Below are 72,089 nucleotides of genomic sequence, written 5' to 3'. Positions count from 1 at the left end.
AACATTGTTGACATATCTGTAAGGTGTAAAGCATAGTGATTTGGAAAAGTTTCCCAAACTGTGTGCTACTGACTGGAGAGATAGAGGAGGGCAGTACCCAACCCATGAGGCTAGGTGCATGCTCATAGTCACCACTGCAAATCATGGCCTTTATTAGTGACTGGCCTAGGACCACTGTGGGTTTTTTTTTATTCGTTTATGGGATCTGGGCGTCATTGGCAATGCCAGCATTTATTGCCCATCCCTAGTTGCCCTTGAGAAGGTGGTGGTGAACCGCCTTCTTGAACTGCTGCAGTCCGTGTGGTGATGGTACTCACACAGTGCTGTTAGGTAGTGAGTTCCAGGATTTTGACCCAGCGACGATGAAGGATCGGCGATATACTTCTAAGTCAGGATGGTGTGTGACTTGGAGGGGAACTTGGAGGTGGTGGTGTTCCCATGCACCTGCTGCCCTTGTCCTTCTAGGTGGAAGAGGTCGTGGGTTTGGGAGGTGCTGCCGAAGAAGCCTTGGCAAGTTGCTGCAGTGCATCTTGTAGATGGTACACACTGCAGCCACGGTATGCCGGTGGTGGAGGGAGTGAATGTTTAAGGTGGTGGATGGGGTGCCAATCCAGCGGGCTGCTTTGTCCTGGATGGTGTCAAGCTTCTTGAGTGTTGTTGGAGCTGCACTCATCCAGGCAAGTGGAGAGTATTCCATCACACTCCTTACTTGTGCCTTGTAGATGGTGGAAAGGCTTTGGGGAGTCAGGAGGTGAGACACTCGCTGCAGAATGCCTAGCCTCTGACCTGCTCTTTTATTGCTGGTCCAGTTAAGTTTCTGGTTAATGGTGACTCCCCAGGATGTTGATAGTGGGGGACTTCAATGGCCGAGCTGCCCGAGTCCTGAAGGACATAACTGCCAGTCTGGGCCTGCGACAAGTGATGAGAGAACCAACACGAGCGAAAAACCTACTTGATCTCACCAACCTACCTGTCGCAGATGCATCTGTCCATGACAGTATTGGTAGCAGTGAAGTCCCATCTTCACACCGAGGACACCCTCCATCGTGTTGTGTGGCACTACCACCGTGCAAAATGGGATAGATTCAGAACAGATCTAGCAGTTCAAAACTGGGCATCCTTGAGGTGCTGTGGGCCATCAGCAGCAGCAGAATTGTATTCCACCACAATCTGTAACCTCATGGCCTGGTATATCCCTCACTCTACCATTACCACCAAGCCAGGGGACCAACCTTGGTTCAATAAGGAGTGTAGAAGAGCATGCCAGGAGCAGCACCAGGTGTACCTAAAAATGAGATGCCAACCTGGGGAAGCTGCAACACAGGACTACATGCATGCTAAAAAGCGGAAGCAGCATGCAATAGACAGGGCTAAGTGATCCCACAATCAATGGATTAGATCAAAGCTCTGCAGTCCTGCCACATCCTGTCGTGAATGGTGGTGGACCATTAAACAACTAACGGGAGGAGGAGGCTCCATGAATATCCCCATCCTCAATGATGGTGGAGCCCAGCACATGAGTGCAAAAGACAAGGCTGAAGTGTTTGCAAACATCTTCAGCCAGAAGTGCCGAGTGGATGATCCATATCGGCCTACTCCCGAGGTCCCCACCATCACAGAAGCCAGTCTTCAGCCAATTTGATTCACTCCACGTGATATCAAGAAACGGCTGAGCGCACCGGACACAGCAAAGGCTATGGGCCCCAACAACATCCCGGCTATCGTGCTGAAGACTTGTGCTCCAGAACAGCCAAGCTGTTCCAGTACAGCTACAACACTGGCATCTATCCGAAAATGTGGAAAACTGCCCAGTATGTCCTGTCCACAAAAAGCAGGACAAATCCAACCCAGCCAATTACCGCCCCATCAGTCTACTCTCAATCATCAGCAAAGTGATGGAATGTGTCATCGACAGTGCTATCAAGCAGCACTTACTCGCCAATAACCTGATCACTGATGCCCAGTTTGGGTTCTGCCAAGACCACTCAGCTCCCGACCTCATTACAGCCTTGGTCCAAACATGGACAAAGGAGCTGAATTCCAGAGGTGAGGTGAGAGAGACTGCCCTTGACATCAAGGCAGCATTTGACCGAGTGTGGCATCAGGGAGCCCTAGTAAAACTGAAGTCAATGGGAATCAGGGGGAAAACGCTACACTGGCTGGAGTCATACCTAGCACAACGGAAGATGGTTGTGGTGGTTGAAGGTCAATCATCACAGCCCCAGTGTTGAGTCTGTGGTTTCAATTGCAGTTATACTGAATAACAGGACACAGACTACAGAAGTAAGTAAACAGGTCTTTAGTGATTGAGGGTCAGGGCTGAACTGGGATACACTTTGCTCCGCAGGGTTTATATACCAGTGTGGTCACCACCGGTACTACAATGTACAGGAGCCATCAAAAAGTAGTCCATCACCTTAAGGTATCCTCTTAAGGTGGTACAGGTTACATACACTACAATTCCTCCCCTTTTAGCTTAACAGTGTACACCCCAAATTAAACATTACATGGATAACATATATACAATTTACACACAAAACTGTTCAAAGATTCAGTCTCTGAGGAGGCCTCCTGATCCGGGCTGAATAACGCCTTTCAGGGGTCTCTGGTTCTCGTTGCTGGGGTGACTCATCCACTTGATCTATGGATTGAACATCATCAGGTACGTTCGAGTCTGAGGTAGATGCTACAGGCTTAATAAGTTCTTCAACTGGTGTCTCTGCCGTAGACATGGGGTCGACCCTTGTTCTCGATTCCACAAGTTGGTCAGCATGACGTCGTATTACGTTCTCTCCAACATCTACCGTGTACATCAAGGGTCCTTGTCGTGCATGAATTGTTCCAGGTTGCCATTTATCATCCCTATAGTCCCTGGCCAACACTAGTTGTCCTATTTCGAAACTTATGTGAGAGCACTGCCCCGATACCATATGGAGAAGCATCACAAGCTAAGCGAATAGGCAGCGTTGGGTTAAAGTGAGCCAACACTTCCTTAGAGGTGATCAGTGCCTTGCTCTTTTGAAAAGCCCGCTTACAATCATCGCTCCACTTCCATGGTATTCCCATTTGCAAAAGAGTGTTTAGCGGGTGTAACACCGTGGATAAATTTGGAAGAAACTTGTGGTAATAGTTAACCAACCCAAGGAACGACCTCAACTGGGATACATTTTCCGGTGCAGGAGCTTTTACAACAGCTTCGATCTTGTCAGGTGACTTATGGAGCCCCTCCCGGTCAATGACGTGGCCGCAGTACGAGATTCGCTTTTGAAAGAACTCGCATTTCTGGCGATTAACTCTGAGCCCATATTCTTTCAATCTAATGAGCACCTGCTCCAAATTCGCGAGGTGATCCTTCTCGTTATCTCCTGTAATCAGGATGTCATCCAGGTAGCATTGTGTGCCTGGAATTCCCTGCAATACCTGCTCCATGGCCCTTTGCCAAATCGCTAGAGCCGATGCCACTCCAAAAACCAGTCTATTATACCGATATAAGCCCTTATGCGTGTTGATCGTAAGATACTGAGGTGACGCTTCATCAACTTCCATCTGTAGGTACGCCTGCGCCAGGTCTATCTTAGTGAAGTGTTTCCCGCCAGACAGCGAAGCGAAGATATTTTCAATCCGTGGAAGCGGATATTGCACCGTGTGAAGAACCGGATTAACAGTGATCTTGAAATCGCCACAGATGCGAACCTTCCCAGGTTCCCCCGGCTTGTTGCTCAACGAACGCTTCATGACAGGAACAATGGGTGTAGCCCATTCGCTCCAGTCCACCTTGGACAGTACCCCTGAACGTTCTAGCCCTTCCAGCTCTGCTTCCACAGCAGGTCGTATCGCATAAGGCACCGGTCTGGCTTTGAAAAATTTTGGGTTTGCATGTTCTTCAACCTTGATGGTTGCCGTAATTCCTTTGTGTTCCAAGTCCCTGTTGGAACACCTCCTTAGCATCGTCTAAGATTTTGGACAGTCATTTAGGTTTGACGTCGTCCTCCTTACAGGCATCTACAGTCAGTGCTTGTATGGAATGCCAGTCCACATTTATTCTCCGGATCCATTCCCGTCCCAGTAGTGGCGGACCTCCATCAGGTAACACATACAAGTCCATTTTCTGACTTTCTTTACCATTGTAGACCACGTTTACTTTTATCTTTCCTTTGGGGTATACTATTTGCCCCGTGCATGTTTTCAATACAATCTCCATATCCCTCAGGGGAATGTGCGAGAATAACCTTTTGTAATCATGCTTATTCATGGCCGTTAATGCCGACCCAGTGTCCAATTCCATCTTCACTTGGACTCCCGCAATCCGAAGCATGACCCAGATAGTTTGGTGGTCTGCTGTGTTACCCACATTATGTATTTTCAGACAACCCAGTTGCTTACTGCTGGAGTCTGAATCCATCTTCTGTTCATCCGAACTGTTCTCTGTCACCTTGTGTACTTTTTTGTACTTCTCCTGCGGTGACTTCTTGCTGCTGGTCTTCTTTCCGGACCGGCATACTCTCGCTATGTGACCAAGTTTGCCACATTGCCTGCATTCTTTATCTTTGAACCAGCACTGGTTCTGGTCATGCGTTGTCCTTCCACAACGATAGCACTTTACTGTGCCCAATGCCAGTTCATTGGTGCTGAATTCCAATGGCCTTTGCTGTATCTCTGCAGCGCCCCGTGCTGCTGCCTCGTGGGATGCTGCAATGCTGAAAGCTTTGTCCAGCGTAAGGTCTTTTTCCTCTAGCAGTCGCTTCTGGGTTCCTTCCCTGAGGAGCCCACACACAAACTTATCTCTCAGTGCGTCTGCTAGTCCTGTTCCGAACTGGCAGTACTTTGATAACTTGCACAGTTCTGTTAGGAATTCAGCGTTGCTTTCTGCTTTCAGTTGAATTCTTTTGTAGAATTTAAATCGTTCCGCTATCAGCAGCGGCATGGGGTTTAAATGCTCCTGCAGGATAGTAACAATATCCGCGAAACTCTTTCCTACCGGTTTGTCTGGTGTTACAAGGTTCCTTAATAACCCGTACGTCTTCGCACCCATTGAGTTTAATAGGGTTAGTGCTTTCTTATCATCCGGTACCTCATTAGTTGTACAGTAAACTTCGATGCGTTCCACATAAGTGGCCCAATCGTCCACATCGTTATCAAAAGCAGTGATGTTACCCGTTTTTGGCATCCTTGCTGAGTTTCTCCTTCCCCTTTGGATATTATTATTATTTATTCATTTATTTATTTTTTTCCAAGATGGCGGCTTTTCCCGCGCTTGGCGGCTTTTCCCGCGCTTGTCTTCTTCCCCCGCCGACTCAAAATGGCGATTTCCGCGCTGTTGCCATCCACGCCTCCCAGCGGTCCTTTATTTTCCCCTGCGTTGCTGCTCTTGTTCCCCCGCCGCTCCCGCGGTCCTTGTGGCCATAAACGCTTTTCTGGCTGCTGCGCGTCTCTGCCCAATTGCAGTCCGGCCCCTGACACCGGCTGCAGTCATGTTCTCCGCCCTTTTCGTCGTTTCCCTCCCCTTCTCCCACTGACAACTCGGCCGACTTCCCCCCCGTGCCGCTCGATCCGGCTTACCCGCCACTGTTGTAGAAGGGATGCTCACTGATGCTTGACTTCGTGGTCAGCAAACCAACCCGGGTTTCCGATGGCCTCCCGTGCGATGCAGGATGTTGAGGGCGGATGCCCTTTTTTGACACCCGTTTCTGAGGACGAAGCTTCCTTTGATGTAAAACTGCCGCAAGGTAAGATCAGACTCGTCGCCACTGTTGAGCCTGTGGTTTCAATTGCAGTTATACTGAATAACAGGACACAGACTACAGAAGTAAGTAAACAGGTCTTTAGTGATTGAGGGTCAGGGCTGAACTGGGGTACACTTTGCTCCGCAGGGTTTATATACCGGTGTGGTCACCACCGGTACTACAATGTACAGGAGCCATCAAAAAGTAGTCCATCACCTTAAGGTATCCTCTTAAGGTGGTACAGGTTACATACACTACACCCAGGACATCGCTACAGGAGTTCCTCAGGGCAGTGTCCTAGGCCCAACCATCTTCAGCTGCTTCATCAATGATCTTCCCTCCAACATAAGGTCAGAAATGGGGATGTTTGCTGATGAGTGCACAGTGTTCTGCGCCATACACAACTCCTCAGATAATGAAGCAGTCCATGCCCGTATGCAACAAGACCTTAACGACGTTCAGGCTTGGGATGATAAGTGGCAGGTAACATTCGTGCTACAGAAGTGCCAGCCAATGACTATCTCCAACAAGCGAGAGTCTAACCACCTCCCCATGACATTCAACGGCATTACCATCGCCGAATCCCCCACCATCAACATCCTGGGGGTCACCATTGACCAGAAAATTAACTGGACCAGCCACATAAATACTGTGGCAACAAGAGCAGGTCAGAGGCTAGGTATTCTGCAGCGAGTGTCTCACCTCCTGACTCCCCAAAGCCTTTCCACCATCTACAAGGCACAAGTCAGGAGTGTGATGGAATACTCTCCACTTACCTGGATGAGTGCAGCTCCAACAACACTCAAGAAGCTCAACACCATCCAGGACAAAGCAGCCCGCTTGATTGGCACCCCATCCACCACCTTAAACATTCACTCCCTCCACCACCGGCGTACCGTGGCTGCAGTGTGTACCATCTACAAGATGCACTGCAGCAACTCACCAAGGCTTCTTCGGCAGCACTTCCCAAACCTGTGAACTCTACCAACAGGCGCATGGGAACACCACAACCTCCAAGTTCCCCTCCAAGTCACACACCATCCTGACTTAGAAGTATATCGCCGATCCTTCATCGTTGCTGGGTCAAAATCCTGAAACTCCCTACCTAACAGCACCGTGGGAGTACCTTCACCACACGGACTATAGCAGTTCAAGAAGGCAGCTCACCACCACCTTCTCAAGGGCAACTAGGGATGGGCAATAAATGCTGGCCTTGCCAGCGACGCCCACATTCCATAAACGAACAAAAAAAAACTACCCATGAGCTACTCCACAAGAGGATTATTTGTATATGAGTCATGTGTGGGGAAGGGAGATCCAGGGATAGGCTACAGGCTGGTGCCAAGGCTGAAGCCGGGCCCAAGGTCAGTCAAGGACTCAGCAGGTCCACTGTAAACCAAGAGTGAGGTTGACACTCAAATGTAGGCCTGTCATGGCAACTGTGTCATGGTGGTCAGGCTGGGCAAAGAATTGATCCATGAGCAGCCATCACTACACAATCAGACAAGGCACTCAATTTTTTTTTACTAGATTCTGTTACTAAAATAAAACACCTCAAGAGAAAACACACAATAGGCCAATCCATTGTAAGAAAATGAAAACATCCTGCATCCAGTTCCTTGTACGTCAGGCTATTTATGTAAATAGGCTTTGTTGTAGCTGAATGTCACCTGCATTAATTGTCTCGTACTTCAGAGTTACATGGCTGTACTGGATTTAAAGGTTAATATTGCCATCTACTGTTAGTAAATGGTAATAGATTGCTGAGAAATAGTCAGCTCTTAGTGTTTTATAAATCAAAGCAGTAGTAAATATTATTGGCAAGCATATTATAGAATCCTTTATGAATATTGCTTTGATGTTATTTGTGTAAATTTTCAATATCATTTAACAGAACTATTAACAGACTCAAAGGATTAAAAAGTACAGTAATAATTTCTGGCCATAAGGGAAAGTTTATAATGGGCCGGAATTTGCTGTGGGTAATAATAGCGAACGAATAGCATTCGCATGCACTTCCTAACGTGGAAATCCTGAAGATGCGGTCAGTCATTCACTGCTCCGACGCTGGCTGTTCTGTGGAAACCTCCGTCCCGTCCCACCGCCACAGCCGGCAATCAGTGTAATCAGGGAAACTGACGCATGGACGCAGCGGCTTTGTCTCTCCCGAGACTGTGCGTTTTTACCTTCTTCCTGTATCTCTTCTTGACTCTGCTCACGCGGGAATTGAGGGTGGACCTGCTGTACAGCCGGCAGACGCTCCTCGATATCGGGGTCGATTGCGTGCGGCTCACACTCGGTGCCGTCGATCTGCCTCCCGACATCGCTCGATCCCCGGGACCAGCGTGGCGTCCTCCCCCAGCCGGAAGTCGGCGCAGACCGCGCAGAGAGCGCAAACAGAAGCGGGGCAAGAGGGCCGGAATTCACAACAGGTTAAAGAGGGCCCCACACAAACCCTCCCTCCCAAGTATTTTCCTGGCCAACGTTAGGTCATTGGAAAATAAAATGGATGAGATCAAACTTGATCTCTCCTCACAGAAAAGGACAAAGGAATGCTGCGCCATGATCTTCACAGAGACCTGGTTGAACAACGGCATCCCTGACACCATCATCCAGCTAGAAGGACGCACGGTCTTCCGCGCCGACAGAACTGCAGACTCCGGTAAGAGCAAGGGAGGCAGTTTGTGCATTTACACTAACAATGCCTGGTGCACTAACACGGACATAATCGATAGATCCTGTTCTGCTGATTTGGAATTCCTCATGGTAAGGTGCAGACCCTTCTACCTGCCTCGGGAATTCACGGCTGTTATCATCACTGCGGTCTACATCCCACCACACGCTAATGCCAAACTAGCACTGAAGGACCTCTACAGGGCCATCAGCGAACAACAAACTGCGCACCCAGACGGAGCCTTTATCGTCGCGGGGGATTTCAATCACATAAACCTAAAATCTGTACTCCCGAAATTCCACCAGAATGTTTCCTGCCCCACAAGAGGGGAGAACACACTGGATCAAGTCTACACGAGCATTGTAGATGCTTATAAGGCCATTCCCTGCCCCCACCTTGGGAAGTCTGACCATCTCTCCTTGTTTCTAGCCCCGGCATACAAACCGCTCATTAAAAGAGTGAAAACATCAGTAAGATCAGTGAAAGTATGGCCAGAGGGGGCAGTCTCAGAGCTTCAGGATTGCTTCGAACACACTTATTGGAGCATGTTTGCCAATACTGACATCGAGGGATACGCATCCACAGTGCTATTCTACATTAACAGTTGCGTCGAGGTCGTCATGACCCATAAAAATATCAGGGCATATCCCAACCAGAAACCCTGGATGAACGGAGAGGTCCGCTCGCTGTTGAAAGCACGCGACGCAGCATTTAAATCTGGCGACGCGGCGGCTTACAGTGCAGCTAGGACCACCCTAAAAAAGGGTATCAGGACTGCCAAAAGAAAACAGACACTGCGGATTGAGGATCATTTCCACAACAACTCGGACCCCCGGCGCATGTGGCAAGGCATCCAGTCTATCACCGACTACAAGAGTAAAAACACCAGCCCCCGGTTAGCGATGCCTCCCTTCCGGAGGAGCTTAACAACTTCTACGCTCACTTTGACAGGGACAACAGGGAGCCGGCTACCAAAGCCTTGCCACCCCCAGAAGACCAGGTGCTCACTCTGTCCACCTCCGACGTAAGGGGTGCTCTACGCGGAGTGAACACACGAAAGGCTGCTGGACCTGACAGCATCCCTGGACGGGTACTCAAGGAATGTGCTGATCAGCTGGCTGATGTCTTCACCGCCATCTTCAATCTGTCACTGGCCCAGGCAGTAGTCCCTACATGCTTCAAGACCGCCACCATTATTCCTGTGCCAAAGCAAACGGCTGTGACGTGTCTGAACGACTATCGACCTGTCGCACTCACACCCATCATAATGAAGTGTTGAGCGAGACTGGTCCTGGCTCACATCAAAGCCAGTGTTCCTGCCTCTCTTGACCAACACCAGTTTGCCTATCGCGCAAACAGATCAACGGAGGATGTAATCACAACTGCTCTTCATTCTGCACTGAAACACTTAGACGGTAAAGAGACCTACATCAGAATGCTGTTCATAGACTACAGCTCAGCATTCAACACCATCGTCCCCAACAAGCTGGCCACCAAACTCCACACTCTTGGCCTGAACACTTCCCTTTGCAACTGGACTCTGGACTTCCTAACTAACAGGCCCCAGTCTGTCAAATTAGGTAACCACACCTCCACCCCCCCCCACCGACCCTGAACATGGGAGCCCCACAAAGTTGTGTGCTGAGCCCCCTCCTCTACTCCCTCTTCACCCACGACTGTGTGGCTGTTCATGGTTCCAACACCATCATCAAGTTTGCGGATGATACCACGGTGGTAGGCCAGATCACCAACAACGATGAGTCAGCCTACAGGGAGGAGGTCCAGTACCTCATGAAGTTGTGCGCCGACAATAACCTGGCCCTTAACATCAAGAAAACCAAGGAAATCATTGTGGACTTCAGGAAGTCTAAAGGCGGAAGACACATCCACATCCAAGGGGCTGTGGTGGAAAGGGTGGGCAGCTTTAAGTTCCTCGGAGTCCACATCACGGAAGATCTCTCCTGGTCCCTCAATACTTCCTCTTTGGTGAAGAAGGCCCAGCAGCGCCTATATTTCCTAAGGAGGCTGAAGGGATGCAACCTGTCACCGCAGATCCTCTCTAACTTTTACCGTTGCACAATAGAGAGCATCCTGACGAACTGTATCACAGTGTGGTATAGCAGCTGTACCTCCTATGACCTGAAAGCCCTGCAGCGGGTAGTCAAAACTGCCCAACGCATTACCGGCACCCGGCTACCGACCATTGAGAACATCTACCAGAAACGCTGTCTACGGAGGTGACTGACCATCATCAAAGACCCTACCCACCCCAGCCTGTTCGCCCCCCTGCCATCTGGGAGACGCTACAGATGCGTTCGCACCTGCACGACCAGATTTAGGAACAGCTTCTTTCCCAGGGCTGTCATCCTACTGAACTCTGCTAATAAACTCTAAAGACTGCACATCTGTCAATGCACTTTATTATGTTTATGTTTATGTTACAAGCCAAATGTATGTTAAATGTCTTAATCAAAATGTACACTCTCGGGAGCCACAAGCTTACATTTCATTGTACTGCACTTGTGCACTAACAATGACAATAAAGTTGATTATTATTATTATATTAAAACCTTGGCTTTTCCATAGTAATATCAGTGTTAAATACCCCATTAAAAGTTAGACCTTTTTGGATTAGGTGTAACTGGGGTTATAACAGCGTACTGACTGCTACACATAGAAACATAGAAGATAGGAGCAGGAGTAGGCCATTCGGCCCCTCGAGCCAGCTCCGCCATTCAATGCGATCATGGCTGATCATCCAAATTCAGTACCCGGTCCCTGCTTTCTCCCTATACCCCTTGATCCCTTTAGCCTTGAGAAATATATCTAACTCCTTCTTGAATATATTTAATGAATTGGCCTCTACTGCCTTCTGTGGTAGAGAATTCCACAGGTTCACCACTCTCTGGGTGAAGAAATTCCTCCTCATTTCTGTCCTAAATGGCCTACCCCTTATCCTTAGACTGTGACCCTGGTTCTGGACTCCCCGGCCATCAGGAACATTCTTCCTGCATCTAGTCTGTCCAGTCCTGTCAGAATTTTATGTTTCAATGAGATCCCCTCTCATTCTTCTAAACTCCAGTGAGTATAAGCCCAATCGATCCTTATACGTCATTACTGCCATCCCAGGTATCAGCCTGGTGAATCTTCGTTGAACTCCTTCCATGGCAAGAACATCCTTCCTCAGATAAGGCGACCAAAACTGCACACAATACTCAAGATGTGGTCTCACCAAGGCCCTGTACAACTGCAGCAAGACATCCTTGTTCCTGTACTCAAACCCTCTCGCTACGAAGGCCAACATACCATTTGCCTTCTTAACCGCCTGCTGCACCTGCATGCTTACCTTCAGCGACTGGTGCACAAGAACACCCAGGTCTCGTTGCACTTCCCCTTCTCCCAATCTATTGCCATTCAGATAATAATCTGCCTTCCTTTTTTTGCTACCAAAGTAGATAACCTCACATTTATCCACGTTATATTGCATCTGCCATGCTTCTGCCCAATCATCCAACGTGTCCAAATCATCCTGGAGTTTCTCGGCATCCTCCTCACAGCACACATGCCCACCCAGCTTTGTGTCATCTGCAAATTTGGAGATATTACATCTAGTTCCCTTGTCTAGATCATTAATACATATTGTGAATAGCTGGGGTCCAAGGACCGATCCCTGCGGTACCCCACTAGTCACTGCCTGCCACTCGGAAAAAGACCCGTTTATTCCAACTCTTTGCTTTCTGTTTACCAACCAGTTCTCTATCCAAGTCAGTACCTTGCCCCCAATCCCATATGCCTTAACTTTACACGCTAATCTCTTATGCGGGACCTTATCGAAAGCCTTCTGAAAGTCCAAATACACCACATCCACTGGTTCTCCCTTATCTATTTTACCAGTTACATCCTCAAAAAATTCCAGTAGATTAGTCAAGCTCAATTTACCCTTTGTAAATCCATGTTGACTTTGTCCGATCCTGTCACTGTTTTCCAAGTGCTCTGCTATTACATCTTTTATAATGGACTCTAGCATTTTCCCCACTACCGATGTCAGGCTTACCAGTCTGTAATTCCCCATTTTCTCTCTACCACCTTTTTTGAATAGTGGGGTAACATTAGCTACCCTCCAATCCATGGGTACTGTTCCAGATTCCATCGAATGTTGGAAGATGATCAGCAATGCATTTACCATTTCTAGGGCCACTTCCTTAAGTACCCTTGGATGTAGATTATCAGGCCCTGGGGATTTATCGGCCTTCAATCCCATCAATTTCCTCAACACCATTTCCCTACAAATACTGATTTCTTTCAGTTCCTCACTTTCATCAGACCCTATGTTCCCCGACATCTCTGGGAGGTTATTTGTGTCCTCCTTTGTGAAGACAGAACCAAAATATATATTTAATTGGTCTGCCATTTCTTTGTTCCCCATTATAAATTCCCCGGATTCTGACTGCAAGGGACCTATGCTTGACTTGACCCATGATGACTGCTGTGCCCTTATTGCATGCTTCTCTAATTTCCCTTTTAATGCCATCCCCAACCTCCACATTACTGTTTGGAGGTCTATATACCACTCCCACTAACGTTTTCTGCCCCTTGGTATTTCTCAGTTCTACCCATACAGATTCCACATCATCAGAGCTAATATCCTTCCTTACAATTGTGTTAATCCCTTCTTTAACCAGCAATGCTACCCCACCTCCCTTATCTTTTTGCCTAACTTTCCTGAATATTGAATACCCCTGGATGTTGAGTTCCCAGCCTTGGCCACCCTGGAGCCATGTTTCCGTAATCCCAACCAAATCATAATCGTTTACCTCTATTTGTGCAGCTAATTCATCCACCTTATTACGAATGCTCCTCGCATTAAGACACAAAGCCTTCAGGCTTGTTTTTTTAACGCTCTTAGACCTTTTAGAATTATTATTCACTGTGGCCATGTTTGATTTAAACTGTTGATTTCTCCGACTGCCACTTTTGTTTTTCTCCTTCCTATCTTTTGCTTTTATCCTTGTTTCCCTTTCCTCTGTCCCCCTGCTCAGGTTCCCAACCCCCTGCCATTTTAGTTTAAACCCTCCCCCAGAGCACTAGCAAACACTCCCCCTAGGACATCGGTCCCAGCCCTGCCCAGGTGCAAACCGTCCGGTTTGAACTAGTCCCACCTCCCCCAGAACCGGTTCCAATGTCCCAGGAATTTGAATCCCTCCCCCTCACACCATTCCTCTAGCTACGTATTCATCTGAAATATCCTTCTATTTCTACTCTGACTAGCACGTGGCACTGGTAGCAATCCTGAGATTACTACCTTTGAGGTCCTATTTTTTAATTTACCTCCTAACTCCCTATATTCAGCTTTTAGGACCTCATCCCGTTTTTTACCTATATCAAAGATTATGGCCATGAAAAACTAATTTTAATTTTGTGCAGTGTCAACTTTATTCATTTTAATAAAAATTACAATTTTTAAGAAACTTTTTTTAAAAAAATTTAATTTCATCTTATTCATTTTATTTCATCTTTATTTCAGTTTTACCTTTTCCCCATGTGAGAGCCCCAATCTTTGTTAGAATCAAAGGAGCTTCTTCACTTCCTGGTTCCCTGTCTGTGAGAATTCTGCATTGTGATTGGCTGCTTAGACAGCTTGTTGCCATCACAGCAGCTCGTGTTAGGGATTCCCCATTAACTTACACTGATCTCAACTGAATGTCAGAAAAACCAAACTTCTCGCCACAGACATCACGAGAACTTTGTGGGAAGCCTACTTCGGGGTCAGCGGCAAACACCTTTGGCTTTGCCGCTGACCGCAAATCATGGGCCATTGTTTTAACCACTACTAGCATAATATCACCTGCATATGCACAGATCAGCTACTTTATTTCTACTCATTAGAGTGGTTAATTTGAATAATTTAAATTAATATGGGCACTTAATATTCAAGGTACAAAGTGTTCAGAAAAGGAAAGGAAAAAAGGGAGGGGGTGAGAATGCTGATTGAGAAAGACATTGTAGTGTTGGAAAGGGAGGGTGTTCTTGAGGGGACAAGGACAGAATCCATTTGGTTAGAGTTGAGGAGCAAAAAAGGGTATGATCACACTATTGGGGGTATTCTATAGGTCTCCAAATAGTGAGAGGGAGGTAGAGGAGCAAATCTACGGGGAAATCGCAGAGATATGCAAGAGCTATAGAGTGATGATATTGGGGGACTTTAATTACCCAAATATTGATTGGGATAATGCTAGGGTAAAAGGGAAAGGAGGGGAAGGAATTTCTGAAATGTGTTCAGGAGAATTTCCTTGACCAATATGTTCTTGGCCCAACTAGGAAGGAGGCATTGCTGGATCTGGTGCTGGGGAATGAGGTGGGCCAGGTCGACCAAGTGTCTTTTTATTCGTTTATGCAATGTGGACGTCGCTGGCAAGGCCAGCATTTATTGCCCATCCCGAATCGCCCTCGAGAAGGTGGTGGTGAGCCGCCATGTTGAACCGCTGCAGTCCGTGTGGGGAAGGTACTCCCACAGTGCTGTTAGGTAGGGAGTTCCAGGATTTTGACCCAGTGACGATGAAGGATCGGTGATATACTTCTAAGTCAGGATGGTGTGTGACTTGGAGGGGAACTTGGAGGTGGGGGTGTTCCCATGCGCCTGCTGCGCTTGTCCTTCTAGGTGGAAGAGGTCGCGGGTTTGGGAGGTGCTGCTGAAGAAGCCTTGGCGAGTTGCTGCAGTACATCTTGTAGATGGTACACACTGCAGACACGGTACGCCGGTGGTGGTGGGAGTGAATGTTTAAGGTGGTGGATGGGGTGCCAATCAAACGGGCTGCTCTGTCCTGGATGGTGGTCGAGCTTCTTGAGTGTTGTTGCAGCTGCACTCATCCAGGCAAGTGGAGAGTATTCCATCACACTCCTGACTTGTGCCTTGTAGATGGTGGAAAGGCTTTGGGGAGTCAGGAAGTGAGACACTCGCCGCAGAATGCCTAGCCTCTGACCTGCTCTTGTTGCCACAGTATTTATGTGGCAGGTCCAGTTAAGTTTCTGGTCAATGGTGACCCCCAGGATGTTGATGGTGGGGGATTTGGCAATGGTAATGCTGTTGAATGTCATGGGGAGGTGGTTAGACTCTCGCTTGTTGGAGATAGTCATTGCCTGGCACTTCTGTAGCACGAATGTTACCTGCCACTTATCAGCCCAAGCCTGAACGTCATCCAGGTCTTGTTGCATGCGGGCATGGACTGCTTCATTATCTGAGGAGTTGTGAATGGCGCTGAACACTGTGCAGTCATCAGCGAACATCCCCATTTCTGAACTTATGTTGGAGGGAAGGTCATTCATGAAGCAACTGAAGATGGTTGGGCCTAGGACACTGCTCTGAGGAACTCCTGCAGCGGTGTCCTGGGGCTGTGATGATTGACCTTCAATCACCACAACCATCTTCCTTTGTGCTAGGTATGACTCCAGCCAGTGGAGCGTTTTCCCCGATTCCCATTGACTTCAATTTTACTAGGACTCCTTGATGCCACACTCAGTCAAATGCTGCCTTGATGTCAAGGGCAGTCACTCTCACCTCACCTCTGGAATTCAGCTCCTTTGTCCAAAGCTGTAATGAGTTCGGGAACTGAGTTGTTTTGGCGGAACCCAAACTGGGCATCAGTGAGCAGGTTATTGGTGAGTAAGTGCTGCTTGATAACACTGTCGGTGACACCTTCCATCACTTTGCTGATGATTGAGAGTAGACTGATGGGGCGGTAATTGGCCGGATTGGATTTGTCCTACATTTTGTGGACAGGACATACCTGGGCAGTTTTCCACATTTTCGGATAGATGCTAGTAACATTGGAACAGCTTGGCTAGAGGCGCGGCTAGTTCTAGAGCACAAGTCATCAGCACGATAGCCGGGATGTTGTCGGGGCCCATAGCCTTTGCTGTATCCAGTGCACTCAGCCATTTCTTGATATCACATGGAATGAATCGAATTGGCTGAAGACTGGCTTCTGTGATGTTGGGGACCTCGGGAGTAGGCCGATATGCATCATTCATTCGGCACTTCTGGCTGAAGATGGTTGCAAACGCTTCAGCCTTGTCTTTTGCACTCACGTGCTACGCTCCACCATCATTGAGGATGGGGATATTCATGGAGCCTCCTCCTCCCGTTTGTTGTTTAATGGTCCACCACCATTCATGACTGGATGTGGCAGGACTGCAGAGCTTTGATCTGATCCGTTGATTGTGGGATCGCTTAGTCCTGTTTATAGCATGCTGCTTCCGCTTTTTAGCATGCATGTAGTCCTGTGTTGCAGCTTCCCCAGGTTGGCACCTCAATTTTAGGTATGCCTGGTGCTGCTCCCGGCATGCTCTTCTACACTCCTTATTGAACCAGGTTTGGTCCCCTGGTTTGGTGGTAATGGTAGAATGAGGGATATGCCAGGCCATGAGGTTAAAGATTGTGGTGGAATACAATTCTGCTGCTGCTGATGGCCCACAGTGCCTCATGGATGCCCAGTTTTGAGCTGCTAGATCTGTTCTGAATCTATCCCATTTAGCACGTTAGTAGTGCCACACAACACGATGGAGGGTGTCCTCAGTGTGAAGACGGGACTTCGTCACCACAATGACTGTTGGAATGTACCTGGCCTGTACTTGGAACATCTCCTCCTTAAAGATCACCCATTGTTCCGTTACTGTGGGAGATCACTTGGGTACGAGTGATCATCGTATCATAAGATTTAGATTAGCAATGGAGAGGAACAAGGAACAATCTATAGGGTGGAACTTCTAAACTGGAATAGGGCTAACTTCAATGGGATGCGAAAGGATCTAGCCAGGGTAAAATGGAACCAAAGACTGACAGGAAAAACTGTAACGGAACAATGGGTGATTTTTAAGGAGATGTTCCAAGTACAGGCCAGGTACATTCCAACAAGAGGGAAGGGTAAGGGAACCAAAGCAAGGGCTCCTTGGATGACGAGGGAGATAAAGAAGATGATGAAACAAAAAAAGAGGGTGTATGATACATATCAGGTGACTTCTTCAAGGGAGAAGCAGACCAAATACAATAAGTTGAGAGGGGATGTGAAGTTGAAAATAAGATTGGCAAAGAGAGAACATGAGAGTAGAATGGCGGTTAACATAAAAGGGAACCCAAAAATCTTCTACTGGCATGTAAACAGTAAGCAGGTAGTAAGAGGCGGGGTGGAGCCTATTAGAGACAAATAAGGTGATATATGCTTAGAGGCACAGGGCAAGGCTAGAAGACTCGATGATTACTTTGTATCGGTGTTTACTGAGGAGGTGGATGTTGACAAAATATTGGTCGAAGTGGAAAAGGTAGAAGCAATGGAAGGGGTGAAAATTGATAGACAGGATGTACTAGAAAGGCTGGGTATGCTTAGAGTGGACAAGTTGCCTGGTCCACATGGTTTGCATCCCAGGTTGCTAAGGGAATTGGGGGAGGAGATAGCGGAAGGGCTTGCCATAATTTTCCAATATTCCCTAGATGCTAGGGAGGTGCCCGAGGATTGGAAAGTAGCAAAAGTGACACCATTGTTCAAGAAAGGGTGCAAGGACAATCCTAGTAACTACAGGCCTGTCAGTTTAACATCAGTGGTGGGTAAAGTTTTACAAACAATAAATCAAGGAAAAAATTAACGGGCACTTGGAGAGGTTTAAACTAATTAAGGAGAGCCAACACGGATTTGTAAAAGGCAGATTGTGTTTGACTAATCTAATTGAATTTTTTGATGAAGTCACAGAGAGGATTGTTGAAGGGAATGCAATGGATGTTGTTTACATGGATTTTCAGAAGGCATTTGACAAAGTTCCACATAGAAGGCTGGTTAACAAAATTGAGGCACATGGAATAGGTGGGTCAGTGGCAGCTTGGATAAGCAATTGGCTGAAGGACAGAAAACAGCGAGCTGTGGTCAATGGCTGTTTTTCAGACTGGAGGAGGATGGCAGACAGTGGTGTTCCCCAAGGGACAGTGCTGGGGCCACTGATTTTTTTGATATATATCAAAAATGACCTGAATATTGGAATGCAGAGTAGAATTTCTAAATTTGCCGATGACACCAAACTTGGGGGTGTGGCAAACAGTGAGGATGATACCAATCGACTGCAACTGGACACAGAAAGGCTAGCAGAATGGGCAGACAAGTGGCAGATGGAATTTAATACAGAGAAGTGTGAGGTGATGCATTTTGGCAGAAGGAATGGGGAGAGGCAATATACACTTAATGGCACAGTTTTAAAGAGTGTGCAGGGACAGAGGAACCTGGGAGTTAATGTGCATAGGTCCCTGAAGGTGGCGGGACAAAGAGTGGTTAACAAAGCATTGGGATCTTGGACTTCATAAATAGAGGTATTGAGTACAAAAGTAGAGAAGTTATGCTGAACCTTTATAAAGTGCTGGTTAGGCCACAACTGGAGTATTGCATCCAGTTCTGGTCACCACACTTTTGGAAACATAGAAACATAGAAGATAGGAGCAGGAGTAGGCCATTCGGCCCCTCGCGCCTGCTCCACCATTCAATGCGATCATGGCTGATCATCCAAATTCAGTACCCTGTCCCTGCTTTCTCCCCATACCCCTTGATCCCTTTAGCCTTAAGAAATATATCCAACTCCTTCTTGAATATATTTAATGAATTGGCCTCTACTGCCTTCTGCGGTAGACAATTCCACAGGTTCACCACTCTCTGGGTGAAGAAATTCCTCCTCATTTCTGTCCTAAATGGCTTACCCCTTATCCTTAGACTGTGACCCCTGGCTCTGGACTCCCCGACCATCGGGAACATCCTTCCTGCATCTAGTCTGTCCAGTCCTGTCAGAATTTTATACGTTTCAATGAGATCCCCTCTCATTCTTCTAAACTCCAGTGAGTATAAGCCCAATCGACACAATCTCTCCTCATACGTCATTCCTGCCATCCCAGGTATCAGCCTGGTGAATCTTCACTGAACTCCTTCCTCAGATAAGGCAACCAAAACTGCACACAATATTCAAGATGTGGTCTCACCAAGGCCCTGTACAACTGCAGCAAGACATCCTTGTTCCTGTACTCAAACCCTCTCGCTACGAAGGCCAACATATCATTTGCCTTCTTAACTGCCTGCTGCACCTGCAGCGACTGGTGCACAAGGACACCCAGGTTTCGTTGCACTTCCCCTTCTCCCAATCTATTGCCATTCAGATAATAATCTGCCTTCCTGTTTTTGTCACCAAAGTGGATAACCTCACATTTATCCACGTTATATTGCATCTGCCATGATTCTGCCCAATCACCCAACCTGTCCAAATCATCCTGGAGTTTCTCGGCATCCTCCTCACAGCACACACGCCCACTAGGATGTGAAGACCCTTGAGAGGGTGCAGAGGAGATTTACCAGAATGGTTCTGGGGATGGGGGATCTTAGCTACAAGGACAGGTTGGAGAAGCTGGATTTGTTTTCATTAGAGCAAAGGAGGTTGAGGGGTGATTTGATAGAGGTGACAAGATTATGACAGGTTTGGATAGGCTAGACAGGGAAAGGCTATTCCCACTAGTTGATGGTACAAGGACTAGGGGACACAGATTTAAGTTTTTGGGCAAGAGATACAGGGGGGACGTGAGGAAAAACTTTTTTACGCAGCGAGTGGGGAGGTCCTGGAACTCACTGCCGATGGAAGTGGAGACACTCGATGTTTTCAAGGGGGGACTGGATAGGCACTTGAGGGAAATAAACTTGCAGGGCTATGGGGATAGAGCGGGGGAATGGGACTGACTGCATTGCTGTAGAGAGCCGGCACGAATGGGCCGAATGGTCTCCTTCTGTGCCGTTATGACTCTATGACTCTAATATCTGGTAGGTTTCTTAATTTACCATTGACAATAAGAACAAGTAATATTCAAAAAGCAAAATACTGCGGATGCTGGAAATCTGAAATAAAAACAGAAAATGCTAGAAATACACAGCAGGTTAGAACTGACGAAAGGTCATCGACCTGAAACATTAACTCTGTTTCTCTCGCCACAGATGCTGCCTGACCTGCTGTGTATTTCCAGCATTTTTTGTAACATATTTCAAGTTTGCCCTTTTAAAAATTGTCCCTCTAAGAATATAAGAATTAGGAGCAGGAGTAAGTCATATGACCCATCAAGCCTGCTCCACCATTCAATAAGATCACAGCTGTTCTTTGACCTCAACTCCACCTAATTCTGCCAGCCTGGTATCCAACTGCATTTTGAATGCTCCTAATGACAATGGGCGCAAAATTTGGATCCAGTGGGCGCTATGAGTGCCCTCAGAGGTCCAGTCTCCACTAGCTTACATCAAATCAAATTTTAGCATAGTTCTAATATCTGTGCCAAATTTACTTCTTATTTAGCTTAATTTATGTTCTCTGGTCCCACTATTTTGAAGAAATATCCAAGTTTATCTTGTCTATACCATGTAATATTTTATATTCTTCAGCGAGGTTCATCCTTCAATTTCTTCTAGACTAGATCCTGAGCTTTCCTGATCTTGTCTCACAGCTTATAATGGATCCAAAACGAGAGCAGTGCAGCTCACAGTAAATATATCCCGTTACCAATGCAGATCTGCTTAAAGTGCCTTTACCTTCCGACAGTCTGGACAGAGTCCTTTTTTTAAGCTGAGAAGTTATGTTAAACTTATATAGAACCTTGCTTAGACCACACTTGGAGTATTGTGCACAATTCTGGTCTCCATATTATAAAAAGTATATAGAGGCACTGGAGATGGTGCAAAAAAGATTTATAAGGATGACAACTGAACTGAGAGGTTATACCCATCAGGAAAGATTGAACAGGCTGGGGCTTTTTTCTCTAGAAAACAGAAGGCATCGAGGCTGACCTGATAGAGATCTTTAAGATTATGAAAGGGTTTCATACGGTAGAAGTAGAGAATATGGGGGAGAAATTCAGTTGGTTGCGCCTCCCGTTAGTGCCTTAAGAGGGCGGTAACGGGACGCAACGCAACTAGTACCCGGGCACGGCACTGCCCACACCTCCCACAAAATTCAGTGGGAGGTTAGTGGTGGCACTAACCAGTAGCGCCCTGCGCCGCTGGTGATTATGTCATTGGCGTGCGCAGCGCCCCGCTCATGCCCCGGCCACGATCTTCGGGAGCGCCCCCTGACTTACCGCCAGATGCTATGTCCGACGGGGTCTGGAGGGCGTACCTGCAGCCGGGGAGGCGCAATTTAAAGGCGAGGTGCGGGGCGGCCATTTTTGTTGCTGGCCGCCTGCCAGCACCTGCCTACGCTCCTGAAACACCCCCGCCCCGTGGAGTGCTGGCTGCGCTTCAAGAGCCCGGCACTTCTCTTGAGTGCCGGGCTCTTTTGCCTGCACTCCCGATCCCCGGGGGCCCGGTTGGGCCGCAGGTCGCGCTGCACAAGGCCCCTCCCCTTTAAGAAGGGGAGGGAGGCCTGCAATACCGTGGCGTGACATGCCGCAGCGCACATAACGCCGCAATATTGACTCACAGTGCCCCAAGAGGGATGCGGGGCGCTTCCAGTAGCACCTTGCTTCCCTCTTGGGGCACACCCACTCAATTTCTGGCGTGGGGACGCTAATTTTTCCGGGGAGCTACTTTTAGTGCCCTGGGGCGCTACTCAATTTTTAGCCCTATGTTTCCACTTGTAAAGAAGTTCAATACTCGGGACCATAAACAGAAGAGTCACCAATAAATCCAATGAGGAATTCAGGAGAAACTTCTTTACTCAGAGAGTGGTTAGAATGTGGAACTCGTTATCACAAGGAGTAGTTGAGGCGAACAGCATAGATGCATTTAAGGGAAAGCTAGATAAGCACATGTGGGAGAAAGGAATAGGTTATGCTGAGAGCTAGATGAAGAAGGGTGGGAAGAGGCTCGTGTGGAGCATAAACACCGGCATGGACCAGTTGGGTCGAATGGCATGTTTCTGTGCTGTAAATTCTATGTAATTCTATGAAGGTGCAAATATCGAGGGAACATTGTGTTACTTATATGTCTGTAAATGTGATTCTCACTACAGTTTGCTCTGCTGCATCCAAATATTTGTGTTTCTGCATAGAGATAATGAATCTGAATGGCCAAAGACACTTGAGGTTAACATTTTACTAAAGAGACAAACAGGAACAATGCCAGGCATTCTACCCTCCAATTTCAAATAAATGGAAAAAATAAATGAAAATCAAGTAAAATCTTGTATGAATTAAAAATATTGGGCTTCTCTTGCTGTTTTAGTTTACTTCCACATTTATTTCAGAGTTATTCACAAGACCAGGGCCTTCTGCTTTTCTCAAGTTGTGCATCTCTGGTATGCACAAGGAATGTTGCGATAGAACTTAGATATTGCCAAACGCTGAGAGCTCTGTTGTGTGGACCGTACTATAATCTCTTATCTTCTACTGGAGGGTCTTACCACAGGTGATTCTCAAAGGACCTACCTGCATTTCAGCAGCATAAAGCATTAACTCAGCATGCTGTACAGCACAGAGAGAACCAAAAGTCAACATCAAATCAGACAGCAGAACCTCCAACGGAACATTTCAACTTACATGAATCATTTAAAAACCTCTACAAAAAGAAAAGTGCATTATGAAACACAACAAGAAAGTAGCGTTTTCCTCTTTTTTTCTCCTAGTTGTACCCCCTTCATCTTGATGGCCAGTCTTCACGTGAATTAAGCCACTGTGTCGGCAGGCTATTCGGCTAGGAGCCGAAGGGTATTTCACAACGAAGGCCGTTCATTTCTCGCCAAACTTCCCCTCCATCACACACACTTTCAGGCAGGGATCATTCCCCGTCCTTAGACAGCGGACCCTCAGGTCAATTACAATGGCTCAACTGCCCTTCTGGTTGAGATCATCTAACTCAGGCCAGGGGCTGGGGTCGTTCTCATCTGCTATGCTCAGAATCACATCACTGACTCATCAGGCTAACGGTTTAATCTTGACTCGACCACCTTCATAGCCTCAGTCAAAGCTTTGTCGCAGTAAAAAGGTAGCAGTGTAAACGGGACTTTTATTTCATGTTAATAGCCAGGTTTTCAGCATTTAAGTTTTCCTTCAATTAAATTTGGAGAAAGCATTGTTGAACACAAAGGAACCAAAAGTTCTTTGCGTCAACAGCATTACTGGGGCACAAGTTGGGTGGAGGAACCCTGATGAAGGTGGGAATTCTGGCAAGACCCAGGAACGCTGCGTCACCTCTCAGAATCCTGTCAGATACCAATTTGCGCAGGGGCCTGGGTCACGTTCGATAGGGAATGCAATATGCATCCCAGATAATAGAGGGTCGATATAATAATACCCATAATCCACTGATGGATTACAATTATTAAGGGGGTATTCGAGATAGACCATGAATGGTTAGTATAGCTAAACCATGGGCATGACCACAGAATATGGAGATCTCTTGGTCCACAGCTTCTTCAGCAAAAAGATGATGATTCTACTGGTGCCAATGGATGGTGTATAGTTTACCACATGCAGTATTCTAATCTGACTCACTTAAAGCCATTTCCCAAAAGGTTTCACCACAGTGTATGAACCAAGGTTGTTTTTGTTTGAAATAAACTAAAAACAAAGGAGGTGGCCCAGCGCAGTACATTAAAGGACCAGTGTGCTGTGTCATATACGCTGCTGAATTCCCACTCTCGGCTGTGCTGCTACAGCAGGACCAAGTGAACACCAAGAACTTTCAGATAGAGAAAAATCAGCGACAGACATCCCTGAACTGCTGTCATGCATCTCCTGCCGCTTGCTTCACAGTCACATTAGCAGAGGGTTGGGATAAGTCACTCACCTGTTCACCCTCTCTGTCACCATTGGTGAATTGTCCTAAGAGGGGAAAATAGTGTGATTCATAGAATCATACAGCACAGGAGGACATTCAGCCCATCGTGCCTGTGCTGGCTCTTTGAAAGAGCAATCCAATTAGTCCCACTCCCCCGCTCTTTCCCCAGAGCCTGGCAAATTTTTCCATTGTTTAGCCCTAATAAAAATAAATCAATCAGTCTGAAAGCAACATTTTAACATTTATGGGTCCATAAATAAAGATATTGATTGTGTCGTGCGGTCATTTTTTTGACTAGATTTATTTGCCTGCAGCATCTTTTTCCAAATAAGCTACTCATCAATTTCAAGCTGCTTTAATGTATTCAGAATCAGCCAACCAGCGATTTCTGTGCATGCTGATTGATTTCAAAGTGAAACCTTCAGTGAACACGTTGCTGCTGTAAAATGTGAATAACTCCTGCAAAAAAATCAGTACAAAATAACTGCTGACTTCAAACAAAGACAACACCCCTATTATTTAACCACTTGAGGACTGTAGTTGTGTTGTTCCAATATAATTACAAACTAGTTCAATTTGTTCAGGGAATAAGACAGTAGTAATTATTCTGTTCTGCATATTATCATATTAGACATCACTGCAGGAGTTCCTCAGGGCAGTGTCCTAGGCCCAATCATCTTCAGCTGCTTCATCAATGACCTTCCCTCCATCATAAGGTCAGAAATGGGGATGTTCTCTGATTATTGCACAGTGTTCAGCGCCATTCACAACTCCTCAGATAATGAAGCAGTCCGTGCCCGCATTCAACAAGACCTGGACAACATTCAGGCTTGGGCTGATGAGTGGCAAATAACATTCGCACCACACAAGTGCCAACAATGACCATCTCCAACGAGAGAGTCTAACCACCTCCCCTTGAAATTCAATGACATTACCTTCATCGAAACCCCCATCAACATGCTGGGGGTCAACATTGACCAGAAACATAACTGGATCAGCCACTTAAATACTGTGGCAACAAGAGCAGGTCAGATGTTGGGTGTTTTGCAGCAAGTGACTCACCTCCTGACTCCCTTTCCACCATCTACAAGGCACAAGTCAGGAGTGTGATGGAATACTCTCCACTTGCCTGGATGAGTGCAGCACCAACAACACTCAAGAAGCTCGATACCATCCAGGACAAAGCAGCCTCTTGATTGGCACCCCATCCACCACCTTAAACACTCACTCCCTCCACCACCAGCGTACCATGGCTGCAGTGTGTACCATCTACAAGATGCACTGCAGCAACTCACCAAGGTTTCTTTAGCAGTGAGGAAATCTACATGATATAAGGGGTTAATTTCAAGTGCTTGCTGGGTAGAAGTTTTCAGACTTGACACTGGGCAAGTGTCGATGTGTAACTAGAGCTATTGCACGTACTCTGACTACAGCCAAGAACAGATGTCTGCCCACCTAATGAGAATGTAGAAGTGAAATAATGAGTTCCTTTGATGTACCCAGTGACCTGACAACTTGTGACCGTAAGCAAACCTAGCCTCCCACTACATGATTAAGATTAAAGAGGACCTCCGGTTACATGATTCATGCCCTGTTATAGATTAACGGTTGACTTATGTGTCCAGGATCCTTCTGTCAATATGTCATAAGACCTGATGATTAATCTAAAATGTATCCTGATAGAGGAACAAAGGAATGTCAATCTAACTTGTTTGTTACACTGTATAAATATGGAACGCTTACGCTGTATCATTGGAATAGTAGCCTCACCCCTTGAGTAGAGGTGCTGATTCCCCTTGCAAGAGAAAATAAAAGGCCTGTCCGTCTGACAAATCCAAGTGTGTATTGAGTCATTACCCAGAGCTAAGAAGTAAGGCACTTCTACAATTTGGAGGTTCCACCGAGATGGCTTGCTGTACCAATTGGTGAGTTAACAGACGCCGAGTACGTTGCTCGGTTGGGAAAATCCCATCGGCCGAAGGTGGTGTTTTGCCACATTTTTGGGACTTTCCCTGCCAGAAGCATAGCTGCGCATAGTCTGTTTATTCCATTGGACAGTACTGCCATCGGGTAATTGACTCACAAGGTTCGGAGGTTAAACTGCCGTTGTGACTGCTTCCCTTTCAGAAACGGAACAGAGGACCAGCCATGAGGCGCTGACGCCCCGCGAACAGGATCGTGCAGAAAAGGACTGTATAAAGGTACCAGAGAGAGAAGGTTAAGTCAGGAATTTGATTAACTAAGGAGCTAGCGATTTATTGGAAATTGAACTAGCAAGGTTCCAGCTTGCTGAGAGAGAAGGTTAAGTCAGGAATTTGATTAACTAAGGAGCTAGCAATTTACTGGAAATTGAACTAGCAAGGTTCCAGCTTGAAGTTAGTTGGGACAAATTGAAGGCTCTTTTTGCCAAAGATTTGGCTAAAGGGAGTAGGGTAGAGGGAGAGCGAGTGGGTGAAGTTAGCTGGGACAAATTGAAGGCCCTTTTTGCTAAAGATTTGGCTAAAGGGAATAGGGTAGGAGAGAAGAGTGGGCGGTTGTCTGAAATACAGTGTCAATGTTTAATGTTTATGAGAGTGAGTATTTAACTACTTGTTATTATCAATCAACTTTGCAGCTTTGTCCAGTAAGGCTGCATAGGTTGGGGATTTAGTAACACTTTGGTTATTGTTTAACAAGTGTATTGTTTATTGTTTATTGTTATATGTATTAATGTTTAGTCATGTCTGATCTGTAGAGGCGTCCCACGCAGATCATAGAGTGTTACGGAATTGTTGTATGTTTTAACTAAAATATTTAAGCTGAAAAAAAAACTGCAGAAGGGGTTGGAAAAGACCCAAGCCGGGGAAGTGAGTCCCACGGCGGAATGTATGGTTGAGAAAATAGTGATGTCTTTTACATGATCCACTAAGCAATTGTGGATTCAGTATTTTCCCCAGTTAGAAATACCTTCCACGAGGGTTGAGAACCCTCGAGTTTTAAAGCATAAGGATATGTCTTAATGTGTTGTAAATATTTTTTAAAAAACCTTGTTGCAGTCAGTTGACTAAATTCAGTCGGGAAGTGCTGAGTTTCAGTCACCTAGCCTCAGGCCGGTTATTAAGAGGGCAAATGCCCCACGTGAAGGCCGGGACCATAAAGTAGGCGCCGAAACTCTAAAGGCACTCGGAGTGACAAATGGTCAAGGACTTTGTGACACTGATTTGAAGTAAAGACCAAGAAGATTGGATGTGACTGTAATTTTGATACGTATGTATAGTTTATTAATCTGATCTGTAGGGGCGTACAACGCAGATCACGGATTGTCACGGGAGTTTAGATTGTTTTAAGTGAACCATTTAAGCTGCTAAAATGGGTGCTAGCACCAGTAAGCCACCCGAGAAAGGCACGCCAGCAGCATTTATGTTAAAGAACTGTGGTCAATCATCCATTGATCACCTACCAAATTGGTCCAAATGGACTGTAAATAAGACTAGACCCTTTCCCTCAGATGGTTCATTTAACATAGAAAGAATTACTTGTCTCGAGGAATGTTTAACGGACAAGAGAGAAATAGAGAACAGCCAGATAAAAAGACTGCCTCTATGTTTGTTGAGTCAGAAGAAAAAAAAATTACCCCGAAGAAACACCTTTCTCCTCTACTATGGTAGGATAACAAGGTAACTATAGAAGGATGAATAGAGGGGAATATAGAGGAAGACGTGGTAGAGGAAGAGGGTATGGACGATCTGGTAATTGTTACAATTGCGGACAACCCGGACATTGGGCAAACCAATGCCCTGCGAAAAATCGCCAGAACCAAACCTCCAATAATGGACCTCCGTTAGAGAATAAAGGTCCTAATTTCACTGTCCATAACCCTTTTTTGGACCAGTCAGGAGGTTACCCTACAAACGGACAGGGATTTAGGAGAAATAGAGACCAGAATTACTGACTGACACCAGCAGCCCCAGGCGCCACAGGCCACCAAATGCCCGTTGTTTCTTTAAATTCACGCAGCGAACCTGAAATTAAAATGCAAATAGCTGGGAGACCTATGTCATTTTAGTAGATACAGGAGCAACCTTTTCGGTGTTAGGGAAAGGATGTTCTGAAGGAATGCCTATTAATGGAAAAAAGACCCCGATAGCTGGATTGGCTGGAATACTACAATGCTTGAATCAATCGACTCCCCTCACAGTAAAAGTAGAAGAATTTGAGGAAGAACACTCCTTCCTGTTATCAGGAGATGTCTCTATGAATTTATGTGGAAGAGACTTGCTGTGCAAAATGAATGCTACAATCATTTGCTCCCCATCAGGAGTAACGGTAGAAATCCAAGTAGATAAGGCATATGCGTACCCAGTAACAGAAATAAAACACCCTGTTCTTTACGCATGGGAAATTGCCGACCCAAGTTTGAGTCCCAAACTTGTCAGTCTGTTAAGAGCGTGGGGATTCGTTACAAGCTCCATAAAACAATACCAGGAATCCCTGAAACTAGGGAAATGGCATCCAAAATTGCACTGCACAGCCTATGACAAAACAGGACAAGATTATCAGCCATTTTTAAAATTTAAAATACCTCCTATTAGACTGCACAGCCCTATAAAGTTACAATTAATCCAGCTGCACCATTACCCAAAAGGTCACAGTATCCATTGTCAGAGAAAGCAGAAAAAGGAATTGAGCCAGTGATGGAATCATTGTTAAAACAGGGAGTTAACGCCGGATAGAATAAAGGTCGTTTGCAACACATCGTTGCCAAAAACTAAAAGAGAAATGAAGCATTTTCTAGGAATGACTGGCTATTGTAGACAATGGATATTGAACTATTCAGAAATAACCAGACCACGACAAATTTGGAAAATTCACGGTTACCTGACTTCCTCGGGAACCCAGATTAAAAATGCACAAGAAGTGCAAAATCTTTTACTAGCTATTCAGAGACGTAAACAGATTGCAATTATTAAGTGCCAAGCACACACGGAGCATTTGGACAAGGTTGCGCTTGGAAACGCTGCTGCAGATAGCACTGCTAAGTCAGTAGCTATATCAAGTACTGAACGACAAGTTTCAGCCTTCCCTGTTAGGGAAAAGCCAGAGATACCGCAGCCCCCGTCCTTAGATGATGTGCTGACCCATCAAGATAGGGCCAGTTCTGATGAAGTAAAGGAATGGGTTGTTAATCATTGTTTTAAAAACACTGACGGCTTATGGGTTCATCATGACGGCCGCATGGTGGCACCCAAATCATTACTATCACCAATTGCCCGATGTGTTCATAAATTCACCCATGCGGGCAAAGGGGGGATGGCGGACTATATCCTCAAGACCTGGTATGCACCAGGAATCTCAAAGTTGGCAAAACAAATATGTGAAAATTGTACTATCTGCCAGACCATGAATGCAGGGAAAATAAAGAAGGTACAGCCCGCATCCCACCCAAACCCCATGGGCCCTTTTGTACACTTGCAAATGGATTTTATTGAACTACCTGTGTGTATGAGCTTTAAATATGTATTAGTTATTGTTGATATGTTTTCAAGATGGATTGAAGCGTTTCCTTGTAGAAAGAGTGACGCCACTACTGTTGCTAAATGTTTATTGAAGGACATTGTACCTCGCTTTGGGATACCAGCAAAACTGTCAAGTGACAATGGGTCCCATTTTACGGGAACATTGATTAAGGAACTATGCAAAGCCTTACAGATTAACCAGCACCTCCATTGCAGTTATCATCCACAGTCGGCTGGACTAGTGGAAAGATATAACGGGATGCTGAAAAACAAGCTTGCAAAACTGTGTAAAGAAACTGGACTTAAATGGGTTGATTTGTTACCCATAGCTTTAATGACAATGCAGTCTGCTACCAACAGAACTACAGGATTGTCGCCTCACGAGATCGTCATGGGAAGACCACAAAGATTGCCCTTTTCAGCACCTTTAACAGCTAAACAAATGGACATTCATAAAATGGAGGAAGGTATGTTGAGTTATTGCATTGCACTAACCAAATGCATTTCTAGTTTCCATCAACAGGTGAAGGAAGCCCAGGTCGATCCCGCTGAAGGAAAGTGCCATACTTTCAAGCCAGGAGATAACGTCTACATAAAAATCTTCAAGTGAAAGAATGGCCTTCAACCCAGATTTGAGGGACCCTTCCAAGTACTCCTGACCACAAACACCGCTGTAAAAGTAAAGGAGCGACCAACATGGATACATGCGTCCCATTGTAAGAAGGCATCAGTTGAAGACGATACACTGCCAAGATGAACTGGATTTGGACTCTAATAAGACTGTTCCCTTTGTTAACGAGAATTGAAACTGCCATATTGATTTACCCAGATCCCCTGAAGGGCAAACCATGCATAGAAGAATGTGTACTTTTAAACAGTGATTTCTTTTATATTATATGCTATAACGAGACTATGAAGGTTCAGCTTCAGGATCACACTATGCAGGTACCCCCGTATCAACCCCTGAGTCTTAGGATTAGGCAGAATAAGATAGTAGATGATGATAGTGGACAGAAGCTTGATAAGTTATGGGTCACATGCCCTGATACTGTATTACCAAGTGCCAGAACTGCGAATGAAGGCGTTATCTGTAGTGATAATCCAAAGGGAGGACTGGCCCTGACGGCCAGGCCAATGTTTTGTAACAATCCAGTTACAGAGCCCTTTATTTCAACATTAGCCACTCAGAAAAGAAAACTTAATAAGACAGATCCAGAACAACTAGAAAATGAGTGGAAGGGAGCAGGATATAACCTAACGAAATTCGAAGGATGGTTTCATCCCCAATATAATCGAAGGAATCCAGAGTCTATTAGTGACGTCAATGGGAACCGTAAATAAAACAAAAGGAGAAGTCTGTCTGGTAAACGACAATGGAGAAGGATTGATGGTTGGATGGAGTGAGTGCAAATGTAACTACACTTTGACTAAAACTACTACTAAACCACCGGGTGCAGTCGAATGGCCCTATTGGGGACGGTGGAACCTGTCCACAGTACAAAATTTGACTAGTAAAAAAAATCTGGAAAGGAGAACAAGGAATAGGAATGATGCACCAGATATGGAACAAATTTGAAGCCTATAATAACACCTATTTCATCTGTGGGCATAGAGCATACCCTTGGTTACCACAAAATTGGACTGGGTCATGTTACTTGGGATATGTAGTGCCCTATATACATCATATTTCATCTTTGGATAGCCACCCTGGGACACGAGCAAAATGAGCCATTACAGAAACTGAAAGGTTCTTTGCTATAGCATTTCCCTGGTATGGAACAGGGAAGTTAGCAAGAGAATCTATAAACATGGCAGCAGTGTTGGAACAAATAGCCAATGATACTGCTGATGCTCTTAGTGATGTAAACGCAGAAATGGTGGCTTTGCGCACTGTTGCCTTACAAAACCGCATGGCTCTGGACTATTTGTTGGCAAAAGGGGGCACATGTGCAATCATAAAAACCGAATGTTGCACCTATATCCCAGGTAGCTCAGAAAATATCACCAACCTGGTAAACCACATAAAGGAGGCTGTAGAGAAACTACGTCAACCTGAACCGTGGTCCATGTGGGATTGGATTTCAGGATGGGGAGGAGCACTAGGAAAGCAAATTTTGGAAGCCTCAATCGCAATTGTGATGATAATAATTTTAATTAGTTTATTGATTGGTTGTTTAAAATTATTGTGTACAAAAGTCCTTTCCTTATTAACGTCAACTCCTCCAGTACCAATGATGTCTGAATATGAGGATATTAAGGGTGAGACCTTTGATGCAGAGTTTCTTAAACTTAGCGAAATAGATTGTCCTTAGAAAGGACAAAAGGGGGGAATGAGGAAATCTACATGATATAAGGGGTTAATTTCAAGTGCTTGCTGGGTAAAAGTTTTCAGACTTGACACTGGGCAAGTGTCGATGTGTAACTAGAGCTATTGCACGTACTCTGACTACAGCCAAGAACAGATGTCTGCCCACCTAATGAGAATGTAGGAGTGAAATAATTAGTTCCTTTGATGTACCCAGTGACCTGACAACTTGTGACCGTAAGCAAACCTAGCCTCCCACTACATGATTAAGATTAAAGAGGACCTCCGGTTACATGATTCATGCCCTGTTATAGATTAACGGTTGACTTATGTGTCCAGGATCCTTCTGTCAATATGTCACAAGACCTGATGATTAATCTAAAATGTATCCTGATAGAGGAACAAAGGAATGTCAATCTAACTCGTTTGTTACACTGTATAAATATGGAACGCTTACACTGTATCATTGGAATAGTAGCCTCACCCCTTGAGTAGAGGTGCCGATTCCCCTTGCAAGAGAAAATAAAAGGCCTGTCCGTCTGACGAATCCAAGTGTGTATTGAGTCATTACCCAGAGCTAAGAAGTAAGGCACTTCTACAGCAGCACCTCCCAAACCCCCGACCTCTGCCACCTAGAAGGACAAGGGCAGCAGGCGCATGGGAACACCACCATCTACAAGTTCCCTCCACCACACGGACTGCAGTGTTTCACGATGGGGCTCACCACCACCTTCTCATGGGCAATTAGGGATGGGCAATAAATGCTGGCCTTGCCAGTGACGCCCACATCCCATGAATGAAAAATAATTCTCTAATACTGCTTTATAATAGCCATTATTTGATTTTGACAAAATATAATTTTTGTATATCCATATCAAATAACACTTCTAAATTTGCAAAAGATAACTGGTTTTAAGATAAATGCAAGGTAACATTTTAGGAAGAAAACAAGGAATGGGAACCCAAGTGAATGGAAATACACTGAAGTGTGTGGATGAACAGAGATAGACATAATTATCTGAAAGTCTAAGTGCAGGTAGGTAAAGGCAAAAAAACCTAATAGCATTTTATAAATAGGGACGTAGAGTACAAGAATAAAGAAATAATGATAAGGTTGTACAAAACATAGCTTAGGAGACAGGCACCCCATTATAGAAAGCACATTAACGTCATAGCGTACACCATAGACTAACCAGGATGATGCCAGGGATAAGAAACTAAAGTTATGAGAATATACTTGAGACACTGAGACTATTTCAACTGGAGCAGAAAAGGCTGAGGAGTTTTAATAGCTTTTTAAAAAAATGATTTGTTTTGATAGTGTAAATAGAAAAAGACTATTTCCTCTGGATAGGGAGTCAATGACAAGGGACCATTACTTTGAAATTGCCACTAGGAGAATGAGGAGAGGGGTTAGGAGAAATGGCTTTATACACAGGGTTGTTGGAACATGGAGCAGTGGGATTAGTTTAGCATTGTTTGAACAAAGACAATATTGGCTGAATACCTCTAGTGCTGTAAACTTATACGGTTCTATAGTTTTCTAAAAAATTAAGTCCCCCTTTATATAGTCTAGAAATCAACAAACTTTAAAAAAAAAACCTAGATGGTGGCAGATCAATCCACAAAGCAAGTGACTACTCTAAAATACCGTGATATATGGAGAATCTCCCATCAGATCTGTACCTATCGTATTATAGAATCATACAGCACAAGAGACCATTCAGTGCATTGTGCCTGTGCTGACTCTTGGAAAGCTTATGATAGTTCAGCTTCTACGTTAATCATATGTGTATGTTCTAATCTTTATTTCGCTCTCTCTAAAATTTATACAAGTTAAATTAGAATCTGTGCATTTTACTTCCTGGTTTGCTGTCTGTGAAAATTCTTCAATGTGATTGGCTGCTTAGTCAGCTTGATGACCTCACTGTTGCTGGACACTTACGATTCACTTGATTTGGTGCCAAATTCAAACAAAGGTTGGGACAGCTGAAATTCACACCACAGAGATCGCTAGATCTTTGTGGGCAGCTTTCTTCAAGGTTAGCAGCTAGCGTCGTCGCTTTGCTGCTGACTGCAAATTCCGGGCCTTTGATATCATCAATTTGGTACAGGAACTAGGAATGCGACCATATTGGTTAGTTAATTCATAGATTTTCACACTGGGCCCACTATCCCAGGGTGCAACTGATTAGTAGATTTCTGTAAATTTGGGGCTAGGTATCCAGGCACCACGAGCACATTGTCTCATGATTTCTGTACTTGGAATTTTTCTGTATTAATTTACTTACTAGAATGTTATTTCTGTTGCTATATTCTAATGCTGTATATGGTCTACAGTGATTATGCAATTTTCCTTTGGGTAGCTAACACCATTTTTCAGAAGTTTAGAACTTGGGAGTCCCTGCGAGTGTCAATATTTATGGGGTCCCTTGGATATGATAATATTTGTGGGGATTCACGCAGAAGTTTCAGAACAACAATTTTAGCAAACAGGGGTTCCCTCCACAATGTTTTGTTTATTTATTCACAGGATGTGAGCGTCGTTGTATTGCCCGTCCCTAATTGTCGTTGAGAAGGTGGTGGTGAGCTGCCCTCTTGAACCGCTGCATTCCGTATGGTGAAGATACGCCCACAGTGCTATTAGAGTTCCAGGATTTTGACCCTGTGACGATGAAGGAATGGCAATAAATTTCCAAGTCAGGATGGTGTGTGACTTAGAGAGGAACTTGGAGGTAGTGTTCTCTGTAAGGTGCATGGCCGCACACACTGCTCCAGTGAACCTGCGTGGCTGGCTTGCTGGCATTTCAATCATCTTCTTCAATGTAAAAACCGCGCATGCGCGGTATTTTGAATTGTCCCCATAGCCCCTTAAAGGGGCCGTGCAGGGCCAAAAAAATTACAGGGAACATAGCTTGCAGATGGTGGTGCTCCCATGCGCCTGCTGCCCTTGTCTTTCTAGGTGGTAGAGGTTGGGGTTTGGGAGGTATTGTTGAAGAAGGCTTGGCAAGCTGCTGCAGTGCATCTTGTAGATGGTACACACTGCAGCCACGGTGTGTTGGTGGTGGAGGGAGTGAATGTTTAAGGTGGTGGATGGGGTGCCAATCAAGCGGGCTGCTTTGTCCTGGATGGTGTCAAGCTTCTTGAGTGTTGTTGGAGCTGCACTCATCCAGGCAAGTGGAGAGCATTCCATCACACTCCTTACTTGTGCCTTGTAGATGATGGAAAGGCTTTGGGGAGTCAGGAAGTGAGTCACCACTGTGCTGCCACCTCCAGTGGATCTGTCCTGCCGGTTGGACAGGACATACCCAGGGATGGTGATGGAGGAGTCTGGGACATTGGCTGAAAGGTATGATTCTGTGAGTATGACTATGTCAGGCTGTTGCTTGACTAGCCTGTGGGACAGCTCTCCCAATTTTGGCACAAGGCCCCAGATGTTGGTGAGGAGGAATTTGCAGGGTCAAATGGGCTGGGTGTACCATTGTCATGTCCAAATCCAGATGGTCCGTCTGGTTTTATTCTTAAGTTTTCATAGTAGTTTTGATACAACTGAGTGACAGTTAAGAGTCAACCACATTGCTGTGGGTCTGGAGTCGCATATAAGCCAGACTGGGTAAAGGCAGCAGATTTCCTTCCCTAAAGGACATTAGTGAGCCAGATGGGTTTTTATGACAATCTGGTAGTTTCATGGTCACCATTACTGATACTAGCTTTTTATTCCAGATTTATTTAATTCACTGAATTTAAATTCTCCAGCTGCCACGGTGAGATTTGAACTTATGGCCTCTGGATTATTAGTCCAATAACATAACCATTATGCTACCACACCTGTACAATATTATAAAGGAAAAGAAAAATCCAAATTTCACAAAGTCAACACATTATTCTAAATGTTAAGAAAATTAATGCTCAACGCTAACAAAACACACTTACTGAATGGCTAAGGACACCCTCTCTTCAAAGATACTTTCAGTTGGCTTTGATATAGATAATTCAGGCTGAGGTGGAACTGATTTTAGTCTCGATTATGCTCCAGAAACTAGTGCAGACAGTGCAGGGTGTAACAAAGCATGAAATTCATCCGAGATTAGTCCCAACTGAGCTCCACCTATTCCAGTTGACATTGGAAATAGGTGGAGCTTCATTAATGTATACAAATGAGGGCGGGGTGACCTGTAAAATGTTTCAACATGGGGGCATGCAGGATGTTAAGTGCAAAGCACATCCAAGAAACAAGATATTCAGGTTTGCCAGGGTCTGAGACATAACCAAGGATTGATTTAAAAGACACAGTGATGCAAACACAAGTGGTTTTAGGCCATTTCAGATCAGTTCCCTTGTTTTTCCTGCTGTCACTTAGGCTCGCATGAGCCTTTGTTATAGTTGTTCTCATTTTTTTTCGCCCAGAAACGTTTGTGGCGCCAATGGGTTTCCCAAAAGGAAGCCTTCAAGCTGGCCTGATTGCAAAGAGACCCGATGGAGGGAGGCCAGGCAGGTCAGACTGCAAAAGAAGCCTTCTTTGCCCACCTGCTGTGACCTGCACAGTTGTGTTGGCAGCCAGAGGTGACATCTCATTTGGCACTTGTAGTGCTGGTGGAAGCTTCTCTTCTCAAAAGGAAGCTGTGTAGCAGACTCCTCACTAATGTCACAAGCTTATGTGACTGTCTGATTACCCATATGTAGGATGCTTCCCAATCACAGTAGGTCTTGTTTTTTTAGTGGCATTGCCTAAAAGACAGAATGTCAAGACCTAGTGTAGTTAGAATGGTCACACCCATCAAGATGCCACAAACCATTTCTGCAGGTTCTGACATACCTGCCTGACAATGTCCACAGGGAATTGTTTTCTTAGGGTCTGGATCAGCAGAGAGGCAAATGCCATCTGCTCCAAGAATAACTGCAACTATCAAGCAGTATAGGATTGGCACAATGACAGTAATGCTTGCACCTAGGGTTTCCCTTCCTTTTTGCCCAACACTATTTAAGCTACTGCCTTTCAGGCATGGCAAAGACTACTGTGTTGAGATGCCTTTAGAGGCTCTCCAAAGGCCATCATAATTTATGTCCCACTATTGTGACACTACCCTTTATATACCGCCACCTCTTTGAATTTCGCTAACACGCAATTTTCCACTCCTATCAGTAGTCTCATCCCTAGACCTGTCCAAGTTTACAGTTGGATTTGTGAGTAATTATCCAAATAAGCTTAAGGTAGACAATCAACTGCTATTAGCAGTCTCAAATTACTCATATACTGTATCCCAAAATATTATTTTCTGAAATAAATCTATCCAATTTGCATTTGAATGAATCAATACCATTGACTTCCACCATCTCCCTAGGAAGCCTGTTCCATAGATTTACCACTCGCCTCCTGAAATGTTTCTGCAGATTACTTTTGAATTTATCCGCCTTTAAGTGCAGTCTGTGCCCTGTGATTCTACTGTATTGGACAAGGTGAAACAGCTCATCATGGTCTACATTACCTAGTCCTTTAAGAATCTTAAAAAACAGCAAAAAAAATCAAATACATACCTGCAGTGTTATTTTTACTACAAGAAAATGAAAGTCATAGTCCCACTGGTACATATGCTGGATTGTATTCCAAACTGGAGATGAGAAAATATTCCTCTTTCCCCCACCTTCCTTACCCTCAAGAGTAGTAGATATGCAGAACAGGATCTTATCAAAGGTATTATATGTCCTGTTGATTAACATCTTAAAGAAGCTGTAAAGATATGTGGTGACGAACAGAACTGAAGATCAGAGTAAATATAGACTTAGATGATCAAATAGTCCATTACACTAAGGTTCCCACTAGGACCATGGAGGTGTTGACTTTGAAATACAACTTGTCAGGGCTGAATCGAGCAAATCTGATTTTTAATTGATATGCTCTAGTTTTTGCTCAATTACCTTCAGGGATCAAGATAAATTTCAGAGAGCTTTATCTCTTTGTACGTTTACCTTCCTCACAAGTTAGCACAGACTGTGCGTGGGTTGTTAAAAGGACCATGACAGATAGACCGATCATCGTTTGTCACTCCACACCTGGACGTTGTGCTGAATTTTTTAAATAGTTATGACTTACCAAAATGTCACTTTTATATTACAAAAGTGGAGCTAGATGAAATCTAAGATGGCTGCTAATAGCACTCGTTTCCTTGCAATCATATTGCTAAAATCACTGAATCATCACATTTTAAAATCCACTTTTCAAACTGCCCACAATTAATGAAATCCACCTGCACACTGTCTTCTATGTTGCAATAACTTTGCAGCCTTGTCGTCATCGTCGTCATCTTCTTCTTAGGCAGTCCCTCGGAACCGATGATGGCTTGCTTCCACATTAAAAATGAGTTCGCAGGTGACTGATGAGTCCAATGCGGGACCTACAGTCTCTGTCACAGGTGGGGCAGACAGTGGTTGAAGGGGCGGGTGGGTGGGGTGCTTGGGTTGACGTGAGCTCCTTCCACTGTTTGCGCTTGGCTTCCGCTTGCTCCCGGTGAAGAGACTAGAGGTGTTCGGCGCCTTCCCGGTTGCTTCTCCTCCACTTTGTACGGTCTTGGGCCAGGGATTCCCAGGTGCCGGTGGGGATGTTGCACTTTTTCAAGGAGGCTTTGAGGGTGCCCTTGAAGCGTTTCATCTGCCCACCTGGGGCTCCCTTTCCGTGTCGGAGCTCCGAGTAGAGCGCTTGTTTTGGGAGTCTCGTATCGGGCATGCGGACGATGTGGCCCGTCCATTGGAGCTGATCGAGCGTGGTCAAAGCTTCGATGCTGGGCTGAGCGGGAATACTGACATTGGTGCACCTATCCTGCCAATGGATTTGCAAGATCTTGCAGAGGCAGCATTGGTGGTAACTCCCCAGTTCTTTGAGGTGCCTACTGTACATGGTCCATGTCTCTGAAGCATACAGGAGGGCGGGTATCACTACTGCTCTGTAGACCATGAGCTTAGTGCCGGGTTTGAGGTCCTGGTCTTCAAACACTCTCTTTCTCAGGCGACCGAAGGCTGCACTGGCACACTGAAGGCGGTGTTCAACTTCGTCATCGACGTCTGCCCTTGTTGACAGTAGGCTCCCGAGGTATGGAAAGTGGTCCACGTTGTCCAAGGCCTCGTCATGGATTTTGATAATCGGGGGGCTGTACTGTGTGGCGGGGGCAGGTTGGTAGAGGACTTTTGTCTTACAGATGTTTAGCATAAGGCCTATGCTCTCGTACGTTTCGGTGAAGGTGTGGACGGTGGTTTGGAGTTCGACCTCAGTGAGCGCAGGCGCAAGCGTCGTCTGCATACTGTAATTCGACGACAGAGGATGGGACAACCTTGGATCTGGACTGGAGGTGACGGAGGTTGAACAGTTTCCCGTTTGTTCTGTAGATTAGTAGACCAGCTCCAAATCATGCTTTTAACTTGGTCATTAAAATCTGGTTTCTTTGGAAATAGGGGTGCCAGCAGCACTTCTATGTTCTTTGATCACAAATGTATATTTTTACCCCACACATACAAATTTAAGTGGTGTAGTTTGACACTGGCTTTTCGCCTATATTACCTAGGTTTAAATCAAAAAGGTACACTAGGAGTGGGGTAGGTGCAAATCCATCCATTGGCTGTTGGACTATGTGACTTGAGTTTGGATAGCCTCAGCCTAGTTCCTAAAGGAATGGGCCTAGAGCACAAAACTGTCTCTAATTCCGGACTGAATTGACAATCTCACTCGGGGATATCAAAAGATAATGGATGTGAGAAACGCAAAATGTCACATTTGTTTGGGGGCGGGGGGAGCTGCTTTTCTGAAGTTGCGGCAGAATGAAGGCCTTTATTTTGCATTCATTTGTACCAAATCTAACCTGCAACTACTTTATGACACTGTGTACCTGAAATTGCTAAGTGTTCCATTGATTTCTCGATTGAAAAAAAGTACTTGCGTAACATTATGATGAAGTATGCTTAAAACTTTCTCAAATTAGTTGCTGAAAATAACTATTGAATAATAGATGGTATATGCAAATGGCGCTAGTACTCAGCCATGTTTCGTGAAAGTTATTAGCGATGAGAAATAGTGAAGAAAAAGACTAAAAGGGACCAAATAAAAGGAAAAGATGGAAAGGACAAAAAGTGAAAATGAAAAATATAAATTAAAGATAAAATATTGCTTTATAGTCATAAAACATTCCAGACTTAAAGCAGCCTGCCAACACTGTAATGTGTAGTGTACAATCGAAACAGATGACATAGTTAATTACACAAAATCATTGAACAACTCCCAGAAAATCAAATGTGATTTTGACAAGGGAAAAAAGTAAATAAAGGAAATGCGCAGCAGATAAATTTTGGCATCAGAGATTGAATAACATTTCAGGTGTGATGGGAATTTGACAGATTGAAAACCAGAAGAGACAAGGAAGCAGTTTATTTTTTTATGATGCATCAGGATAATGCTGCATCTGACAGCATATTAAATACAGATATGGATACAAAAGTTGCAAGAATACATTTGCATAATTAGAATTTTATTAAAAGTGGTAGAAAAGAGTCCCAACTGACAATTACGTGAAATAGCTTAAATCATGTTCAGTAGATCTTCTCTGAAACACACGTGGGATCAAATGCAAAACGCATGTTACAGGGAGCGATATGTCACAGTGCATTTTGCATTTCAGAATTAATGATTGGACCATAAATAATTTGTATTGTATTGGCAGTTGCAGTGTATTCGTGATGATTGTAGCGAACCTGCTCCTGTCTCGGTTAAATTTTGCTTTGACAACCATTCAATTTTAATTGAACACCAAGCAATTACCAGCATACGCCACACCTCATTTTTGTATAATTAGAGGGAACAACTCCCTGCTTTAACCAGGTCTGGAGCTAGATTTTAGTGCACCTTTGCAATATTTCCACCACCACCCCCCCCCCCCCCCCGCCCCATCATCACTATTTCATTTACAAGGTTAATAGGGCGTTACCACGATACTGGAGAGTTTTCAGGCCTGCTAATTTTCCAGGACAGGCAGGAGTAGCTCAAGGACTGCCATGTTTCCTTATGGGTTATATTCACATCGCAGCAGATGTGTCATATGCAATACATTTCTTCATATTAATTTTGACTTCAATTTTAAACTCCTTTACACTGCTGTAAGTCACAAATTACTTCTCATTTCCTTGACTGTAGCAATTTATTCTGGGGTATGGTTTCCTTGGCGGTATCCTCTGGTACATTGCCATTTTTAATGTTTGCTTGGAGATGTAGCATTACCTGCCTATGGGGCCTATTGCAGCAAATGTGATCCTGCCCTCATTACTTACACATGCTCACATTCAATAACAGTTATTGGATAGTAGTCAGGAACAGGAAAGCAGTCTGATTTTTTCCTCTTCCCTGGCTAGGGGCAGTGAGCCAAATAAGGCTTCTTTTTCATAACATCAGTTGAAATGGCCAAATTCAGCACAACTTAAAAAGACCTCCCTGGCTTGAATGACAATACCAAACTGTGATGCACAGGCACCACTGAATCATGAGACATTGGGAGCAATCTTCCATCTTGGACACCTGGGATTGCCCACCTGTTGTAGAACCCATCTGACTTTCATCCCATTGAAATCAAATTTAAAATCCTCATCTTCAGATTCCTCCACAACTTCATCCATTCTTAACTCTGCAACCATCCAGGACAAACCAGCCCACTTGATTGGCACCCCATCCACCACCTTAAACATTCACTCCCTCCACCACCAGCGTACCGTGCCTGCAGTGTGTACCATCTACAAGATGCACTGCAGGAATTCACCAAGGCTTCTTCGGCAGCACCTCCCAAACCCGCGACCTCTTCCACCTAGAAGGACAAGGGCAGCAGGTGCATGGGAACACCACCACCTCCAAGTTCCCCTCCAAGATACACACCATCCTGACTTAGAAGTATATCGCCGATCCTTCATCGTTGCTGGGTCAAAATCCTGGAACTCCCTCCCTAACAGCACGGTGGGAGTACCTTCACCACACGGACTGCAGCGGTTCATAAGGCGGCTCACCGCCACCTTCTCAAGGCCATTTAGGGATGGGCAATAAATGCTGACTTTGCCAGCGACGCCCACATCCCATAAAAACAAATTTTTAAAAAACTCCTCCGGCCTTAATTCGGCTTCACTACCCCGCATCTCAACTACCATTTGGACCATCAACTCTTAATTTTTTTTAAAATAAATCCTGCCCAGTTTGCAGTACCATTAGTGGTAGAGCTTTCAGCCATCTCAGTCCTGCTGTCTGGAATTTTCTCCCTAAACGCCTGTACCTCTCCAATTCTCTCTCCACCGTTAAAAACCTTCTCAAAGCCCAGCTTGTTGGCCAGACTTAGTCACCTTCTCCTTACTCTCTATGACAGCATCTGTTCCTTTATCGATCACACTCCCTTTCTCGCTCTCCCACCCTCCAACTTTAAAGAATCTTTGGATATTTTCTACACTAAAGGCGCTATATAAATGCAAGCTGCTGTTACCTCAGATTTTTTGTTTACCATCTCCTTTCCACAAAAGTAATGCCTAATGCTAATTATTTTAAGTGATAACAGTCCTGTTTTAAACATATACCTCTATTTAGTAACTTGAAAGTGCCAAGAATTACATTCCTAGAAAACTTTTCCCTCTTAAAAACTAGAGTTTTTAAAAAAAATCTTTTGCATCCAATGTGACCATTTTATTGTTTTACTCAAGTGATTTAATTAAATTATTGATCATGAAAGGACCAATATGCTATACTAGCAAATTGCGAAAGTTTCATACTTTGCAATTGCCACCACTGCTATAAAGTAAGTATAATGGTAGATTTCAAGGTTTAATTGAAGTAAAAACTTCATTATTTAAGAAAAGAGAGAGAGAAACCAGGAATTTATACACCTAACATCTGTTGTGGTGAAGTTATTGGAATTTAAATTAAGCACAAAGTGACTGAGCGCATAACAAAAATTTGAGCTGATTAGAGAGAGCCAACATGGATTTTTAAAGGGTAGGTCATGTCTAATGAACCTAATTGAATTTTGAGAGTAACTAAAGTAGTAAACAGGGGAATGTCTATGGGTGTAGTTTATATAGGCTTCCAGAAGGCATTTGATAAGCTTCCATATAAAAGATTGTTAGCTAAAATTAAAGCTCATGGAATTGAAGGCAAATTATTGACCGGGTTAGGAGATTGGTTAGGTGGAAGAAGACAGAGAGTAGGGATAATGGGTATGTACTCGAATTGAAAGGAAGTGACTATTGTTGTCCCACAAGGATCTGAGCTGGGCCCTCAACTATTCACTATATTTATTAATGACTTATAAAACATAATAGGGAGCCATATATCCAAGTTTGCCGATGACACAAAGGTCGGTGGCATAGTAAGTACTGCAGATGGGTGCATAAAATTACAAAGAGACATTGATAGATTAAGTGAGTGGACAAAACTGACAGATGGATTTCAATGCAGGCAAGTGCGGGGTCATCCATTTTGGATCAATAAAGATAGATCCGAGTATTTTTTTAAATGCTGAAAAGCTAGGAATAATGGAGGTTCAAAGAGATTTAGGGGTCCATGTACACAGATCTCTAATATGTAGTAGCCAGGTGTAAAAAATCAAAAAGGCTAATGGAATGTTAGTCTTTATATCTAGAGGGTTAGAATATAAAGAGGAAGTTTTACCCCAGCTATACACAGCCCTGGTTAGGCCACATCTGGAGAACTGTGTACAGTTCTGGGCACTGCACCTCAGAAAGGATATATTGGCCTTGGAAAGAGTGCAGGGCAGATTCACCAGAATGTTACAGGCTCCAAGGGTTAAATTATGAGGAGAGATTACATAAGGTAGGTTTATATCCCCTGGAACATAGAAAGTTAAGGGGTGATTTGATTGAGGTTTTTAGGATTTTGAAAGGAATTGATAGGCTAGATAGAGGGCAACTTTTTCCACTGATGGGGGAGTCTAGGACAAGGTGATATAACCTTAAAATCAGAGTCAGGCCATCCAGGAGAAGTTAGGAAACACCACACAAAGGGTGGTGGAAGTATAGAACTCTCTCCCACACAAAGCAGTAGATGCTAGCTCAATTAATAATTTTAAATCGGAGATTGATAGATTTTTGCTAGGCAAGGGTATTAAGGGATATGGGGCCAAGGTGGGTGGTTGGAGTTAGGGTACAGATCAGCCATGATCTCATCGAATGGTGGAACAGGCTTGAGGGGATGAATGGCCTACTCCTCCTGTTCCTATAATCTATAATGGCCCAGAAATTCGGGTCCCAACGCGTGAGTACGCACAGGGTACTCACGTGTAGGCCCAACGAAAGTGCCGGTTTCGTGCATGCGCGGGAAACCGGCACTTCCGTTCCCCTGAAAGGGGTTCAGAAGTCGAACGCGTGCGCCGGAGAGGCAGCGCGTGCGCATTGAACTTACGTTGTTTTTGCAGGTTTCTCCGGGAGGGTAAGTCTCCAGCAGTAACACTTTTAAAAAGCAGGCGCAGGGCCTGCTTTTAACAAGGTAAGTGGTGAATTAATTAAAATTAAAACTTTTTTTTCCACAGGTTTATTATTTTTAAATACTTTAAAGAAAGGCAAGTTTATTTTTAGTTGTTAGAAAATGTAATTAATTTTTTCAAAAATTTATATTGTTTAAAATAGTTATTTCATGTAATTTATAGTTTATTTTAAAAATGTGATTTAAAAAAAAAATTATTTGAGGTTTTAGTGATTTTTGGGGCTTATAGTATTTATAGATTTGACAGCTCTTCCTGTCAAACTTATGAATGGGCATTCCCTGCTCCGATTGACTCCCCATGGCCCACGTGATCCCAGGGGACGCATCGAACTAACTGCGCCCCTGGGATACGCAAGCACTGCGCGCCAACAGTTGGAGGAGGCCCAGGATCGGAATCCCACGCGGGCCCACAGCTCAACGGCCGGCACACTAGGTAAGTGCAGGTCGGGGGCTTGCACCTGCGGGAAGCCCCCGACCCGAATTTCTGGGCCATTGTAAATGATGATGAGAACACTGCAAACGTTGGGAATCTGTCACAAAAAACAAAAGTTGTGGTCAGTCTGCATCAGTGCAGAGAACAGGCCAACATTTCATGCTAGGCCTTTTTCAGAACTAAAAGAAGAACAAGCAGTTTAATAAAATCAGGGGAGAAGGAAAAGTAAAAAATAAACAAGCTGACAGAGGAAGTATCAGTGGACTGACTGTTACATGTTGTAATTGATCATTTGTCAGGCAGTGGAAATAAATATTAGAGACACAAAAGATTTTGAACTTTTTGATGTGGACTTTGTGTGTCTGCTCAAGGACTAACTAAGTTCTGCATAACTGTCAGGGTGATGCTCACCTGGGAACTGCAAGAATGATATAATAGATTTGAAACCTTGGATTAGCAGAGTGAATACTTGGTAAAAGAGCATAATTGGTTACAAGTACGAATAGCAAATGAAGGAGACTCGTGCAGCCAATGCAATTGAAACAAAATTACAGGTAGACTAATTTGGGATTGTTGGCCAACCGAGGGACAGATCATTTATATTGAAACACCAATGCAGCAAACTTTATATGGCATCTTTATCTGGAAAACTGTCATGTCTTAATTTCAATAAAATGACTTGAGTGTTTAAAACCATTCTAAAGTGTTTCAGTCGCGACTGTTTCTTACCTTTCAGGCCCAGTAGAGGTAAACCCTACAGATTAAAGTAAAGAATATGTAAATAGCTAAAACAGCAAGAGGCACACCCACAGAGGAGAGAAAATGGCAGAAATTGAAAATTAACAGAAAATGCTGATGTACAATGGTTTCAATTTTTAAAAATAAGTAAAGCGGGTCACTACCTCAACACTACAGGACAAATAACTAAGTGTCATACAGCCAGCAGCTCCAGTGGAAACATGTTAAAAATATAAGCCACTATCTTTGGGAAAGGAGGGGACAGTGCTTGGAAAAAAGGTCACACTGATTATTATAGATCAATGGTGATGCAGCACTTGGAAGACTGTGTTCAATGTTTGCCACTATCCCCCAAAGGATATCAAGAACCCTGGAGACGAGTTAAACGAGAAGGATGGCCTGGGATTTCTGTGACGTGTGGGGAAGACATGATCCAGATTATTAAAATCCTGGCAGGCATAAATAATTATAGATATATAAGCTGCTTATTTAACTTGGTCTGAATTGAAGTACAAACCACACTGGAGATTAGAAAATTTCACCCTGGAGTAGTGTATATATGTAAGCAAGTAATGCATTGACTTTAAAAAAAAAAATGATCAAATGTCAGGTATAAATGAAGTTGACAGCTGTAACAGTAAGTATAGAGATAGATTAAATATTCAATTTAATATAATGGTCACTGAGGTGCTAAGACTAGAAAGAATGCCTCCACCAGAGGAAACTGTTCAAAGGGCAAGTCATAAGGTTAGGCAGATATTCTAAGATTTTGCCCATTACAGTGACAAAAATAAGTATTTTGTTTCATTGTTGTTTAGTGGTTAGTCCTTTAAATCCAGTCACAGTACATAAAAGGAGTTTAACAGCCAGCTAAGTCAGGCTCTTGTACCAATGTTGCAAGTTACAGACTGGAGGGAGGAATAATTCAAACTTATGCAATACTGGGTGATTAGCTCAGTTTGTACATGCACAATTCATTAGTAAATCTGAGTATAGGATAAGTTTCAGTATCTCTTCATGGATGTAAAAAGAGCTGTCATATTCAAATTTAAGAGCCTTTTTGAAGCACCTGAAGAAAAAAGCAATCTGAATTTCCAAATTAGTTAATAATGACCCCCATAGACTCCTGCATAATTAGTCTCCATCCTGACTATACAATAAACCATCAGAGCAATTCCTGACAAAGCAATCAAATGTTCAAAACCAGGACTGATACCCTACAAGGAGTAAGGTTCTATGCATGGAGGTTAACCGTCAGGTTTGTACCAGCAACAAGTGTGAAGAATAATTCTATGGAATCTGTCTCAAATCAACAGCAGAGCCAGCCTGACAACTTTACTTGTTGGCTTCTTATTAGAGTCAGTATCACAGATTTGTTGACAATCAAGTTTCTTTTGAATAGGTTCAAACTTAGTTGGTAGGATTTTTCGAAGAGTAGTGTTGTCCACATTAATTAATTATCTATACCTGTAGATAAAAATTGTTGCCTGGTCCCACAAACAATCTGGAGAGTTCAGAAATGTTTCTACTATCTTTAGAACTCCACATCCCAATTGGTCAATCCCAATGACTTACCTCATTGGTCTGTGGTGTCTCAACACCACTTCGCAGCAGATGAAGAAGTCTTTTCAAATTGATGGAATAGGGCATCTGGCAGGCACTGCATTTAGATATATGATGCAGCACATGCCAGGACCAAAAGATATGGAACAGTCTTAAAGGATTAAAAAAGCCTATTAGCAACTTAGTCTGGTGGCCAAACCTAGGAAATCATTTTGTAATACAGCAAGGAATGACCAAAATGTGACATTTTTCAGCTAAGCTGCATGGGCAGAGAAAAGAACACCCAGGAGGTTTTTTTTTATTCATTCACAGGATGTGGGTGGGCATCGCTGGCAAATTGCCCTCGAGAAGGTGGTGGTGAGCCACCTTCTTGACAACTGAGTGGCGTTAGAAACTAGGGGTGCCTAAAAATGTATAAGGCTACACTAATAATACTGTGTTTAAATGGTAAGTTTCGTTTTCCTGGAAAGCTTGCATTAGAATTTGAGAGAGTCTTTTTAATCAGTTAGATTAGGTGAAACAAACATTCCACACGGGGGCCCAGCCAGGCTAGTTATCTGTTGTTTGTAAGTTAGGGTTTTGATTTTGTTAACGTATCTTTAATTTGGCCAGTGAAGGCCCAACCTATGTTTCTTCCATTATTACTAATAACCATTATAATCTCCACAGATATAATTTGGAGTTTGTTTAGCAGAACTGCTTGTGAAGATAATTAAAAGTTAATTAGGAAAAGACATAGAATGAAAGGAATTGGAGGAGGCCAAGGTATCCATCTTAGAATGGGCCATTTGCTAGGTGAAGGTGAGATAGCAACTGGCTAACGTGCGACAGCTCTGGCTGGGGCCATGATTAAGAGGGACAGGGCCGGGTCTTGTACTTGCTGGGTTAAGGAGGGTAGAGTCGAGAGAGAAAAAGAATTCCAATGGAGGAACCTTCAAAATGTAAAAACCAGAAAGATAAATTGGACGAAGTAATGAGACCCCTTTTTGGGGAGTACTTTCATCCAAGAATTGAAACAAGGAAATCGATGTCCCATTGGTTGATGAGGTTCTAGAGGAACCTCTATAGGTTAAATGGTCTTGTCAGTAACTTGGCCTCAGGCCCACCCCTAAAAAAAAAGAATAAAAGTGACACCCCAAGGGCTTGCCCACAGACGGTGGAAGGGAGAGCCGAACAGAAGTTGCAAAGAGAAGTTAGGCTGGTCGAACGCTCTTTTGAGAGTGACCCCACACTCACCATCGGAGGCTCTAGAGAGAGAGGCTGGAAGCCAGAGAACTGTTGACGCACGCCAGCTGTCTGTCCGATCAGGTCCGGTACCAGTTACTTGTTACGCTCGTATGTTTTTGCTGTAGTACTAGTGTTATATTCCGTCCTAAACTCTGATTAAACACAATATACCCACCATATTGGTTTGCACTCGATCCTGTTTACCAGAGATACGTGAATCTCTATAGTGGCTTGCTAGGTCATTTCAGAGGACAGTTAAGAGTCAACCACATTGCTGTGGGTCTGGAGTCACATATAGGCCAGACCGGGTAAGGACGGCAGATTTCCTGCTCTATAGGACATTAGTGAACCAGATGGTTTTTTGACAATCTGGTAGTTACACGGTCACCATTATTGATACTAGCTTTTTATTCCAGATTTATTTATCTGAATTTAAATTCCACAGCTGCCATGGTGGGATTTGAACTCTAGTCGCCGGATCATTAGTCCAGGCCTCTGGATTATTAGTCCAGTAACATTACCACTATGCTACCGTTCTCATTCCAGAGTGTAGCTTTATATGTTTCTTCAGATTAAACAATAGCATAGGCTTTTGTCAAGACATCATAATGGCCAACGACTAGTTTGTTTAACTGACAAGTTCAGACATGAAGTCAGTATTTGTTCACTAAATATGTCATGCCTCCTCTTTGGAAAGAAGCAGCGACAGAATTGTGTACTGCGAGGAAGAGGTCCGTGTGGACATAGGAAGGTGTGCCATATTGTACTTCATCTTGTGTGCGAGGAATACCGACAGAAGTAACACTGACAGAAGACAGACATGCATTCCATTTAAAGGCTAAGCAGCAGAGTGTACTGACCAGCATCGTGCTATAATAAATCAAAACAATGGAAAGTCATAAGTATTTTACATTTAGTATCAATTTTAGGGCAGCAAAAATATGATATTTGGAATTCTATACAAGTCTTACAGGTGGGCAATATCACTTTAAATGGTATTAAAAATGTAACTTACACTTCAAAATATGCATCCTATGAAATTCTAATAAGATCCTCAATTGCCAAAAATTCAGAAAAGTTAAAAATTTAAGTTTGTTTTCTCATACCTTGACACAAATTACCAAATATTTATTCAATCGGAAGTCTAAGTTATACTTGAACTACTTATATATATGGAATGCTTCAAGCCATCTGGCATTTTTTTTTTTTTTTTTAAAGATCCAACTAACACATTCACAGTGCAATGTGCACACTGTCAAAAAAGGTGAGTAAAGTACTAACGTCAGTAGATACAATAACGATTAACAAACAAGGGCACCTCGTTATGCTGCAAGAATGCATATTAAAACAATAAATACAAAACCATGAAATACACTTCATTCCATTTTGATTTGCCACTCTGCAAGCTTCTACTTCCCTTATAATCCAATGGGGCTGATCTTCAACAACATTCTTGCTGATTATTGAAAAGTAACTAGTCATTGAATAGGAACCTTCCTTCTCCCTCGTGTATTTCCAGTCCTCATTCCAGGCTTAAGGTAGTCATTGGACAATCTCAAAGTAGTGCAATATTGCCATAATATGCTGAGGCATAAACACGTAACCCGTGTACACAGCCATCCCAACAATAGATATCAATAGGGAGTCTGAAGAGTAAGGTTAAGGAATAGGTTTTGATAAAAGCTTAAATTCCACTACCAGAAGTGGACACACTGGACATTGAACATAATCCAATTCCTCTGGCAAGAAGTACTTGAGTAGGGGGAAAAAAGGCAAATATTTAACTTGCCCTCACCTGATGTCCACACACAAACTTTATAGTGGAAGTCACTGGATAGCAACGAGTAATGGTAACTGTGATTTGCTTTTCTCCTACCGAGCCCAAGAGCATCTTACCAATACAATAGCAAAATACTGCGGATGCTGGAAATCTGAAACAACAGAAAACACTGGAAAAACTCAGCAGGCCAGGGCAGCATCCATGGAGAGAGAAACAGAGTTAACATTTCCGGTCGAAGACCTTTCGTCAGAACTGGAAAAAAGCAGGAAAAGGAACAAATTTTAAAGCAAGTTTAGGGGCTGGGAAAGGGGGAGGGGATGAAAGAACAAAAGGGGAAGGTCTGTGATAGGATGGAAGGCAGAAGTAAAGAGGCATTAAGAGGTATTCAAGGCAAGGGGAGATGGGAATGGGACAGGTCAAGAAACAAAGGATGGCTCTAGATGAAGTGTGAATTGCGCTGGTAGAATGAAGGACAGCTGCCATTTGGGAGGGAAGAAAAAAAGGCACAAACAAAAAGTGTGGATAAAAAATGTGATAGGGGCCGAGGTTATGGTCTGAAATTGTTGAACTCTATGTTGAGTCCGGAAGGCTGTAAAGTGCCTAATCAAAAGAGATGGTGCTGTTCCTCGAGCTTACGCTGAGCTTCCGTGGAACAATGCAAGAGGTCGTGGACGGTGAGGTCTGAGTGGGAATGGAGCAGTGAATTAAAGTGACAGGCCACCGGAAGCTCGGGGTCCCCCTTACGGACTGAACGGAGGTGTTCCGCAAAGCGGTCACCCAATCCGCGTTTGGTCTTAACAACCTGCTTGCAAAGTTTAATTTCATTTATCGCATGAGCCAATCAGTATTTTAAAAGCCATCCAAATGCATTTTGAAAATTGCTCAGTATGTCACTTTAGGCTTAAAGGTTTAACTGGAGCCTGGACAGTAGCATGCTAATCTGACAAGACACTATGCAGGAACAGGTCAAAGCACAATGTTAAAGAGCAGAGTAAGCAGCAGGGGGTGTGACACACACAAATCAATTGCCACTGCTGTCCAGATGCTAGCTTAGTGTAAATGGGCTACAATTAGTATTGTATGAATCCTCAAAATATTGATTAGCTGCAGCTGGAAGGAAAAACCTTGGGAACAAATTAGACCACAAACAATAAAATAATTCGCTGTTAATGTTACTAAATCAACAGAAAACTGAATTTCTACAGTTTCAGCTTGATTTGGCTAGTTTTAAAGTCAAACATACTTGTACCTGCATAGGATTTTTAAAATCCTATGCTCAAAAACAGCTTTGACTTAAGTTTCAAACAGCTATGTTTTCAACAGTACAACTGTGCACATGTAAACTTCTTACGCACTACTGCAGTGAGTGAAGTGCAAATGGCTTGGCGGAGGGGAAAATAACAGGGAAATTAAACCATACCCTCAAATCTCAAACTCACTTCACATTATATCAATTAAAAATCAGCAGAACATAGCAGAAGACTTTCAAAGTTGGATGCAGGCTTATCGAGCCTATATTTAAATGCCCAAGGTATGTAGTAAAAATGAAGGAAAATTAAATCTGAAATTTCAGCATAACTAAGTTAATTAAGAGCATCAGTTCACAAATGTTAACAATTACACAAGAGCATTCAATAACTTATGTTCCATATAAAACCCTGTAAAATACTTAAGATAATGCATTACAGTGACACCCTCTCCCTAGTTGAGCATGCAGGTGGCTTTATGCCAGTTCTGTGCTACTCTGTGCCAATGAAGGTAATCAAAAACAGTCCCAAGACTTTTTTCAATACTGCCCTCCTACCAAGGAAGCATCCAGCTACATTCAACATGTCCTCTCCTCTCTTCTTCATGCCACCCCCCCATCCCTCTCCCACACCAACTCGACAAAAAAACGGAACTGGATATGTTGGGGGGGGGGGGGGGGGGGGGGGGGAGATTTAAACACAGACTCACATCCAACAAGCATTAACCTGCAACTTATCAGTGAAAATCTGAACCTCTTCTGCATCAGCTCCTCTTGTATAATACAACCACCACTAATTTTCATTCTGGTTTCTTTGCTGGGACAAGCAAAGGGAACCTTGGATGACAAGGGATATACAAAAATGCATTAGGAAAAAAAGGGGGGCTTTTGGCAGTTACAAAAGACTAAAGACGGAGGAAGCCCTAGAGGAGTGTAAAAAGTGCAGAGGCATACTTAAAAAAGAAATTAGGAGAGCAAGGAGGGGCCATGAAATAACACTGGCGAGCAAAATAAAGGAAAATCCTAAGATGTTTTAAGTATATTAAGGGCAAGAGGATAACCAGGGAAAGGGTAGGGCCCATTAGGGACCAAAGTGGCAATCTGTGTGTAGAGCCAGATGATGTAGGCGGGGTTTTAAATGAATTTTTTGCATCTGTGTTCACTATGGAGAAAGACGATGTAGACATAGAAATCGGGCAAGGGGACTGTGACATGCTTGAACATATTAGCATCAAGAGGGAGGAGGTACTAGCAGTTTTAGCAGGCCAAAAAGTGGATAAATCCCCAGGCCCGGACGAGATGTATCCCAGGCTGTTGTGTGAGGCAAAGGAGGAGATTGCAGGGGCTCTGACACAAATTTTCAGAACCTCTCTGGCCACAGGGGATGTACCAGAGGACTGGAGAACAGCTAACGTAGTACCATTATTCAAGAAGGGTAGCAGGGATAAACCAGGGAATTACAGGCCAGTGAGCCTAACATCTGTGGTAGGGAAATTATTGGAAAAAATTCTGAGGGACAAAATTAGTCTCCACTTGGAGAGGCAAGGATTAATCGGGGATAGTCAGCATGGCTTTGTCAAGGGTAAATCACGTCTGACCAATCTGATTGAATTTTTCGAGGGGGTGACTAGGTGTGTGGATGAGGGAAATGCTGTGGATGTGGTTTACATGGACTTCAGTAAAGCTTTTGACAAAGTCCCGCATAGGAGACTGGTCAAGAAGGTAAGAGCCCATGGGATCCAGGGTGCCTTGGCGCGTTGGATCCTAAACTGGCTGAGTGGCAGGAGGCAGAGGGTGATGGTCGAAGGTTGCTTTTGTGACTGGAAGCCTGTGTCCAGTGGGGTACCTCAGGGATCGGTGCTGGGTCCCTTGCTGTTTGTGATCTACATAAATGATTTGGATGAGAATGTAAAAGGTATGATCAGTAAGTTCGCAGATGACACGAAAATTGGTGGGGTGGTAAATTGCGAGGAGGAAAGCCTCAGGCTACAGGACGATATAAACGGGTTGGTCAGATGGGCGGAAAAGTGGCAAATGGAATTTAACCCTGAAAAGTGTGAGGTGATGCATTTTGGACGGACAAATAAGGCAAGGGAATACACAATGAGTGGTAGGACCCTAGGAAGTAACATAGAAAACATAGAGATAGGAACAGGAGTAGGCCATTCGGCCCTTCGAGCCTGCTCCGCCATTCAATGAGATCATGGCTGATCTTCGTCTGAGATCATAGCTGATCTTACCAGTTCAGTACCCCGTCCCCGCCTTTTCTCCGTAACCCTTAATCCCCTTAGCCTTCAGAAATATATCCAATTCTCTCTTGACAATATTTATTGAATTAGCCTTCACAGCCCTGTGGCAGGGAATTCCACAGGCTCACCACTCTGAGTGAAGAAATTCTTCCTCATCTCTGTTTTAAATGATTTGCCCGCTATTTTTAGACTGTGGCCCCTGGTTCTGTGCTCCCCTGCCATTGGAAACATTCTCTCTGAATTCAGCCTGTCCAGGCCTGCCATAGTACAGAGGGTCAGAGGGACCTTGGTGTACATGTACATAGATCCCTGAAGGCAGCGGAACAGGTAGATAAGGTGGTTAAAAAGGCATATGGGATACTTATATTCTATGCCTCGGCTAATGAAGGCAAGAGCAGGGAGGTTATGATGGAGCTGTACAAAACGCTGGTGAGGCCACAGCTGGAGTACTGTGTGCAGTTCTGGTCACCTCACTATAGGAAGGATGTGATTGCTTTGGAGAGGGTGCAGAGAAGATTCACCAGGATGTTACCTGGGGTGGAGCGCCTCAGCTATGAAGAAAGACTAAACAGGCTGGGGTTGTTTTCCTTGGAGCAAAGGCAGCTGAGGGGGGACCTGATTGAGGTGTACAAAATGATGAGGGGCATAGATAGGGTAGATAAAGAGGAACTTTTCCCCTTAGTAGGGGGGTCAATAACAAGGGGGCATAGATTCAAGGTAAGGGGCAGGAGGTTTAGAGGGGATTTGAGGAGGAACTTTTTCACCCAGAGGGTGGTTGGAATCTGGAACTCACTGCCTGAAAGGGTGGTAGAGGCAGGAACCCTCACAACATTCAAGAAGCATTTGGATGAGCACTTGAAATGCCATTGCATACAAGGCTATGGGCCAAATGCTGAAATGGGATTAGACTGGACAGGGATTGATGGATGGCGCAGACACGATGGGCCGAAGGGCCTCTTTCTGTGCTGTATAACTCTATGACTCAGCTATCAGAGATCCAGTCACACTTATCCAACATTATTTTTTTCTTCAACCTAAAGTTTTTTTTAAATATCACAGGACTAGCATATAAGGGTGCCCTAGAGGCTGTGTTAAATCAGAATAAATACAGGTAGTTAAGAAATAGGAATGGTTAGGTAACAGGGATCCAGGTGACCACCATCTACGTGTAAATGACATTACTGTGAGCTAGGAGCCTCACTCACAAACAAACCCCACTGTCTGCAACAGTGGATGTTATGCAAATGCAGTTGCACTTGCAGGCATAAAATCCATGCTGCACCGCCTGCAACAAGTATAATTAGAGGAACCGTGGATTCCCTTCATTAAATTGCATTGGTAATTTGCCCATACTGAAAACTTTACAGAATTGTCCCTCGACTCTGCTCTGTCATGTCTCGCTACCTGTGAAGATGGTTGTATGTAAAATCACCACATTAAGAAAGGTGAAACTAATAGGATACTAAATGCACCAAACTGCTTTTTATACTGGGTGAAGTCAAGCAATTATTATTTGGATCAGGCGTGAACGTCTGAACACACATCTACTGAAGTTATATTTCATTTATAAATGTATGCTCCAAGGATGCCTGTATAGTTTTTAAAAAGTTACTAGTTGCAATTCTTACTCTTCAATGCACTGGAGGAAACAGGAAAAACTTGGGACTTGTTTGTTGGACAGTCACCTTTATTTTATACTGAAAGCAGACATTTTGTACGAACCTTCCTCCCGCTTCTAACCTTTACAAAGTGCAGCCTAGCAGCGCTCTTGTGTAATGGTTAACCCCGACAACCACCCCATGCAACAGCAATAAAATGACAAACACTTTAAAAGGATACTGAATATGGTCCTTTCCCAGGGCTCCAGCATGTACAGTGCTGTAACCAACAGGTACTGGTAGTAAAGCCAAGACATCCGTTTCCACGCTGTGCCCAGCGTCATGGTCACTGGTTTGGTTTCCTCCAAAAATTGCAAGCTAGAGAGAATACAGACATGGCATTAGTCATTAGCCCTCCATTCATTGGGACAGTTGCCACATCACTCTTTAACCCAAAGTGCAAGTTGTGGGGGTGGGGAATTCTTTGCATAAGGCCAAACAAAAAATGCAAAGAGCTTAAGCTATTCGCACTCCAATGTCATCTGTCTGGCATGATTATTTGGGTGAAAATTCATGAGTTAGTCATGGTAAAAATGTCAAATAATGAAATAGCAAAAACCAGTCAGGCAGGTTTTGTAGTAACCAAACTACAGTTTGCTATGTTTTTATACCAACAATAACAGAGGTCCATATAAATATATGTTCCAAAGACATTTGTACTCTCTTTAAAATGCCAACAGTTGTGAATCTTCAATCCACTGGAGGAAACTGGAGTGACTTGGGATTGTTTGTTAGACAAGACACACTTACTTTACACAGTGGACTTTTTATTCAGACTTATCTCCAACTTCTAACCTTTACAAGCAAAGCTGCCAGTCATCCCAGCATCTGCATTTATTGGGTTTACATGCAGTGTTTTTGTCTGTGATCTCCTGACACGGCAATAGGTGCTTGTGTTGCAAGATGGAGTTTGCCCTGTCCCAGGGCTTGGTGGAACAGGTTGCTATAGACACTGTATTTTGGAGGGGGGTGGGGAAGAGGAAATGGGAAAGAGAGACTGTTTGAGCCTCAGAGGGCTATTTTGGCAGCGTCAATGTGGGTCTCAACTGGAGGATGGAAATAGAAAAGGGCAGGACTGCTGGAAATGGGAGATATGTGTCAGCCAAGTGCACTTCCACCGAGAGCCAGCAACACTGTATTTTAATCCTGATCAGCAAGTCAGTTGTTTCTATCCGTGGATTTTTTTTTCATTAGTGCCACTCACTTTGCTCATCTGTGGCTCTGTGCTTGGGAGCAGGAGGCCGAGTTGATGTCAGGGCTTGGTGTGCCTACATTACAGAGCAGCATAGAGAGTGGCAGTGGTCCGCAGACCGATTGAAAAGGCAGTCCATAGATTTGTTGATTGGTTTGCTGGACGTGAGCTCTTCACAAAAAAAGGCTTTATGAGAAAGGTCCTTTGACCCATTTGATCCTTTCTACTAGAACACAAACCCTACCCTCTTCCCATTACAGCATCTAGCCGTTTATGAGTCCACTCTTCCTGGGAGCCAGCTGTTGATTGCCCTCATGACACCTGCACTAAATTTGCCCTTCATAATTTTCAACCTAAGCCTTCTCATCTTGCCACTCTGGTAGCTGAAAGTAATATTTCAGATTTACTTTCTCAACCTTTTTAAACACGTTATATACTGGTACGGTCTCCTCCTAGATGTGTTTTCCAGGCTGAAGAAGCTTTGTTCATTCCTCAGCTCTTTCCCCAAACACAGGGGATCAGCCTTCTTGATTTCCTCTACACAGCCTCAAGGGCCATTATGAACCTTATATGTCACAGTGCCCAAACCTGTGCACAGTATAGTGGCCTGACTAGGGCACGAGATTTGAACTCAACTAATTTGGCTATATAACAGCATCCAATTTGCTTTGTTTGTTGCTACTTCAGAGTTTGGACATGGTGAGTGATGTTAAGCTCACCTTTGGCAAGTCCTATCGCACCCCTAGAGTACAGGTAGACTATCTTTTATCCGAAAACCTTGGGACCAGCCGTGTTTCGGTTTTCGGAGAATTTCGGATTTCGGAAGGTGGGTCGGCAGGGGTCCGCGGGGGGGGTCGGCGGGGGGGGGGTCGTGCGCACGACCCCCGCCGACGCCGACCCCCGCCGACTTACGGTCGGGGTCGGCAGGGGGTCGTGCGCACGACTTACGCTGACGCTCAGCGTAAGTCGGCAGGGGTCGGGGTCGGCAGGGGGGGGGGGTCCGCGGGGGGGGGTCGTGCGCACGACTTACGCTGGACTTACGCTGACCGAAAAAACCTTCGGTTTTTAGAGGGTTTCGGTTTTCGGAAGTCCGGATAAAGGGTAGTCTACCTGTATATGTGACTCCTATGCTTACTTCCAATGTTTAGTACTATGCATCTGTCTGTATTGAACTTAACTTGCCAGGAATCAGCCCGCTGTAAAACCAGTAGAATTGTCTTAGTAAGATTGTAGCTGCCTCCTCTGTGCCAACAGACCCCTTAGTTTGGCATAATCTGCATATTTAACTGGCATGCATTCAGACTGCAATTCCAGATCATTTGGGTATACCTCACCTTCCAGGACTTACTGAAATTACAGGATCTGTGACAACAACAATTTGTATTTATATACAGTAGTGCCTTTAAAGTAGTAAAATGTCCCAAGGCACTTCACAGGTTTGATTATCAAACGAAATTTGACACCAAGCCACATAACGAGATAATAGATCAGATGACCAAAAGCTTGGTCAAAGAGGTAGATTTTAAAGGGCATCTTAAAGAAGGAGGGGCTTAGGGAGGAAATTTCAGAGCCTAGGACTCAGGCAGCTAAAGGCACAGCCGCCAATGGTGGAGCAATTAAAATCGGGGATGCACAAGAGGCCAGAATTGGAGGCGTGCAGAGATCTCAGGGGGTTGTGGGGCTGGAGGAGATTAGAGGTAGGGAGGGGCGAGGCCATGGAGGGATTTGAAAACAAGGATGAGAATTTTAAAATGAAGGAGTTGTCGGACTGGAGCCAATGTAGGTCAGCGAGCACAGGGGTGAGGGGTGAATGGGACTTGGTGCCAGTTAGGACACGGGCAGCAGGGTTTTGGATTAGTTCAAGTTTATGGAGGGTAGAAGATGGGAGGCTGTTCAGCATAGCATTGGAATAGTCAAGTCTAGAGCTAACAAAGGCTTGGATGAGGGTTTCAGCATCAGATCAGCTGATGCAAGGACAAAGATGGGCAATATTACGGAGTTGGAAGTAGGCAGTCTTGGCGATGGAGCGGATGTGTGGTCAGAAGCTCACCTAAGGGACAAATAGGATGCCAAGGTTGTGAACAGTGTGGTTCAGCCTCACGACAGTTGCGAGAGAGAGGGATGGAGTCAATGTCTAGGGAACAGAGTTTGTGATGGGGACAGAAGACAATGGCTTTGGTCTTCCCAATATTTAGTTGGAGGAAATTTCTGCTCGTGCAGTACTGGATGTTGGACAAGCAGTGTGACAAATCAAAGACAGGGGACGAGTCGAGAGAGGTGGTGGTAAAGTAGAGCTGGATGTCGTCAACGTACATGTGGAAACTGACGGTGTTTTCGGATGACGTCGCCGAGGGGCAGCATGCAGATGAAAAATAGGAGGGGACCAAGGACAGATGCTTGGGTGGGGACTCCAGAGGTAATGGTGAGAGAGCAGGAAGAGAAACCATTGCAGGCTACAATTGGATAGATAAGAATGGAACCAGGCAAGGACAGTCCCACCCAGCTGGACAACGGAGGAGAGGCGTTGGAGGAGGATGGTGCGGTCAACCATGTCAAAGGTTGCAAACAGGTCGAGAAGGATAAGGAGGGATAGCTTACCACGGTCACAGTCACATAGAATGTCATTTGTGACTTTGACAAGGGCTGCTTCAGTGCAATGTCAGAGGCAGAAACTAGATGGGGGTTGCAGGAAAGATGAGCATGGATTTCAGAGGCAATAATATCTTCAAGGACTTGGGAGAGGAAATGGAGATTTGAGATGGGACAGAAGTTTGCAAGAAGAGGGGTCAAGGGTGGGTTTTTTGAGGAGGGGAGTGATGATGGCAGAAATGAAGAGGAGGGGGACAGTACCCAAGGGGAGGGAACCGTTAACAATATCAGATAGCACGGGGGCCAGGAGGGAAGTTGGGTGCTCAGCAGTTTGGTGGGAATAGGGTCGAGCGAGCAGGAGGTGGGTCTCATGGACAAATGAGCTCAGAGAGGGCATATGGGGAGATGAGAGAGAAAGGTAAAGGTTCAGGGCTAGAACAGGGGAGAACCTTAGGGAAAGTTTGGCTTGGTGGGCTAGGGGAAGGGAGGGAAGCAGCAGAGGCAGCTGAACAGTATGTTGACAGGTGCATACTAGAGACTTGAAATTAGAAGGAAACATGGCCATAGCCATGTTTCCCACCCATTTGACTGCAGGATCACTGGACACAGAGGCAGCCCATTAGGCCCCAGCATCTAAATGACAGCAGAGCAGGTACTGACACAAAACACAGAACGCCCATGCAAGTTTTCCCATAGCATGGTCCTGAACAGGTCCCATCAAGAAAGAGAGCGTTTCTTGAATAATTTATTTTTTATTTTCATGTAACATCCTTTATCACTACTACAGCAGGCTCTATGAGCTACTGCTGCTGCAGGTTTCCACCCAGAGTGGCATGACTCCTCAGAAGAGACTGCAGAGATGCCTCCCATACATAATGACTGAGGCTGGAAATACAGCTGGGGGCACCTGAAGGATGAGTAGCAGTGCCTGCTTGCCTCAGTACAAATGACCAAAGGGGAGCTTAGGCTATAAAGTCTCATTTATATTCAGGTGCCATCCCAGCTATATTATTCTATATTCTCACACCTTTAGTAAATTAACAATGAATATCATCACTGAGGAAGGAAACAGGAATGATAAAAACACAGGCTGAAACAGGGAGTAAATAATAGATATACGCACTAGCCTAGCTCACAGCGAGAGGCTCTTACTCTGGGCATCTCCTTTGGCATAGCTAAAGCCGGCAGGAAGTTTAAAAAATAAACTCAATTTTCTGTGGAGGAATGGTTTTAAAGAAAACAAGTTTATAAAAGTAAATTTTGTGTAAAGGTAGTATATATTTATGTCACTCCTTCGGTGGGTGATCATATGAAAAGTACTTTAAATCAAATTAGTCATGAAACAGGTCAGGTTTAGAATAGTTATGGAAAAGGACAAGGAACAATCAAGCGTCAAAATACTTAACTGGAGGAGGACTAATTTCAGGGAGTTGAAATAGAATCCAGCCCAGGTGGATTAGAATCGAAAATTGGTAGACAAAACAGTAACTGAACAATGGGAAGACTTCAAAGAAGAGATGGTCTGGGTACAGAGTAGACAGAGAGCCAGCATGGATTTGTAAAGGGTTGGTTATGCCAGACAACCCTGATTTAATTTTTTTGACGAGGTGACTAAAGTAGTGGGCAGGGAAATGTCTATGGATGTTAGTTATATGGACTTCCAGAAGGTATTCGATAAAGTCCCTCATAAGGGACTGTTAACTAAAGCTGAAGCTTATGGAATTGAGGACAAATTGTTGACCTGGTTAGAAGATTGGCTGAGCGGCAGGAGACAGAGTAGGGATAGTGGGCAGGTACTCAAATTGGCAGATATGATTAGTGGCATCCCACAGGGATCCGAGTTGGGGCCTCAACTATTCACCGTATTTATTAATAACTTAGATGACAGAATAGAGAGCATTGTAAGCAGTGTAGATGGAAGCATAACATTACAAAGATATTAATAGATTAAGTGAATGGGCAAAACTGTGACAAATGGATTTCAATGTCGACAAGTGCCAGGTCATCCACTTTGAACCTAAAAAGGATAGATCAGAGTGCTTTCTAAATAGTGAAAAGCTAGAAACAGCAGAGGTCCAAAGAGACTTAGGGGACCATGTAGATAGAGCATTAAAATGTCAGAAAATAACAGAAAATGCTGGAAACATTCAGCCGGTCAGGCACCATCCTTGGAGAGAAACAGAGTTAACATTTTAGGTCTGTGACCCTTCTGCCTGACCTATTGAGTGTTTCCAGCATTTTCTGCTGTTATTTGAGATTTCCAGCATCCGCAGTATTTTGCTATTGTATTAAAATGTCATAGATAGGTGCAAAAAATAATCAAAAAGGGTAATGGAATGCTGGCCTTTAAACCTAGAGGATTAGAATACAAAGGGGTCGAAGTTATGCTGCAGCTATACAAAGCCTTGGTTAGACCAAACCCGAGTACTGTGTTTAGTTCTGGGCACCGCACCTTAGGAAGGATATATATGCCTTGGAGGAAGTGCAGCGTAGAGTTACTAGAATGATACCTGGACTCGAAGAATTATATTACGAGGAAAGATTACACAAACAAGGGTTGTATTTTCTGGATTAAGGGGTGATTTGATCGAAGTTTTCAATTAGGCAACATAACCTAAAAATTAGAGCCAGGCCTTTCAGGAGTGAAGTTAGGAAACACTTCCGACACACAAAGGGTGATAAAAGTTTGGAACTCTCTCTTCCGCAAACGTCAGGTGATGCTGGGTCAATTGTTAATTTTAAATTTGAGATTGATAGGTTTCTGTTAACCAAGGGTATTAAGGGATATGGGGCAAAGGCAGCATATGGAGTTAAGTCACAGATCAACCATGTTCTCATTGAATGGCGGAATAGGCGGAGGGGCTAAATGGTCTACTCCTGTTCTTAGACACATTCTCATGAGGAGGAAAGGAAGGGCATCCAAAGCTAGAGCTCACTGGATGACTGAAGGTACAGAGATTTAAATGAAATAGAAAAAGGAGGCTTATGACAAATGTAAGGTTCAAAATACAGTAGAGAACCAAGCTGAATACAGAAAGTACAGAGGAGATCTAAAAAAGAGAGTAAGAGGCGCAAAGATAGAGTACGAGAATAGATTAGCGGCTAACTTAAAAGGGAACCCAAAAAGTCTTTTATAAACATATTAATAGTAAAAGGGTAGTCAAAGGTAGGGTGGGCAGGTTAGGGACCAAAAAGGAGATCTTGTGGAGGCAAAGGGCATGGTTGAGGTACTAAATGAGTACTTTGCATTTATGCTTCACTAGAGAAGAGGATGCTGCCAATGTAGCAGTAAAGGAGGAGGTAGTAACCATATTGGGTAGGATAAAAATTGATAGAGGTACTTAAAAGATTGGCACCAGTGCGGATGGGATACATCCTAGGTTACTGAGGGAAATAAGGGTAATTGTGGAGGCTCTGGCCACAATTTTCCAATCCTTCTTAGATATGGGAGTGGTGCCAGAGGACTGGAGGACTGCAAACTTTACAACCCTGTTCAATAAAGGGGAGAGGGATAAATCTGGCAATTACAGGCCAGACAGCCCAACGTCAGTAGTGGGGAAACCTATAGAGACAATATTTCGGCACAAAATTAATTGGCACTTGGAAAAGTGTGGGCTAATAAATGTCAGCATGGATTTGTTAAAGGCAAATCATGTTTGACTAACTTGATTTGAGTTCTTTGATGAAGTAACAAACAGGGTTGATGAGGGTAGTGCAGCTGATGTGTATATGAACTTTCAAAAAGGCGTTTGATAAAGTACCATATAATAGACTTGTTAGCAAAATTAAAGGGATTAAATGAACAGGGGCAGCATGGATACTACATTGGCTGTGGGGCAGAAAGCAGACAGTAGTGGTGAACGGTTGTTTTTAAGACCGCAGGGAAGTATACAGTGGTGTTCCCATGGGGTCGGTATTTGAATCACTGCTCTTTTTGATATATGTTAATGACTTGAACTTGGGTATACAGAACATAATTTCAAAGTTTGCAGATGACACAAAACTCATATGTAGTAAGCAATGAGGAGGATAGTAACAGACTTCAGGAGGACACAGACAGTCTGGTGAAATGGGCAGACACAAAGCAGATGAAGTTTAACACAGAGAAATGTGAAGTGAGGAAGAATATAAACTAAATGGTACCATTTTAAAGGGGGTGCAGGAACAGAGACCGGAGGGTGTATGTACACAAATCTTTAAAGGTGGCAGGGCAAGTTGAGAAGGCTGTTAAAAAGCATATAGGATCCTTAACTTTATTAATAGAGGCAGAGAGCACAAAAGCAAGGAAGTTATGCTAAACCTCTATAAAATAGCATCAGCTCTGGCTCAGTTGTTAGCACTCTCACCTGAGTCAGAAGGTTGTGGGTTCAAGTCCCACTTCAGGGACTTGAGCACAGAAATCTAGGCTAATACTCCAGTGCAGTACTGAGGAAGTGCTGCACTGTCGGAGGTGCCGTCTTTCAGATGAGACGTTAAACCGAGGCCCCGTCTGCCCTCAGGTGGACGTAAAAGATCCCACGGCACTATTTCAAAGAAGAGCAGGGGAGTTATCCCCAGTGTCCGAACCAATATTTATCCCTCAATCAACATCACTAAAAACAGATTTTCTGGTTATTATCACATTGCTGTTTATGGGAGCTTGCTGTGCGCAAATTGGCTGTTGCGCTTCCTACATTACAACAGTGACTACACTTCAAAAAGTACTTCAGTGGCTGTAAAATGGGACGTCCAGTGGTCGTGAAAGGCGCTATAGAAATGTAAGTCTGTCTTTCTTTTAAACCTTTATAAAATACTGGTTAGGCCTCAGCTGGAGTATTGTACTCAATTCAGTGCATCACACTTTAGGAAGGATGTCAAGGCGTTAGAGGGGATTGCAGAAGAAATTTACTAGAATGTTATCAGGGATTTGGGACTTCAGTTATGTGGAGAGGTTGAAGAAGCTGGGGTTGTTCTCCTTAGATCAGAGAAGGTTAAGAGGAGATTTAATAGAGGTGTTCAAAATCATGAAGAATTTTGATGGAGTAAATAAGGAGAAACTGTTTCCAGTGGCAGAAGGGTCAGTAACCAGAGGACACAGATTTAAGGTAATTGTAAAAAGAACCAGAGGCGACAAGAGGAAACATTTTTTCGCAGCGAGTCGTTGCGATCTGGAATGCACTGTCTGAAAGGGTGGTGGAAGAAGATTCATAGTAACTTTCAAAAGAGATTTGCATAAATACTTGAAGGGAAAAAAATTACAGGGCTATGGGGAAAGAGCAGGGGAGCGGGAATAATTGGATAGCTCCAAAGAGCCGGCACAGGCATGATGGGCCAAATGGCCTCCTTTCTTCTGTGCTGTATCATTCTATGATCCTATGAACACAATTACTTAAGAAATGAGCACTTAACATTCTTGTCAAAGTTATAAAATATTTTTGCAAAAATTAAGCTTTATAAACAAACAAATAAAGATACCCTATGTTCTGTTTGAAAGTTGTATTCTATTAAACTGCATGCCCATACAGTTAGTAAGAGCGATCCTGTAATGTCATACACCCATTGTTTTTAACAGTCTCTGCCTACAAGAACAACTCACTTAGTAACCTTGTATTTATCATAGCTGGTTACTCTTGTTTGGTCACATTTCTCTCATACTTCAGTGATGTACGAGAAACATTCATGGGTATTGGATCTCACCATGCAAAACTAGCAGCATTTCAGCAGACATGTATATCTCAAATCTCTAACCACTGTAAAAATGTAATATTTATAAAATTCATAATCAATATATGGGATCCTTTTGTTAGAGTTAAAAGTTACTGCATAGAACATTCATGTCTGCTTAGTTGGCATAACATCAGATCACTTATCAATATTTAAAATACCAATGATTTAAATTGATATTTAAAATATTGATCAAAATGCTTACAGTAATTGCTTTATATATTTCTTTAAATCATTTTCTTGGAAGTTTGTTTAATCTAGATGCGTTATGTCCCTCACCTTACTCTCTCCATCCTGCAGCTACATCAGCTAGTCAACACAGAGGTGCCGATATAACTTGGATCCGGCTTCCAAACACTGAAGCCACGAACTGATGACCACGTCTACTAGGTTGTCTCTCGGTATTTCTGCTTTGCACCAGGTTCAATACAACACCAGCAAGGTGCAAGTTTATAAATTTCTCTCAGTTCCTCGAAACACCTGGCCATTTTATAAACGTACTTTTGAATAATTTTGTTAGAAAAATTGTTGTGTATGTACCTTTAAGAGAATAACTAGTCTCAGACTGCAGTACCGGCAGTAACCACCCCTGTATAAAAGGCGCTAGTGAGCCTCTGTTGTTTTCAGTTTCACTATTGACTTCCATCAGTAAAGACTTGTTTTGTTCAACTCCTGCTGTCCGTGTCTCAATCATTCACGGACGTAATACTGGCGACGAGCAGATACGAACCAACCTACAGTCTGCACCACCTCCTGGGATCCATTCCTACAGCGAAGTGAGCAGAGGTCGAGGCCAGAAAAAGAAAGTAAGAGGCAGTAGAAACGGGCGTCGACCGTGGGCATCCGCCCGTGTTTGCAGAGTTGAAGATTGCTGGAGAAGCTGTCGGAAGCGGGGCCTGGTTCCCGTCGACGGTGCTTCAGCTAATCGGGCTGGTGGCAGGTAGTGCACTGATCCTTCCTGGGCTGCGGCGGTCGCGAACTCGAGCGGGTGGTTTGCAACGGGGCCGAGCAGCGTTGTCGGGAAGAGGGTGGAGCACACAGGGCGCGGCCGGTGCTACGAAGCCGGGCTGCGTATAGACCCGCGAAGAGGGAGGCAAGAGTCCCACAGGGTTGTTCCACGACGGGAAAATAATAATAAAAGTATTAAACGCGCAAGAAACCGCGAGGAGCTGCAGGTTGCAACGGAAACCGCGGAAAGCAGCGCTAACAACAGCGGGGAAGAAGGCAAAGCGCGGGAGGCGCCATCTTAAGCAACGGGGAAGGCGGCAAAGCCCGGGAGGCGCCATTTTAGATTTGCAAGATGCCGAAGACTGGCTGTATCACTGCTTTTGATAATACAATAGAGGACTAGACCACGTATGTGGAAAGAGTCGAGGTATATTTCGAGGCAAACGAAATAGCGGAGGAGAAAAAGGCATCGATATTGCTAAACTTAATGGGCGCTAGAACGTACGGCCTATTGCGGGACCTGATTACTCCAGCCAAACCGAAGGCGAAAAGTTTTAACGAAATTGTTGCTGTCCTACAGGAACACCTAAACCCTGCACCGCTGTTGATAGCAGAAAGATTTAAATTCCACAGGAGAACTCAGCATAAAGATGAGAGCAATGCTGAGTGCCTTACGGAACTACGCAAGCTATCAAAGCACTGCCAGTTCGGAGCAGGACTGGCAGATACCCTACGGGACAAATTTATCTGTGGACTCCTGAGTGAAGGAACACAGAAGAAGTTACTCGCAGAAAAAGAGCTGACGCTAGATAAGGCTTTCAGCGTGGCAGTATCATATGAAGCAGCAGCCAGGGGAGCTGCAGAAATTCAACAAAAACCACAGGAATACGGCACCCACGAAATGACACGGGGATTTGCAAAATGTTATCGCTGCGGCAGAACTAACCATGACCAGAAGGACTGCTGGTCCAAAGACAAAATATGCAGGCAATGCGGGAAGATGGGACACATTGCACGAGTTTGCAGGTCTGGGAAGAAGACCAGCGACAACAAAAAGGCTACTAAGGAACCGTACAAGAAAGTACAAAAGATGACGGACAGTAGTTCCGAAGACCAGATGAGCGATAGTGAATCCGGGAACAGGAGACTAAGCTGTCTCAAACTTCACAATGTAATCGCAAGAGGATCACCGAACCATTTGGGTCACCCTCACGATAGCAGGGTCCCAAGTTAAAATGGAATTGGATACAGGATCAGCGCTAACCGTCATGAATCGACGAGACTACGAGCGGCTATTTTCACACATACCCTTGAGAGAGATATCCATCGTCTTGACGACATATACGGGGCAAAAAGTATACCCCAGAGGAAAAATAAGGGTGCCTGTCGAATACAACAGCAAGAAAATACGGAAATTGTATCTCTACATACTGCCAAATGGTGGACCACCGTTATTGGGATGGGAATGGATCAGGAAGATAAACTTAGATTGGCACTCCATTCATGCAATGACGGTGGACGGTAAAAAAGATGAAGACGTCACTCCTGGACGATTGTCAACAATCTTAGCTAACGCCAAAGAGGTATTTCAACAAGAACTGGGCACGCTTAAAGGCGTAACCGCCTCGATAAAAATAGAAGAGAATGCAGTTCCCAAGTTTTTCAAAGCAAGACCGGTACCATATGCAATTCGCCCAGCCGTCGAGGCAGAGCTGGAGAATCTGGAGAAGGCAGGCGTGTTGTCTAAGGTCGACTGGAGCGAGTGGGCGACACCCATCGTTCCTGTCATGAAGAAAACGTTAAGCAATAAGTCCAGGGAGCCAAGGAAGATTCGCATCTGTGGGGATTTCAAGGTGACGGTGAACCCAGTCCTTCACACAGTACAATATCCTCTTCCAAGGATAGAAGACATCTTCGCCTCACTGTCTGGAGGGAAGCGTTTTACAAAAATTGACCTAGCACAAGCATATTTGCAGATGGAGGTTGAAGAGTCCTCTAGGAAGTATCTCACGATAAACACTCACAAAGGTCTTTACCAGTATCATCGATTGGTATTCGGAGTAGCATCGGCTCCGGCGATATGGCAAAGAGCGATGGAACAAGTCCTGCAAGGGATTCCGGGGACTCAATGTTACTTGGACGACATCCTTGTGACAGGTGAAGATGACAGTGAACACCTTAACAACCTAGAACAGGTGCTCACTAGACTACGGGAACATGGGCTGCGAGCCAACCGCCCCAAGTGCGAATTTTTTAAGAAACAGATATCGTATTGTGACCACGTGATTGATAAAGAGGGGTTACATAAGTCCCCTGACAAAATTGAAGTGGTTGTTAAGGCCCCAGCGCCTGAAAATGTGTCGCAACTGAGGTCATTCCTCGGATTGGTGAATTACTACCATAAGTTTTTGCCGAATTTGTCGACAATTCTGCACCCACTGAACGCCCTGCTACGAACAGGGGTAGCATGGAAATGGAGCGATGATTGTAAGCGGGCCTTTCAGAAGAGTAAGGACTTCATCACTTCAAGGGAAGTATTGGCTCACTACAACCCAGCACTGCCGATCAGACTGGCGTGTGATGCGTCTCCCTACAGCATTGGGGCGGTACTGTCACATAAATTCCTTTATGGTTTAGAGAGGCCGATAGCTTTTGCGTCACGCTCGTTAACTTCTGCCGAGCGTAACTACGCCCAGATTGACAGAGAGGCCCTCAGCCTAGTGTGGGGGGTGAAGAAGTTCAATCACTACCTGCACGGTCAAAAATTTACTCTACTAACCGATCATCAACCTCTTGTCTCCATTTTCAACCCTCAGAAGGGCGTACCGATAATGACAGCACAACGGCTGCAGAGGTGGTCCCTTTTCCTAGGGGCACACCAATATGACGTCGAGTACAAAGGAACTAAACAGCATGGAAATGCTGATGGATTGTCACGCCTACCGTTGCCGACGGTGGAAGAAGAAGACCTTGCAGTGGATCCAATGGAGTTATTCCACTCGACCATAGTCGAATATCTCCCTGTGACAAATGCAAACATAGAAACGGAAACACGGAATGACCCGACACTATCACGGGTCTATGATTTAACGGTGAAGGGATGGCCAGCACATGGCGAACCACTGCTGCCAGCATTCTCGCCGAGAAGAGAACAGCTGTCAGTGTGCAGAGGAACCTTGATGTGTGGATCCAGAGTAGTAATTCCACCTAAGTTGACGGATAGAGTGCTCAATGAGCTTCATGAGGGTCATCTGGGTGGGGTAAAAATGAAGAACTTAGCCAGAGCGTTTGTGTGGTGGCCGGGAATCGATAGAGAAATCAAAGAGATGACCAAGAGCTGTGCAGGATGCCAGAAGGTCCAAAACACCCCACCACAAGCTCCTCTACATCCATGGGAGTGGCCCTCATCTCCATGGCAAAGGGTGCACATTGATTTTGCTGGTCCCTTCATGGACTCGATGTTTTTAATTGCGGTGGATGCACATTCAAAGTGGCCAGAGGTAATAAAAATGTCCTCAACCACCACGGAAAAAACTATCTCAGTTTTACGAACCATATTCGCCAGGAATGGGCTGCCTGAACAGATTTGCTCTGACAATGGACCACAGTTTGTGTCTGAAGAGTTCCGGAGGTTCTTAAAGAACAATGGTGTTAAGCATTACACATCTGCCCCATATCATCCAGCCACTAATGGATTGGCCGAGAGGTTTGTCCAAACATTCAAGAAGGCTATCAAGGCAATGTGTAATGAAGATATACCCCTACAACACAAGGTGGACAACTTCTTGTTTGCCTACCGGAATGCGACACATGCGGTTACCAACCAAACTCCAGCCATGATGTTCTTCAATCGAAGACTACGATGCGGCTTGGATTTGGTTAAGCCAAACGTCCGAAGAGATGTGGAGAACAGGCAGTTTCAGAATATGAATGAAAGGCCGACCAGGAGTTTTAAGATAGGTCAACCAGTTTTGGCCCGGGACTCGACCGCACTGAGAAATGGCAGCCAGGAACGATTTGTACACGGCAAGGACCTCTCATGTATACCGTGGACGTTGGGGAGAGCATTGTAAGACGCCATGCTGACCAGATTCTAGAGTCACTGGAAAACGTCAACTCCACACCACGATGATACACCTGGTAATGAAATCGACGTTCCAATTGCAGCTACCGCAGAACCGGTAATATTGGAAGATGAACCAAACGACGACATTGATCCCGACTCAACATTGCCAGAAGAACCTGATACCCCAAAGAGGCGTTATCCAGACAGAATCAGGAAGCCTCCTCAAAGACTGAACTTATAATTGCTTAAACTTAACCAATGTATCGAGCAACCGTAATTGTGACTGTAATTAGTTATCATTTAGTTGTTAAATGAATGTTATGTACTGTTTATCTAAAAGGGGAGGAATTGTTGTGTATGTACCTTTAAGAGAATAATAACTGGTCTCAGACTGCAGTACCGGCAGTGACCACCCCTGTATAAAAGGCACTAGTGAGCCTCTGTTGTTTTCAGTTTCACTATTGACTTCCATCAGTAAAGACTTGTTTTGTTCAACTCCTGCTGTCCGTGTCTCAATCATTCACGGACGTAATAAAAACCCAGGCAGCAGCATCGCTCCTAACAATAACATCTTAAACAGCCGGAAAGCCCTCTTCGTCACTGTTTATCGAGAGTGAGATAGTCAGAAATCTAACTCTGGTCACATCACTCTCTACAGTACAGTATCTGAAATATAACAGTGTGGTCATCCATTTTATCTCCTGGTCTCTCCCCTCATAACTTACTCAGATACACATGCAAATCAGTTATTGTGACTCGCAATGATTTGCTTTCACCCGAAAAGAAACAATCTCCACTCGATCCCACGTATTACAATAATAATCACATAGGCAGCAGTTTTCCAATACCTGGATAGCTTATTTGGAGGCACATGCATACTTTATTTCGCACAATTGTGGAAAAGTATTTGTACTTTTTGCTCAAATGGTTGGGTTCACATTCTTAATTAAATCAGAAATTTCACTCCTCTCAAAGGATGAAGCACCGGGATTTAACGTGCCAAAGCGACCATTGCAAGTTACAAAATGCTGAAACGACACTACACAGCCTTCAGGTCAGAGTCGGACTAAAGAAAGTCGAACTCGCTGGCCCTGGGCGAGCCGAATGTTGCCCGGTTGGCGCTGTGCGACACGGCAGCGGCAGTCACAGAGCAGGGAGACCGAGGCTCAGAGCCGCGATTCCCAGCACATCCCTGCCACCGAATGAAGCGCCGCACCGGGCAGCAGTTGAGAGAAACCTTCAGCCCGCCGCACTGGTGGCAGCCTCCCCGGCCCGAGCGTGGGTCCGGCGGGTGGCGAGCCCCAGGCCCAGCCTCCAAAGCCGGGGCGAGTCGGTGTAACCAAGGGCCGGGCTCGGCAGCAGGTGCGGTGAAGTGGCTGAACCAGGCCAGAGCCGAGGCCGGGGTCACAGTCTGCCCCCGGGGGAGGGGGACCGGTGCTTGGTCACCCCCAGCTCGATACTCTCCCTCCCTGCCCGTTTCCCTCCCGGGCAGTAGCCGCCTCACCACAACCACCGGGGCCCCGAAAATGACAGCCAACAAGCAGCGGCTACCTTGGTCCAGAGGCTTGGTGCCGGACATTACCTGTTCCGCTCCCTCCGCCTAGCCGCCCTCTTCCGTCCCTGAAGCGCGGCTCCGTCACAGCGCCGCCTGCAGCCCAGGAGCCACATTCCGCAAGAAGAACACCCAAAGTTCTGGCAATGCGTCCAGAGTTGGTCAGCACCTGGAAAATAACCTGTTACATCGGAGTTTGAGAGAAATTAAGCTTTACAAAAAAGCAATTAAAAAGGCTTTCAACAGATTCATTCAATAGATGGCAGGAATGACGTATGAGGAGAGATTGGGTCGATTGGGCTTGTTTTTGCTGGAGTTTAGAAGAATGAGAGGGGATCTCATTGAAACTTATAAAATTCTAACAGGACTAGACAGACTAGATGCAGGAAGGATGTTCCCGATGGCAGGGGAGTCCAGAACCAGGGGTCACAGTCTAAGGATAAGGGGTAAGCCATTTAGGACAGAGATGAGGAGGAATTTCTTCACCCAGAGAGTGGTGAACCTGTGGAATTCTCTACCACAGAAGGCAGTGGAGGCCAATTCATTAAATATATTCAAGAAGGAGTTAGATATATTTCTTAAGGCTAAAGGGATCAAGGGATATGGGGAGAAGGCAGGGACAGGGTACTGAATTTGGATGATCAGCCATGATCTCATTGAATAGCGGAGCAGG

General features: G+C 44.6%; 1 protein-coding gene across 4 annotated transcripts; it reads right to left on the bottom strand.

The window, feature by feature from the left end:
• Window positions 1–40,362: 40,362 nt before the first annotated feature.
• Window positions 40,363–71,573, bottom strand: sptssa (serine palmitoyltransferase, small subunit A). 4 transcript variants are annotated; one of them, XM_086003374.1, is made up of 3 exons: window positions 71,447–71,573; window positions 55,548–55,684; window positions 40,363–50,079 (listed from the first exon to the last, which is right to left on the bottom strand). In XM_086003374.1, the coding sequence occupies exons 1-3, from the start codon at window positions 71,530–71,532 to the stop codon at window positions 49,976–49,978; spliced, it is 327 nt and encodes a 108-aa protein (XP_085859500.1). In that variant the 5' UTR covers window positions 71,533–71,573; the 3' UTR covers window positions 40,363–49,975. The 4 variants fall into 4 exon arrangements, with proteins under 4 accessions (XP_085859500.1, XP_085859501.1, XP_085859503.1 ...); XM_086003375.1 differs by having other exon boundaries at window positions 71,416–71,489; XM_086003377.1 differs by lacking the exon at window positions 71,447–71,573 and adding an exon at window positions 71,369–71,389.
• Window positions 71,574–72,089: the final 516 nt, after the last annotated feature.

This window comes from Somniosus microcephalus, chromosome 12, assembly GCF_052327205.1.
Source record: "Somniosus microcephalus isolate GS21.2 chromosome 12, FLI_Smic_1.0, whole genome shotgun sequence".
Lineage (NCBI taxonomy): Eukaryota > Metazoa > Chordata > Chondrichthyes > Squaliformes > Somniosidae > Somniosus > Somniosus microcephalus.
This window is presented reverse-complemented; position numbering and strand designations above follow the sequence as displayed.

Bases quoted from the DNA above. Each gene is read 5' to 3' on its own strand.
- sptssa (XM_086003374.1), bottom strand. From the start codon at position 71,532: ATGTGGCTCCTGGGCTGCAGGCGGCGCTGTGACGGAGCCGCGCTTCAG. The intron at 55,685-71,446 runs GTAATGTCCGGC...TATTCTCTCTAG, and splicing joins AGGCGGAGGGAGCGGAACAG to CTTGCAATTTTTGGAGGAAA. The intron at 50,080-55,547 runs GTATCCTTTTAA...CTTACTCTTCAG, and splicing joins CTGGGAAAGGACCATATTCA to ACTCCCTATTGATATCTATT.